Here is a 72,089-nt window from a genome sequence, read left to right as displayed (position 1 = left end):
AACTACCAGTACCTCCTAATGGGAGGGCCTTTATACATCCAATCCTCTTTAAGACATCCAGTATTTGGGAATAACTCAGCATATTGATCAGTATATTGATTACTTTCATAGTCATGCATAATATTTTAAGATAATATCATATTGAGTAAATAACATTATATAATAGAATAACACAATGTTATACCCCGTCATTGGTGTTTGCGATCATCTGAGGTATAAATGTATCAAGTGAGCTGTAAATATCACTGATAATAAATGTGCTATGTGGTAATTGTGTATTGTGTTCTTTTTTTCCCCATAAATTTCTACTTATAGGAAATCAATTATCAGTGACCATTACAATAATGTTAACAAACAATGCTGTTCTTCTGAACTTTCTCTTCATCAAAAAAAAAATAAAATAAAAAATAAAAATAGTCTCAGCTCTTTTCAACATTAATAATAATACACACAATAATAAATGTATTTTTGAGTAGCAAATCAGAATATTAGAATGATTTCTGAAGGATTGTGTGACTGGAGTAATGATGCTAAAAATTCAGCTTTGAAAAATTAAACTTTTTAATTGCACTCGCAAGTGAATCTCAAGTTCCGTTTTGATACTTCACTCATACTGCGTATGGGGAAAAGCTCATTTTTTTCCTCGATACTGAAGCCTTTTTTTCAATAACGCAGTGCAACTGCACTGCCATTGGTTTAACCCTCTGGAGTCTAAGGGTATTTTTGGGGCCTGGAGAAGTTTTGTCATGCCCTGACATTTGTGCTTTTTTCAGTTTCTTATAAATATCTAAATGGCTAAAGTCTAATCTCACTGTAATCAGCACAAACTGGGCTATAATAATATGTGAGCAGCATGTATGTACATGATTGTGTTTTTGAGAATAAAATGTTTTGCGTGGTTAGTGAAAAACTAAAAATTGTTAAATCACTTGAATAAGGCAATAAACACATACAGAAAATTGGTTCCCAGGAATTTTGAGAACTGGAGCTTGTAGCCTAGAATTTTTTTTTTTTTCTAAATGATGTGAAAATCATCTTGTTTACTCACTTACAGAAAACAATATATTGATTTAAATTTTCTAAGACACTTTTGTTGGTAAAAAGTCATATGCGAGTAGGCAGGCCAACTATCATGAATTCACACCTGAGAAGACAAAGGCCTGCATAATGAGCTGCATAATGAGCCATTCAGTCAGCTGTGTCACTGAGAGGGATGAGTTACAAGAAAGAATGTGAGGACAAAGATAAATGTATATAATTTTATGTTTGTAGTTTATTTAGAATATATTTAATTATCCCACAACATAATTTAATATTCACTTGTGAGTGCAGTTAAACAGTTTATTAGGAAAAATCAAAGCTGACTTTCAAACTGAATTTTTTGCATCATTACTCCAGTCACACAATCCTTCAGAAATCCTTTTAACAATCTTATTTTCTACAAAAAAAAAAAAAAAAACATTTATTATTATTATTATCATCATCATTATTATTATTATTATTATTATTATTAATGTTGTTGCAAAGAGCTGAGAATATTTTTTTTTAGGTTTTTTAGGGGGGATAAATTGAAAGAACAGCAATGATTGTTACATTTGTTACAGCTACATTTATTGTTACATTTATATTATTTACATCAAGCTTTTGAATGGTATAGTAGTGTATATTGTTATTGAAACTTCATAATATTTCACTTGATTATACATTTAGTCAGGAATTATAGTTTGGAAAAAGTCTTTGGAAAAAGTCTAACCAGTAAAATGTTTTACATCGCTATGTGAAAACTAGTACAAGTATATAAATAAATAAAAAGACTTACTCATGTTTATGATCTCTGCTGAATAAAGTGCTTCATTCTTTTTTTGAGGAAATCCAAATCTCTAATCCTCAACCACATCATATCTTTTTGGGGTGAATTATGTCTTATTCCTCTCATCGCTAAGCAAACAGTAAAAATAAAAAAACTTGAAGAACAATCTCGGCTTGGTTGTCTTCTGTTGTGTGTGGGCGTATTCAAAAGCCGCCAGCTTCAGTGAAACATTTGAATCTCAAAAGCGCCAAGGGCGCTGGGCGTGGTCGCATTAGAAGATAATGAAGGGAGACGTGAAAAACGGACATCGTGTTGTTTTCATATGGATTACTTTACACAGAATATTTGTTTTCAGCAGCACTTGTTTAGTTTAAAAGTAGACATGTCAGGCTTTCTATAGATATCTCTCTCATGTCTCTTCGTTGAGTATTCACGGAGTTACAGTTCATTTTAATGACGCATTTGTAACTGAAGATCAGGGCAGACAAAGGCTGCAGACAGCACTCCTTGTTTGTTATCTTTATTTTGTAAGTGCACAAAGTTTTGTTGTTATTATGTCTGTATACAAAAAAATTGACCCTTTACAGATTCGATTGATGTATTGCTCTTATCTGTACGATCAAAACTGAAAGTGTAATTTAAGTTCTTTCCGGGGTTATCAGGAGAAAATACCCCAAAACGCGTATACGCGTTAATCGACTCCAGAGGGTTAATCTGTAAACTTTTTTAAACGAATGACAGCGCCGGCGCTCTTGTGGACAGCCGCTCTCTAGTGCCGTTCCCAAGCCGCCCTCCAGAGGGTTAATCTGTAAACTTTTTTGGATCTCCTACCGCCATCCGGTGATTCTAAAAGAGCAATTTCCAGTGGTTTTCACCACTCTAAAAGAGCAGTTCTATCGCGGTTGATTGCGCCCACGCAAAGCGCCATTATTATGGCGAACACAAATATTTCACATTTTCAAAAAGAGAGCATTTTTCCTCTTCCACACTCCTCGCCAGCGCTCAGGCCCCTGTTCAGTGGCCTGCCATCCGACGCTATCCAGCCTCTTGTCATGCGGGCGAGGTCTGGCAGGCCATCCCCTCGAGTGTCCAAGTGGGTTTTTGGGGATAATAAAACATGGCTACTCACTGCAGTTCGCCTCAAGACCCCGCGATTTCCATGGGAGTGATTCCCACTTTGGTAGAATCGGGACGACGCCAGGTCCTCCGCAGACCGAAGTGATGACTCTGCTAAGGAAGGGAGCCATAGAAATAGTTCCTCCCTCAGAAAGTGGATCGGGGTTCTACAGCCATTATTTCCTGGTCCCCAAGAAAGATGGCGGTCTCAGACCCATCTTAGACCTCAGGCTCCTGAACCTCTCCCTCATGAGACGGAAGTTCAGGATGTTGACATTGATCCTCACGCAGATTTGCCCCGAGGACTGGTTCTTCTCACTGGACCTGAAAGATGCTTACTTTCACATCCAGATAGCCCCCCATCACAGACGATTCTTGAGATTCGCGTTCGAGGGCGTGGCTTACCAATATACAGTCCTTCCCTTCGGGCTGTCTCTAGCTCCCCGCATTTTTACAAAGTGCATTAACGAGGCGCTCTCCCCTCTGAGACAGATGGGAATCCGTGTTCTGAACTATCTTGACGACTGGCTCATTCTAGCCCAGTCACGAACCGAGCTAGACCATCACAGATCCGTGCTCCTGAGCCACTTAGCATGCCTAGGATTCAGGGTCAATTTTGCCAAGAGCTCACTGCTCCCCAGCCAACGTATCACATCCCTGGGAGCAGTCTTTGACTCAGTCCATATGAGGGCTGTCATATCACCAGAGCAGCTCTGGTAATTCAGCAGCTCGCGGCTTCCACCAGGAACAAAGCCTGTTTTCCTCTGAAGTTCTTTTAAGAGGATGCTAGGGCTGATGGCTTCCGCCTCCCCAGTTTTACAGCTCGGCCTCCTATGAATGCGGCCCCTGCAATACTGGCTGATACTCCGGGTCCCACCTCATGCCTGGCGGCATGGTCGCTTTCAGGGTCAACCAGGCCTGTCTGGCAGCCCTGGAACCTTGGATGAACCCTGTTTGGTTCAGTCGTGGAGTACCCCTACAGGCGGTTTCCAGAAGGACGGTGCTCTCAACAGATGCGTCCAACCTGGGTTGGGGCGCTTTGGGCGAGGGCAGACCTGCCTTCGGCTCGTGGTCACACGAGGAGTGCCATCTCCATATCACCTGCCTCGAGATCCTTTCAGGCGATCCTGAAGAGGCGCTACGTTCTAGTCCAGTTGGACAGCATGACAGTGGTGTCCTACATAAATCACCAAGGCGGCCTTTAGTCCAGCCGCCTCTGCGCACTGGCAAATCGCCTCTTGGAATGGGCATTACCCAGGGTGCGATCGCTCAAGGCGACGCATATACCTGGCAAGACAAGTCTGGGAGCAGACATGCTATCTCGGAGCAATGTCCCCTCGGACGAGTGGATGCTCCATCCCCAGACGGTTCACAAAATCTGGGAGATTTTCGGGAAGGCAGAGGTCGACCTCTACGCCTCAGAAAACAACTCTCATCGCCCAACCTATTTTTTGAAGGACACAGATGCGCTGGCCCACAACTGGCCCAGCCTCCTTCTTTACGCTTTTCCCCCGATTGCTCTGATCCCTCAGGTCATCAGATGAGTCAGGGAAGACAAGCACAGAGTCCTCCTGGTGGCCCCACTCTGGAGGAGCCAAGTTTGGTCCTCGGAGCTATTCAGGCTTTCCACGAAAGCCCCATGGCGGGACCTCCTTTCTCAGGCGAACAGGACAATCTGGCATCCACAACCAGAACTCTGGGCTCTGCACCTATGGTCCCTCGATGGGAGCCTTTAAGCCTCCCCGGGACGTGCCACACCATTGCTTAGGCGAGAGCCCCGTCTACAAGATGCCTCTATGCCCAGAAATGGTCACTCTTCATTGACTGGTGCTCAGCACGAAACGAAGACTGTGTTGAGTGTGACGTATCTCCGATACTGTCATTTCTCCAAGAGTGTCTAGACAAGGGTTTCACCCCTTCCACACTCAAGGTGTACGTAGCAGCCATCGCAGCATTTCATGCTCCTATCACTGGCCAATCAGTGGGTCGAAACAGCCTCATTGTGCATTTCCTGAGAGGTTATAGGCGGTTGAACCCCCCGCATCCTCTCACTGTTCCCACTTTGGACCTTTACACGGTCCTCAGAGCACTCAAAGGACCTCCCTTTGAGCTGCTGCGGTCAGCTGACCTTCGGCCCCTAACGCTCAAAACTGCTCTGCTACTTGCTCTAGCATCGGTCAAGCGTGTTGGCGATCTGCAAGCCCTCTTGGTGAGCCCTGCATGCCTTGAGTTTGGGCCCAATGACTCGAAGGTCATTTTAAAACCCAGGCATGGCTACGTCCTTAAAGTGCTCTTGACCCCGTTCAGAGAACAGGTAATTTCCATCTCGGCACTGCCTTCTTTGTCAGGCGAGTGAGAGCTGGAATTACTCTGCCCAGTGAGGGCTTTGAGGATATACATTGAGCGGTCACAGCCGTTCCGGCAATCTGACCAGCTTTTTGTCTGCTTTGGTGGCCGCACCAAGGGGTCTTTGGTCTCAAAGCAGCGCCTCGCGCGTTGGATAGTCGACGCTATCACTCTGTGTTACTCCTCTATGGGCCTTGAGTGCCCCATAGGAGTAAGAGCCCACTCCAATAGAGGGATGGCCTCTTCTTGGGCCTCGTCTAGTGGTGTCTCTATCAAGGACATCTGTGAGGCGGCCGGCTGGTCCTCGCCATCCACTTTTGTCAGATTCTATAACCTGGACATCCCGACCTTGCATGCTCGGGTCCTTTTTGGTATGACAACGACAGCCTCTATCAGACTCTGTCATCATGCCACCTCCACGGAGCTACCTCCCTCTTAGCAGTGTAGAGTAAAGGGTTCGACAGCTCCGGCCCTCTCTCTTGTCTCCTGGACCCCAAGGTGTCCAAGATAAGTCTTGTGTCGTTCGCACTGCATCAAGCACGCCGCGGTTGAATTCGTTCCCCATACGCAGTATGACTGAAGTATAGAAAGGGAACGTACTCGGTGTAAGGGAAACAGGTCAATTTAGCTCAAAGGGAATCATTTAAGATTTTAAAGGGAATTTGAACAGAATCACTGTTTCACGGCTGATCACTGAAACGCCAGCGATTCACTGAACGAGCCGCTTAACATCAAATCTGGCGCTTGGATATTAATATCCAAAGTATAGTGAAAAACACTATTAATTAGCACAGTAACAAGTTCGGCAGTTTAAGACATTAACTTGTAAGCACAAAAACACAAGATACTTCTCTTTTTCAATATGAATAAAGCTTTATTAGATAAATCTAAGACATATAAACTAATCTAACACATAAGCACACGCACTCACACATTCACACAAGTTGCAGGAAGATAGAAAGTTAGGGAAGAATGAAAATGTGGAATCCCAAGTTTACAGCAATACGTGAAATTGCATAGACATGAACAACCATTTAATCACTTAATTAACCCTCGCACTGAGTTCCTCAATGAGATTAAAATTATATTAGATAACACCAGTACAGATGTGAGTCTGGAGGTTACTTATGCTGCCTGTTTAACGGTTCCCTTTGTTGTCGCTGAAAAGGGGGTTTCCCGGTTGCTGATTGGCTGGAAGTTCAGTAGTCGCTGAAGTGACGCCTTGGGAAGCCCGTGGTTGGGCGTTGGCTGAAGATGCAGAGTTGTGGGCTGGTTGTAGTTTCAGACGGGCACGCGAGGTCAGACTCGGAGACACGGCGCTACAAAACTTAACTCAGAACATGAAACTCTCAAACGGAAAAATAGAAAAGAAGTAAAGTTTGACGAGACTAGGTGGTGTTTCTTCTCATCGTGGCTAAGTAGCAGCAGGCGCAGGCCGAAGCACGCTGGAACGGCGCCAAGAACGCTAAAAGTGATGACAAAGCATGACTAAAAGCTAAAGCTAAAAAGCTAAAGCTAGGAGCAGGCTAAAAGCCGCATGACTGATAGCAAAAGCTAAACGCTAAAGCTAAAAGCAAAAGTTGATGGTGTCCTGAGTATTTAAACTGGCCTTTTGGCCACACCTCAAATGTTGTCTTGACCAATTAGATATTGTCTTTTCTCGGGTGTGTTGCATTGTTTGTCCCACCCATTCATAAATCATATGTTATCTTATCAAGCACGAGGTCCCGAATTTTCCCGCCTTGCAGGGTATAATTTGGACATGATTCCTATAACAAGAATATGATACATTTGATAAATAACTGATGGTCAGAAACGTTTCAAGCAAGAAGATTCAACACACACATACTAAACATGAATATGAACCCTTAAGCTATTCAAGAGTTATTTAAAAAGACATACACAATAAGTGATTAGAAACATTATAATCAAAATGTGTGGGTTTATGTATGATATGGAGTTGAGCAATGGACTGATATCCATTTAGAAGTCTTTTGAGTTCATTTTGTTGCATATATGCATTGGAAGGCATTCTCTGTGCCATTCTGGGGAGAAAGGATATGTCCTGTGAAGACCAGAGGGGTTAACAGGTCTCCTTAGGAATTTCAGTCTGGTTTTGCTAGGTGGGGGGAAGTCAATCCAACGATCTTGTTTACTCTCATGGCTTTACATGTGAGGGTCAGACTGTCCATTTCTTCGATTACTTGTCCCAAATTAGACAATCTCTTCTTCGAATTGAAATTGTCAATAATTGTTCTAATGGTGTTAATGTTGAAAGCTGTTCTCTGAAAGAGTTGGTTGGTTATCAGACTGTGGTGCTGGGAGTTGATTTACAACATCCTGCCTTTCTGTGGAATTCGGCTCATGTTTCAACCAGGCTCCCGATCGAATCTTTAATTTGTCTGGTTCACGCTACATCGGTTACGAACGTAACCTCGGTTCCCTGAGATACGGAACGAGTACTGCGTTGCATGCCGTGCCACGAGGCTGCGGCTTCAGTGTCGTCGCTTCAGTCGTATGACCTGATTTCCTCTGGCGATTTGCCTGCTTATATAGCCATTTGTGCCGCCCATTTTGGCGGGCTTTGGCGCGCTTATATAGCTTTCACAGGCTCGCTGCAAGGTGAGTTAATGAGCGGCCTGTCATTGGTTTAAAAAAGTTTACAGATTAAACCAATGGCAGTGCAGTTGCACTGCGTTATTGAAAAAAAGGCTTCAGTATCAAGGAAAAAAAGGAGCTTTTGCCCATACGCAGTACTCGTTCCGTATCTCAGGGAACCGAGGTTACGTTCGTAACCGAGTACGTTATTTTGTGGGATAATTAAATATATTCTAAATAAACTACAAACCTAAAAATATATACATTTATTTTATCCTCACATTCTTTATTGTAACTCTTCGCTCTCAGTCACACACCTGTGTGAGACTGAAAGGCTCATTATGCAGCTAATTATGCGGGCCTTTGTCTTCTCAGGTGTAAATCACACTAATATTCATGGTCAGTCACGCCTACTCACATATGCCCTTTAGAAACAAAAAGTGTCTTAGAAATTTAAATCAATCTATTGTTTTCTGTGAGTGAAAAATGAAGCAAAAGCTCTAGGCTACAAAATCCAGATTTGAAAGTCTTGTGAACAAATGTTTTATTATTTCATTGACTTCAAAATTGTAGTTTTTCACTAACCACATGTAAACGTTTTCTCAAAAACACAATCATGTACATACATGCTATTTACATATAATTGTAGCACAGTTTTTACTAAATGCAGTGTTTTCAGACTTTAGCCATGTATATGTTTATAAACAACTGAAAAAAGCACAAAAGTCATGGCATGTCAAAAATTCTCCAGGCCCCCAAAACACCCTTAGACCCCAGAGAGTTAACATACTGTAGTGGTGGAAAGAGTACTAAGAAATTGTACTTAAATAAAAGCATTACTACTTAAGGGATAATTTACTTGAGTACAAGTAAAAGTACTGGAAAATTATATACTGTGATGTTGTTTCCCGGCACAACGAGACAAAACAAATAAAACCCATTACAAACGAGACATTTGTTGCATCCTGTGGGGACATAATTACTGATTATAATGACTTATACCGTGTTTTTACGCATTGTGTTGCATATCACACCGCATAAACATAAAACCATGTCTGCATTTGTGATCAGAGAAACAACAAACAACAAGCCTACTCTACACTGCTCAAAACTCACGTTTGAATCATCAGTGACAAATCCTTTACATGTGTAAACGTACGTACAGGCTGTGAGTCAGAAGCGCCAGACTGTCCTTGCAAAGTTGGAAATGATCCACTTTATAGAAACAGATACCTGCATTGTAGACTACTCTTACAGGATCAGGAAACAGTCCTTGTATTCCGTGAAATGTGCTGCACACATCTGAATATTTGGGTTGAACTGTTCTGGAACAGTGTTGAAATACAACTTAACCACCGGTCTAGTCTAGTCGTGTCCTCTTTTGGAAGATTAAACAAAGTAGTTTCACTTTCACAATGAAAGGGCGTCTCCACAACATGATGGCGGGGGCAACAGAGAGAATAAAAGTTACGCATTCTTTCTTTGCATGAACATTTGGGTGGCATTATGCAAATCTTCCAACACAGTGACGTAGACATGCAGGGGTGTGTTTAAACCATAGACTGTATAAAAACATGGACGTAGTGTCCATGACGTCACTCGTAGACTCCTGAAGAGCGTTTTTGAAGCTCAAAGTGTGCAGAGCTGGGCTGTCGCCATCTTGGCAGCGCCAGTCACTGCATGACTCACTCCTGGATCATCGAAAATGGGGAAAAAGGTGGGAGCTGGTTGCTGAAGCCACGCCCACCTGGCTCGACGGCAGTGTCAGCAGCGGCAATCCACCTGTCTGTGTAAGTGGCCACACCCTTAATTATGCAGAACTTTAAGGCTTAATATCATTTAAACAGATGAGTTATAAAAAAAACTGACTCCCTTTTGCAGCCAGCCTCAAGTGGCCAGTCGATGAATTACAGTTCAAGTCACTTCCTTGTTGGCTTCACAAGAGAGAGCAGGAGGTTGCCGCTGGGTTTAAATGAGGCATTTTACTTTTATAAAGAATATCTTTGGATTTGAGACTTTAGTCTTTGCAACTTTACAGATCTTCTTTATGCACCAAGAGCTTGTAACACTCCAAACAGAAAGGAAAACTTGATATCACATCATATGACCCCTTTAATGAGTAAGTTAAATCAACCGATTCGTTAAAAAAGCTGATTTATTTTACTTTGCAAAATGACTGTACTGTACAAATACTGTACTGTATTTGTGATCGTGCAGATATTTAAAAAAAAAAGACTTTTATTTGTGTGACAGGCTAAGTCCTATATCATAGGCATAATTATAAAAACAGAAACTCATTAAATTGCTATTTTTTATTTAAAATCATATTGATGACATTTCTTCCCCACTATGTGTAATGGAAGTAAGATGATCGCATAATTTAGTGGAACATTAATATAGTAATATAGAATCATCCTCTGTAAAGAAATGATTTGTGCACATTTAAGAATTTATCATTATCTTTCTAAATGTGATAATTTATTTGAGAACTAAAGGCTTAATGGAGCTGTTTAAAGTAGCCATGTGGATAAACTGAATGGTACAGACGCGATTCAATACGTGTGTCCTTCTTCTATGTGAAATAATCATAAATACCAGTTTATGATGTTTGATTGTGGCCTCGAAGGTCATAGTTGTAAGCTGTAGCCCCAGCTGGCCTGTTTAGATCTTGTGTGCACAGTGGAAATGCAGCTAATAATTTCTCAGTTCTGACTGGCATATAATGAACAAATCAAAGAAACATAAACGGGCAACATAAACCTAGAATCTAGAAACATAATTTGTGTTGATATTGTGCTGTTATATTTGATTTGAAAGTAGATGAGCTGAGAATATCTTGAAATTGTCTAAAATTTGGATGAAATTTGGATGCATTTTAACTGTGTTAATACCATGATAATCTCAGGTTACATGATAAACGCAGTTTGTTTTTGTGTTAAAGTGGTGGAATGTTGTAAAATTGTTATAGGAAGTTGTGGCAGAGTACTGCACGGGTCCTGTTTGAAAAACCCGCAGTAATTGACAGAAACACTCATCCCGTTATCCGACAGCAACACTAATTTCTTACCCGATTTAGGGGTGGGCGATCTGAGCTAAAATTCATATCATGATATTTTACACTGTCCAGGCGATATATTATATTGATTGGACCAGGACCAAGATGGCGGCGCGTACACATCGCGAGGCTCCCCCTTACGAAAAAGGAGTTTATTCAAGTGTGCTATTAGTATACTTATTTTAAACTAAAAATAGGAAAGTATACTTTTAGTTTACTTTTTATGTACTTCTCAGAAATGGGCTAACTCCAGTTAGTCCAAAATGCAGCAGTTAGAGTTCTTACTAGAACCAGGAAGTATGATCATATTAGCCCGGTCCTGTCAACACTGCACTGGCTCCCTATCAAACATCGTTATAGATTTTTAAAATCTTGCTTATTACTTATAAAGCCCAGAATGGTTTAGCACCTCAGTATTTGAACGAGCTCTTGTTACATTATAGTCCTCCACGTCCGCCTGCGTTCTCAAAACTCTGGCAATTTGATAATACCTAGAATATCAAAACTCAACTGTGGGCGGCAGATCCTTTCTCCTATTTAGCCTTAAACTCTGGAATAACCTACCTAACATTGTTAGGGAGGCAGACACACTCTTGCAGTTTAAATCTAGATTAAAGACCCATCTCTTTAACCTGGCTTACACATAACATACTAATACACTTCTAATATCCAAATCCGTTAAAGGATTTTTAGGCTGCATTAATTAGGTAAACCAGAACCGGGAACACCATAACACCCGATGTACTTGCTACATCGGCGCAGAAGAATGGCATCTACGCTCATATTAGTCTGTGTCTTTCTTATTCCGAGGTCACCGTAGCCACCTGATCCAGTCTGTATCCAAGTCAGATGGTCACTGCAGTCACCCGGATCCAGGACGTATCCAGCCCAGATGGTGGATCAGCACCTAGAAAGGAGGAGCACCTCTGGTCAGAGGAGAACTGGCCCCCCAACTGAGCCTGGTTTCTCCTAAGGTTTTCTCCATTCCCAACTGAACCTGGTTTTGGTTCCTGCCGCTGTCGCTTCTGGCTTGCTTAGTTGGGGGACACTTCATTTACAGCGATATCGATGACTTGATTGCAAATTATTGCACAGATACCATTTAAACTGAACTGAGCTGCATGATGACATCACTGAATTCAATGATGAACTGCCTTTAACTGTCATTTTGTATTATTGACACACTGTTTTCCTTATTAATGTTGTTCAGTTGCTTTGACGCAATCTTTTTTGTTTAAAGCGCTATATAAATAAAGATGACTTGACTTGACTTTATGTACTTCTAAGATATATACTTACAATGACAATTAAGTATACTTGACTTATACTTACAAAAAGTCAAAATATACTTGAACTTTACTTAAGTATACTAAATAAAATAAACTTGAAGTATACTACTTTTTGGTAAGGGCAGCGTCTCAGAGTTACGACTTCACATCACCCACAGTAAGAGACTTTTGGACTGCAATGTCATGGTTTTCACAGAAACATGGCTACACAGCTTACATACCCGAGCAGCGACATACCCGAAGCCGGACGCTACACGCTCTGGGCAGATAGAACAGTTGATGACTCCGACAAGACAAGAGGTGGTGGATTGTGCATTTATGTAAACAAAGCTTGGTGTCTGAACACTGTCATTGTTGGGAGACACTGCTCAGCTAACCTAGAGTTTCTCATGGTTAAATGTAGACCTTTTTATCTGCCGCGTGAGTTCACTTCCACCATAATAACCGCAGTCTATATTCCACCGGATGCTAAGGCCAAGCTTGCTTTGAACGAACTTCATGCAGCCATTAGTAAACAACAGACTGCTCACCCGGAGGCTGCTTTTATTGTCACGGGTGATTTTAATCACTGCAAATTAAAGACAGTGCTCCCAAATTTCACCAGCATGTTTCCTGCCACACCAGAGGAGACAAAACTTTGGATCATGTTTACACAAACATTGATGGAGCTTACATCGCGACCCCCCTCCTCCACCTCGGACAGTCTGATCACCTTTCTTTGTTTCTTCAACCGTGTGAAGCCATCAGTGAGGACCATCAAAGTGTGGCCAACTGGAGCAGACTCTTTACTTCAGGACAGATTTCAACACACTGACTGGAGTATGTTTGCTTCTCAGGCTGCCTGTGGCTCTCACACGGACATTGACATCTATACCTCCTCTGTACTGAATCACATCAACACCACCATTGACAGTGTTACAACTAAAAAAAACTGATCACAACATACCCTAATCAGAAGCCATGGATGAACAAGGAGGTGCGAATTCTGCTGAAAGCCAGCAACACTGCCTTCAGGTCACATGACGCTCAGGCCTACAGTAAATCCAGGGCTAACCTGAATAGGGGCATCAAAAAGGCCAAGTACTGCTACAAGCTGAAGGTAGAGCAACACTTTTCCAACTCTGACCCCTGAGGCATGTGGCAGGGCATCCAGGTCATCAGTGACTACAAGTCAAGTAACTCCACTCCAACGGTCACAGACGTCTCCTTCCTTAACGAGCTAAATGACTTTTTGCTCACTTCAACAGCTGACAGCAAGGGAGACGGCCACCAAAACCACACACTCAGCAGATCACCAACCCCTCAAATTCACCTCCACAGATGTCCACACTGCATTGAGTCGGATCAACGCACGCAAGGTGCCGCCCGACGGCATTCCTGGAACGTGTGCTTAGGGCATGTGCAGAGCAGCTTGCAGGGGTCTTCACAGACATTTTCAACCTGTCCCTCACCCAAGCAACTGTGCCAACATGTTTTAAGTCCACATCCATTGTGCTAGTACTGAAACACTCCTCCCCAATGTGCCTGAATGACTATCGCCCTGTAGCACTCACATCCATCATTATGAAGTGCTTTGAGCGATTGGTCCTAGCACACCTCAAAGACTGCCTCCCACCCACACTGGACCCACATCAATTTGCCTACCGCAGAAATAGGGAGCACAGAGGATGCAGTATGCACAGTGCTGCACTCTGCACTCACACACTTGGACAATAACAACACGTACGTTAGGATGTTGTTTGTTGACTTCAGTTCAGCATTTAACACCGTCATTCCCTCCCAAGCTGCACACAAAAACTTTGAGACCTGGACATTAATACCTCCCTCTGCAACTGGATCATGGACTTTCTGACCAACAGACCTCAGCATGTTAGGTCAGGCCACACCCACTCCACCACCATCACACTTAACACCGGGCGCATTCACAGGGCTGTGTGCTGAGTCCATTCCTCTACTCCCTCTACACCCACGACTGCAAGCCTGTGCATGGATCCAACTCCATCATTAAGTTTGCAGATGACGCCACGGTGATTGGCCTCATCAGTGACAACAATGAGACTGCCTACAGGGAAGAGGTACAGCACCTGGCCACATGGTGTGCTGACAATAACTTGATCCTTAACACCAGTAAGATAAAGGAGCTCATTGTGGACTTCGGGAAGAAGAAAGGAAGCACGCATGACTCCATCCACATTAACGGGATGGTTGTTGAACGTGTCTCCAGCTTCAAGTTCCTGGGAACCACCATCTCGGAGGACTTGTCCTGGACCACAAAGACCTCCAGCCTGGTCGAGAAGGCTAACCAGCGCCTCTTCTTCCTCAGGACACTGAAGAAGAACCAGCTGTCTTCAGCCATAGTGGTGAACTTTTACCGGTGTGCGATCGAGAACATCCTGACCAGTTGTATTTCAGTCTGGTATGGGAACTGCTCGGTGGCTGACCGCAAAGCACTGCAGAGGGTGGTGAAAACTGCCCAACGCATCACAGGAACACCACTTCCTGCTATTGAGGACATCCAGAGGAAACGCTGTCCACGTCGAGCTCGCAGCATTCTTAAGGACTCCTCTCACCCTGACTATGGACTGTTTAACCTTCTGCCCTCCGGGAGGCGCTTCAGGAGCCTCCGGACAAGGACCAGCAGATCAAGGAACAGCTTTTTCCCTACAGCTGTCTCCTTACTGAACTCTGCCCTCTGACACCCCCCCCCACCATACACACAGACTCCTCCCCCACTTCATCACTACATCTGACCGATTTATTTATTATTATTTATTTACAACAAGCAAAACAGTAAACTTGCTATTACTTGCACTACTGTCTGTTCATCCAGAAACACTGAATAACCCATTTGCACACTGAAATATTTCTATGCACTTTACTTTCCATTGCAATAGTGCAAATTATGTTCATATGTTCATAGTTCTGCCTATAGTGTACATACACTTTCACATATTCCATCTGTATAGTATGTTCATAGTACACCTATCTGTATATCATGCTGATAGTATTTAAAATTTAAAATCTGTAAATTATGTCCATAATACTTATCTGTATAGTTATTGTACATATTGTAGACCTTGTATATTCTGTACTTACTGCTTATTGCACTTCTGGTTAGATGCTAACTGCATTTCGTTGCCTTGTACCTTACATGTGCAGTGACAATAAAGTTTAATCTAATCTTGAATCTAATCTAATATTATATACCTTGTTTGCACCTGTCTTTAAATACCCTGGTTGTTTCTGTCATTGTTACGGGAGTCCTTGTTGGCATGTACACCTGCTTTTTCCTGGTTACTCCCATAGTGGATTGTTCGTGTTTTGGACTTGTTTTATGTTGTTTTGACCCCTGCCCCTGGACTGTTTATGAGTTTGTATGACCCTTTAATAAACACTGCATTTGGATCTAACTGTCTGTGTGCGTTTCGTGACACGGGCCGTAATTTAAAAAATGATCATACTCTCCAGGTTCTAGTAAGAACTCTGAGCGGCTGCATTTTGGACTAGACTGGAGTTTTGTGTACTAAGCTGTGCAGAACAACCACCCAATAGAGCATTACAAATGTCTCACCTTGAGGTCATACAACACATGGATTAAACATTTTCTGAATTTTTGACATTGAGAGCATAGGCCGTAATTTAGATATATTTTTTTGTATAAGTATGATTAAACCATGCTAATTCACTTCCATTAATGCCAACAAAGTTTTCTAGTCTATGCAAAAGAATGTTGTGGTCAATAGTGTCGAACGCAGTGCTAAGATCCAATAGTAATAATAAAAAACTTTTGTGTGAAAATAAATCATTCAAGTTGTGTATTATTATTATTATTTTTAAATCTTATAAATGTATGAGGTGGCAAGAGGGGCCTTTTACCCCACACACAGGGCAAAAGGCTCACCAGCTTGGGGTAAAAGGCACACGGTATTGATACAAATACTTCAGCTAAAATAATGTTTTGGTTTTTTTTTGCAACTGTTGCATTAATTATTTTAATCAAAATGGAAAATCATAAAGAAGATCTTTGTCTTAAAATATATGCATTAATTTTAGCGATTCTTCATTGCTACTTTAAATTCTATAACCTTGCAAAAACATAAAATATTAGATCAAGTAAGTACAGAATCAACGTTGCGCTGCTGCGCGCGATCACGTCAAGGATCAGACAAATGTACACATGCAGCTTGAAAAGCGAATGTTTTGGAAAGTACTATTCCAAGTTTTAGTGCCATCTAGTGGTTTAAATGAAAATAATGTTGAATTTGGCTTTGTTGTATTTTTATATAAAACTTATAAAAGTTACATATACAAAATAAAAGGTGCCTTTAGCCCCGTTGTTGATTATTAATTGTATAATTAATTACCATAGAATATATGATTCAGTTTACATCACCTTCATAAATTAAAACCAGAAAAAAAAATTATAATGTTGCACATTAATTATTCATCATTTTGTAGAATAATTTTATGTAGAAATGTTAAACTGCCATCTTGTTCCAACCAAAGTGATTTGAATGCAAAGTGAGTTGACTTGTCAACTCATATGTACGAATGTCCCAGGAGGACTTGAACGCAGTACCACCAATCCTAATCAAACACACCTGAAATCAGCTAGTTAAGGAGCACTGAAAATTATACACCGATGTGTTGGGGCAGGTTGGAACTAAACTTTGCAGGACAGAGGGTCTCCAAAAGCAGCTTTGAAGACCTTTGCTCAGGTTGCATGTTTAGAAATAACAAAACACTTTCCCGACTAATTCCTTGACTGGTACAGGATAGAATGGACACTAATTAAATTTTCTTCTCTTTTGTAGATGTGTTGAACATAATGTGTTGAGTTTAAAAATGTGTGATTTTTAATTTGTGATTTTTATGGAGACTTTGTGATGGGGAATTTATTATTTAGGGTTTATTATATTGATGTTATGTAAACATTGTTGTAGTCTACAGATGTTGTTAATGCAGAATGGTTATACCGCCGCCGCAGGGCCCGGCTGTTACTGGCAAATCAGCCGCGTGTTAAAATCATTCGCGAAAACTACCGACAGGTGGCGCAAAGGGGACGATGTTGCGACACTTGAAATGTAATTGTAAAATGAAAGGAAGACTCTAAACAACAATAACATTATAATAGACATTATACTATCCTTAAAAGCCATTAAAAATAGGATAGTCTTAGGCTCCAGTCTACTCATCAAAACAATAAAAAAACCTTTACCAAAGGCACCCTCTAATACATGCTATTGCTTTGTAAACAGTCCATTTTAGATATATATATACATATATATATATAATATCTATATATATATATATATAGTTATATGATATATATATATATATATCATCCATAATATATACGATTAAAATGTTTTCATTTCGGTTCATTCTTGGTTTAAATAATGATAATAATAATACTAATAATAATCTTCAGGTTCCAGTTTGGCAGAGCGAAATGAGGGACGGTCTGCAGCATTTACAAATAATTCTTATTAACTCTGTTATTATTGTTGATTTTTTAAACTGCTAACACTTATGCATTTTTGGAATATGCCTTTACTGTGTGTGACCAATAAATTGGTGAATTGTGACTTTGATTCGCGCTGGTGGCCTCAAACGCGCACATATTCATTGGAAACAGCAGTCGTTCACCGAGCCCATGCGGCGCGAGCAGCGGGCCACTTTGGCATAATTTTGCTAATTATGATTTTTTTGTTTCGTCGATACTGAAAAACACGTGTGAAATCAAAGCCTATTTTGACCTAATGAAATAACGATTTATTTTCTTCAAATGGGCAACATGTTTGGATTTTGTCCCGAATGAGAGAGATAAGCCCCAAACATAATTTTATCGCTTTTTAAATTATTTTTAGATTATTGATTTTTGTTGTTTGTTTATATAAGCCCTATATTAATTATATAGCCTGCTGCAATTATATTGTATCCCTTAGGAATTATATCTTTGTACTTCTTTGTTCTGTTCTGATAATTTTTTTAAATTTAAAGGATTTGTGTGTATAAAGTGAAAGGGAACTAAAAATGTCCTGTTGGTACATTAGCCTATAGCTTATTAGGCCTGCCGTTATTATTTGCTGAATGTTATAAAATGCAACTCTCACAAATGTAATTATGGGGTATGTTTTAGCGGTGTTTGGCGGTGTATGTTTGTATCCAGCTTTATTTTTCACTGCATCTAAAAATGACTTTGTGCATTCACTTCACTTCGTGAACAAACAAATCTAACTTCAGATCTGCTCCCTGAGTTTGCTCAGCTGTGGCCGATTTCAAAATGTTTGATATAAAGGTTGCTGTCACATTTTATACAGGAATGTTCTTTAAAAAAAATAAATATCAAATTATATTGTTAGTTTTATGCTAACATGCACTCAAGTCTTCGATACTATACAGATACAGTTCATTTAGGTCTAGCATGCACTGTGCATTTACGTTTTAATTTATAAACTCCTTGAGATTTTGTAAAGTCGTTTAATAGTATTGAAATCAAGTTGAATCTCGAAAAAAAAAATTTTAATTAATTATTTCTATGATTATAAGTTAGCATGACTTTTGCATAGCATTTTTACGAGCTTTATTCGTTTTCTGAACCAAGCACCCACTTTTCTTTTTTTTCAATCATGAATCGCTCGCATATCTCCTACAACCTACAAATAGGGCTAATAAGGTTCTTTCTTTTATTCTTTATTTATATTTTATTTTTGAAGAAAATAAGCATTAGTCTTTCATAAGATAGGCTCCAAATATTTGTAATGTACAATAATATAGGCCTATATCTGCCTGCAGTTAAAAAGTTATATTTGTTTTGATTCATCCATTTATGTTACAATTAGCCTATTCTAAAAAATAAAAATAAATAATGTCATAAAAAATGCCATCGGGTCTGAATAAATTTTACAATTATAGAATTGGGGTAGTAATTTAGGAGGTGAAAAATACAGTGAAATTACAAAATGGCATGGGATTTTAAAGCATGACAACTGAAGGTCTGTGAAACATTTGATGCATTTTTTTAAACAATGGCACTTAAAGTTTTCAACTGAAATATTACTATTTCAACCATATAGCCTGTGAATAAATAAGATGCATACTTTTCAGTGAAAGAACACTGAGAGTGTAGGTTGCTTCTGGTGTTTGGATTTGTACTTCAATATAATGAGCTCCAAGTTTAAGGATAGCCTACACTAGTTGTATTTTTATTTTTTTTTTTACTCTCTATTTAACAGCATTAACTTACAATGAAATACGTCTTCCTTCAGGCAGACTGAATGTTTTCCCTGCCTTGCTAAATGTTGGGTCAGTTTGCGCTGAGTCCTGGCTGTGAAGCGGAGCAGCTGACGGAGGATCTGGCCTGGTCTTAAAGCCTTCCATAAACGCCTACATTCACAAATAACAAATGATTTTAAGCCAAAAATATTGATTAATTATCAGTTGATAATTTGTTATTATTTTGGTCTAGTGAAAATAATAATATGGGCTGCGGGAAAATAATGAATAAAAAGTCTAAAGAGTAAGGCTGCTGTGAGTACAGGCATGTTTCAACCCAGTAACATGAAAACACACCCGTTCCCTCACAGCCAAAAAAACAGACCCGGAGTTCAGCCTCAGCTGGAGGGGCTGGGGGTAGTTCTGTATAGCTTGTGGGGGTCGAGATAAAGGTGTGAATTTCTTGCTCTTTCATATGGACAGTGTCTTATGAGAGTTTCAAACTTGCAGAACAGGTTTTAGGACAACTTTAAAAAGAAAGGTTTGATCACTTCAAATGTTGACTCTACTGTATAGTGCAATAAAAGTTTATTAGTTATTATAACTTAATTTCAGAGGAGTTGCCTTAACTTAAAAAAAAAAAAAAAAAAACTGTTGCATTATGGTTTCACAAAAAATCTGATTTACAATTTAAATCGATCTTTTTTTTACCTCCTACTTAAAAATCAATATTCAAATGACAAAGAAATTGTTCAAAAACAAGTTTTAATATAAAAATATATTATTTTTTAATACTAGCCCATCATGCATCTAACCATCCACTCGGGCGTTAAGAGCTGTCTCAGATTAAAACTGGCAGCTCGCAGTGAGTCAGTGTCATGGACGGAGGACAGACCAAGTGTAGGCCTAAATCAGTTTTCTAGTCTATATTTTCATCTCGTTATGCCGCTGGGTTAGGTTATGTATTTATTTTTATTTCTTATGTCAATTATTTGTAAAATATAGCAGACACTGTCTAACCGCTGCCTACACCGGACGGCCTTGTTCATATAGGGCAGCAAAACATCTCTCTCACTCGGCAGTACAGTAGGCCTATGTGAGCCGGAGTGGAGCAGCAACAATTTCCCCTCCAAGGCCCGAGCATTTAATAATCACTAAGCTCCTGCATTCATTGATTCCAGGAACACTGCTCCGCCTTCACTCCGTGGCTAAAGTTGAAATGTTATGTTCATAATAGCTTAAAAAAAATAAAATAAAAATAAATAAATAAATAAAATTACAGGAGAGTTTTTCTTAAAGGGGATTAGGCTATTGTGTGCAAACTTTTGTCCTACCAAACGCCAAATAATAAAATTGTCAGCATTAAAAGGTATAATTGCTGCTTTCAAGCTGTGCAAATTTTACTGTTTGTGATGAAAATAACAGTTTACATTTTCGTCAAGTTATTTTATCTACAGATCGATGCATCTGTTACAGATTTCTGCTCATTCAAAATCAGATACAGATGAAGTAGCCTACTGTAAGATTACACACATTTGTTTGAATGCATTATTGCGACAGCGATTACGTGTGAATGTGCTGTATCTGTTTAAATCATGCTTTTAACCCTGAAAATAATCAGTAAAAGGGGAAGACAAACTCCTTGAGAACTAGCCTGTAACATCCCGGGCCGACTATTGCCGTCCATTATAATCTTCTGATCGGAGAGATTACGATGTATCAAGCTATAGCTAAATATGTTTATCATGTGAATTCTGGCTAAATCATGCAGTTATATTACGGGCTGTTGGCATGAATTGTACTCTTCGTGATGGAAGGCGGTGCTGGAGCCGCAGTGAAAACCACGGCAACGCCCTGACTTTTAAAAACTCTCCTCTTCAGTCAGAATCACTCCGGCTCGGCTTCATACTCTGCTCGGCAGGAAATTGTCCCAAACGCTAAAGGGGAGGCTTGAGCCTAATCATTCTCAAACATAAAATATTTATTTTATTTCAATTTTCGTTTTGTGTTTCAGAGGGAAAATCAGTGTTAAGCATCTCTCCATTACAGACTCATGTTTCTGAAGGAAGAATTTATGCAAAACGCTGTATAAAATTCTCTTTTTAAAAAACTTTAACAGAGATGTCTAGATGGTATTTAATAGGTCTGCTTCCTCAATGTAAGATTTTTTCTAGTTACTAGTCGCTTCATTTGTCATTATTCAACTAATCGCAGGTTTATATTAAATTTACAACTATAATCCAGCCTTAATATATTCCACGCCAAGAACATGCATTGTTTGTCACAAAGCACAGGCAGAAGTAGCCTAATAATTATGAAAAAGGAGACATTTTAATTATTTATTAATAAAACAAATGTTTTCTTGTCGGCTGCAAGATGAAATTCACAGTGCTGACTCTCTCCACATGGACGCCAACTTTTAAAGAGAAATACAACCTTCACAGATTACATAATGCTTTCGCTTTGGAATTGATTCGTTTAAAAGACATTTCAAGCTTTCTGTAGATATATTTCTCATGTATGTGAGACGCCACAATTTTCAGTTATTTCATTATTAGGAAAAAATTACGTGATCGAGAGGGCGCCTCCTTGTCATGCATGAACATTAATAATTTTTGGACAAACACTTGAATATGAATAATAATTCACATTTTTTGCAATATGCATTACAAAGTAAATAATTTTTACATGCAATTATCCAAAATAAAAACCAAACAAGATTTGTAATGAAGATAAAATATGTAGACAAATAAGAATAAATGCTGCACGTACTCAGCATCATGCAGAGCAAATCTTGCACTGATATTTTTACGAATATTATACAAACCTGCATTTAAAAATGCGGCTGCAATTTATTTATTTATTTTATTTATTTATTTTTTACTTTACTTAAATTATATGAAAGCAAGCAAAGAAGACTCCATTTAAAATCACTGAAGTTGTCAATTAATGAAACTCTTTTTTTTTTTTTTTTTACATCGTGTGCAGTTTGTTGATAAGTGAGGACGCTTGTATTAACTCCATCCATTCTTAGAGTTGCAATGATTTAGCTAAATCGCAAGTAGGTTTAATTTATTCGCTTTCTTGTTTTAATTAGGCCACAAATAATGGGAGAGCTTAAATTATACAGTGCCTTACGCTTTACTAAAAATAAAGAAACTAATTTATAAAAACACGCAAAGCCTAGCTCACAATAGGCTATCACTTTTAATGTCTCCGATGCAAAGTAAAAACCACATTTTCTTTTTTAATAATATAACACATAATTCATATTATATAAATAATACTGCACACTATTTAAATGTGTCAAATCTAAAAATATGGTGTAGAGAAAATATAAGCACAGGCTCATCGCTCATGACATTTATCCTGCTTGAATTGCCTCTAAGAAAACTAACATTATATCTTCATAAGGACAAAACTTTCATCTGTGAATATTAAATATTTTTTCCTTTCATTTTTCCCGACTGCAGTCAAATATAACACATCCGGTGAGGCAAAGCTGACAGCTATTTGCGAAAATGTGCTTTGATGCACTTGTTTGAAAAAAACTTGTGGATTAAAGCCCCACTCAGCGGTCAAAAAGCTGCAAATGCATTCTTTACAGACGCCGGGCGGCGGGCGGTAATGAAGCCGGGCGGTAGAAACGACGTTTTGGATGTCCACCTACTGTAGTTTTGACATATTATAAGGTCCATAGAACAGATGTATATGATATTTGTGTGATTTTAGGGACTAAACTCACCTGAAAGCAGTGAAAACAGCAACGAGAGACGAAGATTTACGGCTTGTCAGTTACAGTGTTGCACCCTGTTTCCATGGCATCTCCCTCCGCTGCAGTGTTTGAATGCGACTCCAGTATTCAGTGTGCACGCCCATTAAAAAAAAATCAGTCACGCAGCATTTACATAAACAGACCTCTTAAAATCACATTAAATCTTTATTAAATTGTGAATTTGAAACTCATTTTGTAGTTCTATGCCCAATTCATAGGTGCAAAATGTATGAAAATTATGATAAAGTGGCACTTTTACATTTCAAGATTTTGTATCAAAATACCTTTTTATTTCATTTTAAAACACAATTGCAGTATTTTTTATACTAAACTTTGCTTTTGTTTAATAACTAGTCTTTTTTATTTTATTTTTTATTTATTTATTTTTTTTGAGTCATGCAAACCAGCATTAAAATACTTTATATTGCACTATAATTGAATGTAACTAACAGTATTGGGATAGTTACTCAAAAAATGTAATTAGTTACTAGTTACTAGTTACTTCTGTAAATTGTAATGAAATTACTTTACTAGTTACTGCATTTGAAAAGTAACTTCACTACTTATTACTTTACTTTACTTTTTTTAGGGCCCTATGAAATCCATTTTATTTTTTCCCAAATTCCATTGTATTTTTTTCCAAATTCCGATTTTTCAGTTTTAATTTTTCTGGATTCCATTTTTTTCCATTTTATTTTTTCTCAACTCATTTTTAATGGTTAAATTTAATTGTATTAATCAAAAAGCATGTCTAATTAAATCATAACACTTATACATTTTCACAACAATTTATTAAAAGTTTAACAAAAATTACATGTTTAGGGCCCTATGAAATGTTTTATTTTTTCCTTCACCATATGTTTTATTGTTACCAAATTCTGTGTTTAGACATGTCTAATTATTTAAATGCATAAAAACAACTTAATTTATTCATTTTTTTTTTCTTCTTAAAATAGCCTTATTTAATGCATGTAAATATGTCAATAACTTTGCTGAAGTGCACACGAAAACCAGCTATGTATGTGTATTAGACCGGAAATAATTTCTCTCTCTCTCTCTCTCTACTGTATAAAAAGTACATTATATATTATTATGTAAAGTATAATATTATACACTATAGTATAATATAATATAATATAATATAATATAATATAATATAATATAATATAATATAATATAATATAATATAGGGCCCTATTTTGAACGATCTAAACGCAGTGTAAAGCTTAACGCGAGGTGCACTCTTGTAGGCAGTCCAAATCCACTTTAGCTATTTTAACGACGGAAAACGGGTTACGCCACGGGCGATGGTCTAAAACACTGTGTTGTCCCTTATTCTTAATGAGTAATGGGTGTTTTTTGGGCGTAACGCACGATAAACCAATCAGAGTCTCATCTTCCATTCCCCTCTTTTTAGAGTTGCGCCATGCCATGATTTGATTTGCTATTATACAACGCAGAATTTGGAAAGCGCAAAGACAGAATGCGTCTCCGAGATGAAACGGAGCTGCTCGTGTGTGAGCAAATAGATAGCCTTCTGATACATGCAGGCCCATAATATTGTATTGTATTATAGTTATTATATCCAAGTTGTCTGTCTGGAACGCAGTATTAGGTTAACGTCAATAAACTATTGTTTACTACAGTTAAGAGCCATTCTTTAAGGTGACGTTTCAGCACTTGACAAACGGATAGCGTCTCCTTAGTAGCACTTAAAGCACAGCTACGTGCGCATTGCTTTCTACGTGGAATTGTTGGGAAACGACGTGGAAACAATAACCAACAATCGTTAGAAATTACTCAGAGAAAAAACGTTCTTAAGCGCTAAGATCAATCGTTATCGGGAAACTCGGCCCAGAACTTTACACACAGGCAAACACGGCCTGACACGGCCAAACCCAAAGAGCTCGTTCTAACACGCCCCCACATCTCTACGTCACTATGTGGTAAGATTTGCATAACGCCACCCAAATGTTCACGCAAAGAAAGAAGGCGTAACTTTTATTCTCTCTGTTGCCACCACTGTCATGTTGTGGAGTCACTGTTTTGTTGTGAAAGCAAAAATACTTTGTTTAGGCTTCCAAAAGAGGGCATAACTAGAAATCAGTGGTTATTGTATTTCAACACTGTTCCAGAACAGTCCAACCCAAATATTCAGATGTGTGCAGCACATTTTATGGAGGACGAGGACTGTTTCCTGAACCAGTAGCCTGCAATGCGTCTGTGGCACAAAGGCTGTTTCTATAAAGTTGGGCAGTTCAAACTTTGCAAGGACAGTCTGCCGCTTCTGACTCACTGCCTGTAAGTACGTTTTTTTTTTATATTTAAATAATTTGCCAATAATTAAATAATTTTCCAATGATTATTCAAATGTGAGTTTTGAGCAGTGTAGAGTAGCACTTGTTCTTTGTCCTTTCTCTGATCAGAAATGCAGACATGGTTTTATGTTTGCGCTGCATGTTATGCAACGCAACACGTAAAAAGACAGTATAAGTCATTATAATCAGTAATTATGTCCCCACTGGATGCAACAAATGCCTACTTGTTGTAATGGGTTTTATTTGTTTTGTCTCGTCTAGTGATGTCTGGATCACGAACAAATCTTTCTATTTAACCGGATCTTCTTAGTGAACCTGTCGTACCAGTTCACCAAATCATACTGAATCGTTTGAAACGGTTCGTGTCTCCAGTACGCACTAATCCACAAATTATTCAAGTTATTCGGTTTATAAATGTGCCTTACACTCCCTCTGATGTGAAATAAACCAATATCTTGAGTTATTCAGTTACTCCTAACAGTACATTGACTAAACTGATTAAACAAAGCGATGATTTGATGTGCACATCTGGCCAATCAGAGCACATCTCACTTTTTAGTTACGATGGGATTTGTTTTGTATAAATGTTTGTTTAAGGAGAGGAGAATAATTTATGTTATTTGTATGGTAATTCATTTTTTTAACCTTAAACCACATAAACATTGCATTACACCAAATACACCAAGTAATGTTCTTTTTAGCTACATTATATGACCCCTTTAAAGGTTCTTCATGGAACTATACACCCTGCAAAAGAACCATTTAAGAACCTTTTTTTAAGAGTGCAGCCATGTAATAAGTGCAATAATGTCCATTCAGCTGCAAAGTTCCCTCTAATATTTTTCTTGCTGAGCAAAAATTTTCTCCATTTCGGGCACTTGAGCAAAAACATTCATCTTTAAACCCTGTACAGCACACACACAAAACAGTGTGTAACTTTTAACTTTAATGTGCTATATTTGATTTGACCCTTACTGTAACCAAATTATGTACATTTTAGGTTACCTGATAATTTTATTTTTATTTTTATTTTTATTTTTATTTTTACAGTATAATACACTGCCTTTCAAAAGTTTATCAGTAAAGTTTTTTTTAAAGAAGTTTCTTAAGCTCATCAAGGCTGTAGCTTATCTATTTGATAAAAAAATACTGAATATTATTTAAAAAAAAAATAATATTGTGAAATATTATTGCAATTTAAAAGAAATGTTTTCTATTTTAATATACTTTAAAATATAATTAATTCCTGTGATGCAAAGCTGAATTTTCAGCATCATTACTGTCATATGATCCTTCAGAAATCATTCTAATATGCTGATTTATAGTCAGTGTTGGAAAAAGTGGTACTGCTTAATATTTTTTTGGGACCTGAAATGTTTGACAGATTAAACGTTAAAAATAACTGTTTATTCAAAATAGAGATTTTGTGTTAAAATATACAGTATTCAAAAGTTTGGGGTCAGAAATTTTTCACTTTCTTTTTTAAAGGAACTTTTAAAAACATTAAAAGAAAGTTAAATAAACTTTATTCAGCAAGGATGTGTTAAATGGACAAAATTTATAGAAAAGATTTACATGGTTAGATAAGATTTATATTTTGAATAAATGCTGTTCTTTTTTAACTTTTTATTAATCAAAGAATCAAAGAAAAAAGTAACAGGTTCCAAAAAAATATGAAGCAGCACAACTGTTTCAACACTGATTATAAATCAGCATATTAGAATGATTTCTGAAGATCATGTGTCACTGAAGACTGGAGAAATGATGCTGAAAATTCAGCTTTGCTTCACAGGCATAAAATATATTTTAAATATTAGAAATTGCAATAATATTTCAGAATATCACTGTTTTTTTTCTGTTTTTTGAAATAAATACATTCTAGATGTCTTTTCTTCTCTACCCGTTTTTTTTTTCAGTCCGTGCTGACCCAATGAGCATTTTGCTGTCCATTGGTCATGCCTTAACTTTGCAATTTCTAGTATTGCAGTAGTATTGCATCCTTCTCATGAGGATTTAATCATTTTTTTTTAAGTTAAATTTTTTTTTTAGGCCTATTTTACCTGTAAAAGAAAATCTGCTTAATTATGCACACCTGAATATAAGGTGTTTTTCAAGTCAAGTCACCTTTATTTATATAGCACTTTAAACAAAAAAGATTGTGTCAAAGCAACTGAACAACATTAATTAGGAAAACAGTGCGTCAATATTGCAAAATGACAGTTAAAGGCAGTTCATCATTGAATCTAGTGATGTCATCATAAGCAGCTCAGTTCAGTTTAAATCGTATCTGTGCAATACACTCTGTAATCAAGTCAACGATATATCTGTAAATGAAGTTAATCCCTAACTAAAGCAAGCCAGAGGCGACAGCAGCGCAGAAGAACTAAAACTCCGCTCCGGTGACAGAATGGAGAAAACCTTGGGAGAAACCAGGCTCAGTCCGGAAAATCAGCCTCTCCTCTGACCAGATCTAAACCAGCAGTTCAATTCTAGGCTGCAGCAAAGTCGAGATTGTGCAGAAGAATCATCCTTTCCTTGTGGTCTTGTCCCAGTGGTCATCTGAGACAAGGTCTCCTACAGGGGATCTGTCTCTGGGGCTTCCTGTTGTCCTGGTCTCCGCTTGCTCTTCTTCAGGGCTGTAGAGGTCCTTTTCTAGGTGCTGATCCACCATCTGGGCTGGATAATGCATTGGATCTGGGCAGGACTGCAGTGACCATCTGACTTGGATACAGACTGCATCTGGTGGAATGAGGTTTTATGGTTGTAATAAAAAATGGATTGTTTGTTATTTAGTTTGGCTTTGGTTTTTTTTAAAAAAAAAAAATTGGTTTTTAGGTTGTTAATGAGGTGCTATGGTTGTACTACAAAAATAGTGGTTTATGGAGAGAGAGAGAGAGAGAGAGAGAATTTATAATGAGGTGCTACGATTTTTCTACAAATAAACATGGTTTATAATGTCGTTACTATGGTTTTACTGCAAAAACCATGGTTTATAATGAGGTGCTATGAATTTACTACAAAAAAACATGGTTTATAGTGTAGTTACTATGGTTTTACTACAAAAACCATGGTTTTCTACCGAGGTAGTGGTGTATTATTTTTTTACTAAAAAAAATGGTTTTTTGTGTTGTTGCTTTCTGTTTTTTTACAGTGCTATGAATTTACTACAAACTATAGATTTACAAAAAAAAAAAAAAAAAAAAAAAAAACATGGTTTATAATGAGGTGCTATGGTTGTACTACAAAAAACATGGTTTATGATGCAGTTACTATGGTTTTTCTACAAAAAACATGGTTTATAATGAGGTGCTATGGTTTTACTACAAAAACATACTCGGTTACTAACATAACCTCGGTTCCCTGAAATATGGGAATGAGTACTGCGTCTGATAAGACGCTATGGGAAAAACGTATTTTTTTCTCCTGAACTGAAGCCTTATGAAACTGCACGTCCATCGGTTCGTGCAGTGTAGTATAGAAATGAACCAATGGCTCGGTAGCGGTGCACTGCGTCTTCCCATGGCAGCCAAGTCCTAAGCCTCGCCAGAATGTAGCGGGGCCTCTGGTTATATAAGCTACTGGCTTCGGCCATTGCGGCATTTAGGAGCACTTTCCACTGGAAGCTTAATTTTAATTCAAGCCGCGGCAGCCTCTTTAGCATACGCTGAATAAGGAACGCAGCACTCAAGCTTCAGAAGTTCATGAAACCCAGGTTACGCTAGTAACCGAGCACGCTTCCCCTCTTCAAATACTTCACTGCATTTCAAGCGCCTGCCTAAGACGCCATGGGAACCCAGTTCAATCACTGCGGCTAAGAAGGGGTAATGACTAATGCACCATACTTGATATATGATGTACCAAGATATGACAATAACAACTAGGAGCAGAATAAGCCTAGTGAGGTTATATCTGGCCTTAGCTTGATTGCTTGTCCCATGCTCAGATCGGCCTCGCCTCCTAAGGGACCGAAGCGTGACATAAGCATATTTGAGTCTTGGGCAAAGAATGGCCAAGATACGAGACTGAGGAACAAAAGGTGACCCTACACAGAAAGTAAAATTCTAGCATGAAGTGCTGGGATGTCTATATTATAAAATCTACCAAATGTGGACGGCGAGTTCCAAACCGCCTACCGCGACAAATTTCTGCAATAGTCATACCGCTTAGACCATGCCTCCAAGATGAAGAGACTGGGTCTCCATCGAATGGGTTTCCACCCAATGTAAAGCATTGCAGCGGCCCAAGGAAAAGTAGGCTAGTTGAATCGCATCCACAATCCACTTAGAAAGCCTTTGCTTTGAGACCGGCAACCATTGCGTCCTCCAAAGCATACAAAGAGCTTTTCTGATTGCCTTATCAGCGCAGAGCGCTCCGTGTAGGCTTTCAGTGCCCTTACAGGACATGGTAGATTTAGCTCTCGATCTTCCTCTGTGTTTTGTAACGCAGAGATAGTAACCACTTGTGCTCTGAAGGGTGTGGAGAGCATCTTTGGTACATAGCCATGCCTTGGTTTCAGGATGACCTTCAAGTTGTTAGGCCCGAATTCCAGGCAATTAGGGGCTTTCGAGAGTGCTTGCAAATCGCCCATGCACTTTACAGATGCTAGTGCCAGTAGCAGAGCGGTCTTCAGCGACAGCGCCTTCAGGCTGATGGATCGTAGCGGCTCAAAGGGGGCACCCTTTAAGGCTCTCAGCACCGTGGGCAGGTCCCATGAAGGGATAGTGAGAGGGCAAGGCAGATTTAGCCTTCTGTCACCACTCATAAATTGAACAACAATGTCGTTGTTTGCCCACCAACTGGTCTGCTATAGGGTCGTGTAACACCGCTATAGTTGCTACGTAGACCTTGAGCGTCGTTGTTTGCCCACCAACTGGTCTGCTATAGGGTCGTGTAACACCGCTATAGTTGCTACGTAGACCTTGAGGTCGAGCAACTGGTCCCCAAAACGGCATCCGTTGGCTGGGAGACAGCGAAACTCTTTTGGCAAAATTCACCCTGAGCCCCCAGGCATTCCAGGTGGCATTCCCTGCTCGGGTTCTGTAACTCAAAGGCCTCCACCTCTGACTGAGCCCAGAACCAGCCAGTCATCGAGGTAATTGTCCGAATGCGGATCCCCTTCTGCCTTAGAGGGGAGAGAGCCGCATCCATGCACAACTTTGTAAACGTTGCAAGGAGCCCCAAAAGACAACCCGAAGGGGAGGACCCTGTACTGGTAAGAGCCCACACTCTTGAAAGGCGAATCTCAAGAACAGCCTGTGATGGGGGGGCTATGTGGATGTGAAAATAAGGTTGTCTTTCAGTTTCCAGCGAAAAGAAACCAATCCCTGAGGCGTATTTTGCGAGGAGGATTTTTTCAGTGTGATCATTTCTGAAGCGCCGTCTCATGAGGGCACACGTTCCCAGACGTCTTAGATCGAGGATGGGGTGCAAGCCCGCCATCCTTCTTGGGAACTAGGGGGAAGTACCGGCTGTATGAGCTGGGGGAACAACTTCTATGGGCTCCTTCCACCAGCAAGATTTTCCCACTTCGGCCACACACAACGTGAGCGTTCTCATTGTGTACTGAAGTGGTGACCACCCTGCAGAAGCGCGGGGTTGTCATGCGAACTGTTGGGAGTTAGCCGTGATTTTATTATTCCCATAACCCAATCTGACACTCCGGGAATGGCTTGGCCATTGTGTGGGCCCGGGCCGGACGGACAAGGGGTTGAATTAGCTCGAGTGCTTGTTCCCGCTGCACGGGGACATAGCACTCATGAGTGATATGAGAGGAAAACTGCTCTTTTTGTGAAAGGGTGGGTTTTTTATATTGTGCGCTATCACAGCACTTTGCTGTGCCTGGGCGCTAGAATGGGCCCATCGTCGTTCGCAGCAAAATAACAACACACTTCATCGGGGACACCTGACAAACTTGGATGAGGTGGACGGCAGAACACACAAGGGGGGCAGTTTTGGGGGGGTGGTCCAGCCGTGGCGAGTACTTAGCCCCCTCCTCTTTCTTGCCTGTAATCAGGATGACGGCGGCGGTGCGGGGTCCAGCAACTATCTTGGGCGCGGAGTCCCCTGGCACTTAGGGGGAACAACAGAATGAAACCGTCTGGTGGCCGAGCGAGAACGGTGTCGAGACTCGGATTTCTCAGGCTGGGCAGCGGCAGCAGCAGTGGGCGCTTGCTTTGGAGGCTGGCGAGTGAGTCGGCACTTGCTGCTGGGGGCGACTGGCAGCAGCAGATGAAGCACGCTTTGGCAGGTAATGTCGCATCGCCCTGGGACGACTTTCTGTGCCTCAGTGAAGCGTTTCGGCGAACCCTTCCACTGCTGGTCCAAAGAGGCTGGCTGGGGGAGATCGGCGCGTCCAACAGGACTTTGTCACGTCCTTGATCTCTGTCAGGTTTTAGCTAAATTGACGCTCCAGGACGACCATTGCTAGCCATCGAGCGCCCTATGGCCTGGGCAGTGCTCTTAGTAGCACATAGTGCCAAGTCTGTCGTGCTTCTCAGCTCCCTGAGCGTTCTGCACGAGCTGCAATGACGAGCCGGCGTTTGAAACAACGCTGGAAAAAAAGGCTCTTTGTAGAGAAATGTTTGCTCTTTCTCTCTCTCTCCTCTCGCTGGATGGCGGCAGGGGAAGCAGAACTTTTACACTACAAAAAACCATGGTTTATAATGAGGTGCTATGGCTTTACCTACAAAAACAAAAACAAAAAACAAAAACATGGTTTTTTATAATGAGGTGCTATAATAATTAATAATAATGATTTTTTTTTTTAAATCTCAAAGTGCTACAGAAAGGCATAATAAAAAAAGGCAATTTAAACTAAACAATGATTTTAACATTAAAGGTTTAAAAGAAATTTAAACATTAAAAGCTTTTTAAAAAGGTATGTTTTAAGACACTTTTTAAAAAAATATCAGTTCTTTGTGGTGCCCTCAGATGTTCAGGGAGGGCATTCCACAGGATAGGAGCAGCGGCACAGAAAGCTCTGTCACCAATGGTGCGAGTCTTAGTCCTTGGGGGAAGGAGCCGATAAGTGTTTGTGGAGTGAAGGGAACGTACGGCGGGATCTGTGGTTTAAGTAGTTCTTGAAGGTAACTGGGGGCATTTCCATGGATACAGTGACCCCCCCTCCGTGTGTGAGGGAGGGAAACTTTTGTACTCAATCCGGGCTGGAATAGGAAGCCAATGTAGGGATTGAAGGATTGGTGTGATGTGTTCATATTTGCGAACTCTCATCAGGGTCCGAGCTGCAGTGTTCTGAATGTGCTGAAGTTTCTGAAAATGCTCTTGGGCAGGCAGAGACAAAGGTATGGACAAGTTTCTCAGCATCACGTAAAGTTAATGTGGGACGGAGTCTGGCAATGTTTCTGAGGTGATGAAATGATGTCTTGCAAAGTTTGCTTAATGTGAGACTCAAAGGTTAAATAAGGATCAGCCTGACACCAAGATTTGTAACTGATTGATGATAGTGGAATGACCCTGGCCAAAAAAGTAATGCGGGGTTATGGTAGATGTTCTGATCTGATTTGGAGAAAACTAATGAGGATTGCTTCTGTTTTTGAACTGTTCAGCTGAACAGTGGGTGCTATGGCAAAATTATGATTCATCCATGTGCTTATTTCCTCTAGACAGGCAGTGATTATGGATAAAGTTGATGGTGATGAGTTATTATCCATTTTTATATACAGTTGTGTGTCATCAGCATAACAGTGAAATGAAATTACTAGACGCCGGATGACTTTCCCAGAGGAAGCATGTAGAAGAGTAAATAAAATGGGTCCAAGAATTGAACCATGTGGAACCCCACACCCAACAACATGCGTACAGGACCTTGAATTGTTTTCCCATGGCCACAAATTCAGAGCTGTCTGTGAGGTATGACTCAAACCAGCGCAAGACATTATTATTAAGTCCAATGGAGTGATGTAGCCGGTTAAGAAGGATGTTATGAAATCAATGGTATCAAATGCTGCTGAGAGATCCAGGAGGATATGGAGTGATGGTGAGCCAGCGTCAGCTGTCATCAGCAGATCATTTGTGACTCTCACTAAGGCTGTTTCTGTGCTATGGGCGGAGCAGAAGCCAGACTGAAAACTTTTCATAGATATTATTGTATTTGAGGTGGTCCTGAAGGTAACTAGCAACTACTTTTTCTAGAACCTTTGCAGTTAGAACAGATGATGGGGAGTGCACAGCAAGAGATGAACGAATTTTGGCTATTTTTGTCCTAAAAAAAAGCCATAAATTCATAACAATCTTCTTCTGAAGCTCCTTCTGAAGCTCCTGTGAAGCAGTTTGTGGTTTGAGAAGATGATTTATGGTGGAGAAGAACTGTTTGGAATTTCCATGACTATTTTGAATGATGCGTGAATAATGCTCTGACCGTGCAGCTTTGACGAACTTTGAGTAAGATTTTTGGTGATCCCGATAACCCAGCTTGTGAACGGTAAGTCCAGATGCTTTGTACTGCCGCTCCATGGCACGTCCAGCTGCCTTCATTTTTCCACAGGTCACTTGTGAACCAGGGAGCTGAGCATGAGAATTAATTGTTCTAACTTTAATGGGTGCATAATGATCCAAGATGTTGCTCAGAGTGTCATTGTAAAATCCCACGGATTCAGTGACCGATGATATATTTGCAAATTGTAGATTTTGAAGGCTTAAAGTCAGGTTTTCTGTGTTTATATTTTTTAGGTTTCTAAAACGCATTACACGCTTTGGTTTGGTATAGGGAACACAGAAAAAGCAGCTCCACGGAAATGACCTTATGGTTAGATACGCCCAGATCATACACAGTCGGTGGACCTAGAGAGGCAGATTCAGTAATCACCAAGTCGAGAGTGTTCCCCTTAATATGTGTAGGGACATCGACATGTTGTCTGAGGTTTAGGCATTCCAGTAACTGCAGAAATTCTGAGGCAAAGTGACAAGTGGGGTTGTTGACATGTATATTAAAATCTCCAAGTATTAATATATTTGATGAAGTTGTACAAAAAGTTTAAAAGAAAAATTGTATAACTCTGAGATGAAACCTGTGTTTGTTTTGGGAGGTCTGTAAATTGGTAATACTGTCATTGGGAAGGGGGGCCTTACAACTAAATGCCAGACATTCAAAGGAAGACAGCTCAAGGATGGTCAAAGGGGACAGCTCTAGATAACTGGTGGTAGATAACAGCTAGGCCGCCACCCCCCCGTCCAGTAAACCGTGCTTTTTTGGAGGTAACAATAGCCAGGAGGACAGGTCTCATTTAGGACAGAATAAACATCTGGTTGTTGCCAGGATTCTGTGAGACACATTATGTCCAGTTTTTCTTCCTGAATATGATCAAGTATAAAGCATGATTTGTTTGTGAGGGATTGTGTATTAAACAGTTCAGTTTTGATGTTGGATGAGGCAGTAAACTTTTGTACTGGCCGAAGTACAGTAAGATCCACCCCCGCGTTTCCTATCTAGCCCTGTGTGAGGTTGCTGTGCTGTGGTTTTACTAGATCAGAATCAGAATCATGGAAAAAGAGCTTTATTTGGCAAGTATGCTTACGCATACAAGGAATTTGTTTTAGTGACATAAGCTTCCAGTACACAGAGACAACAACAACACACACACAAAAAAAAAAAATCCAAATAAATAAATTGTTTGAACAGATGCAGATATGTTCTTGGATGGAGGGATAACAAATAAATATAAGAATATTGCACATTTTTATTGCATAAGTGGGAAACATTTAAAAAACTGTTCATGAGGTAGATTGCCTGGGGGAAGAAACTGTGTACCTCTGTGCCTGACTGTCCTGGTAGTTTTGCGGCTCTGAAGCGCCGGCCAGATGGCAAAAGTTCAAAAAAGGGGGTAACTTGGATGAGAGGGAGGAAAAGGAAAAGTGAGGAAAAGGGAAAAAGGGCTCAGAAAATCACTCTGGATGTATACAGTTCTTGAAGGGTGGGCAGGGGAGCACCCAATAATCCTTTCAGCAGTCCGAACTGTTCTCTGTAGTCTTCTGATGTCTGATTTTGTAGCTGAACCAAACCAGACAGTTATTGAAGTACACAGGACAGACTCAATGACAGCTGAGTAGAACTGTTTCAGCAGCTCCTGTGGCAGGTTAAACTTCCTCAGTTGGCGAAGGAAGTACAACCTTTGTTGGGCCTTTTTTTAACAATGGAGTCAATGTGATTGTCCCCCTTCAGGTCCTGAGAGATGGTGGTTTCCAGGAATCTGAATGACTCCACTGCAGCCACAGTGCTGTTCATGATGGTGAGTGGGGGGAGTTTAGGGGGGTTTCTACAATATCTACAAAAAAACATGGTTTATAATGAGGTGCTATGGTTAACTACAAAAAAAAAACATGGTTTATAATGAGGTGCTATGGTTTTACTACAAAAAACAAACAAACAAACAAAAAAACATGGTTTATAATGAGGTGCTATGGTTTTACTACAAAAACCATGGTTTATAATGAGGTGCTAGGTTTTTACTAACTACAAAAAAAAACATGGTTTATATAGTGTAGTTACAGTAGGTAGACAACCAAAATGGGTAATACCGCTGCGCGTACCGCCGCCGTAGGGCCGCGGCGTTAACTGCAAGTCAGTCGCGTGTTAAAATCATTCACGAAACTACCGCCAGGTGGCGCAAAGGGACGGATTGCGAACTGAATGTAATTGTAAAATGAAAGGAAGAAAAACAGCAATAACATTATAATATACATTATAACATCCTTAAAGGATAGTCTTAGGTTACAGTCTACTCATCAAAAATGTAAAGAAAGACCTTTACACAAAGGCTCGTATGCATGCTATTGTTATTAAACAGTCATTACATATATAGGCATATATATATACATATATATATAAAAAAAAACATGCAGCAAACGAAAATAGGAGATTAATTGGTTAAAATGTGTTAGGCCTATTGAGGGTTAACAAATTTACATTATATACTTAGGAACAGAGTATGGGCCTAATCTAGGCTATGTTATTAACTATTTACGAGTTTTCGTGTATGTTTTTATCCAGCTTTATTTTTCCATTGCATCTGAAAATGACTTTGTGCATCACACACTTTGCGCGCTCAATCTGCCTCTCGCGTTGCTCAGCTGTGGGCGATTTCAAAATGTGTGATATAAAGGTTGCTGGCACATTTTATACAGGAATTGTTAATTATAAAAAAAAAAAAAAGTCAAAATATATTGTTAGTTTTATGCTAACATGCAATCAATTTATTCTGATTCTTTATGAGATACAAGTTCATTTAGGTTAACATGCACTGTGACATTTTACTGTTTCAACTTATAATCTCCTTGAGATTTTAAAGTCAGTTTAATAGTATTGAAATTCAAGTTGAATTGGCGCGCTGTGAAGCGGGAGCAGCTGACGGAGGATTCCGCTTGGTCTTAAAGCCTTCCTCAAACCCCTATGTTTACAAATAACAATGATTTTCACAAAAATAATGATTAATTATCAATTGATAATTTGTTATTTTGGTCTAGTGAAAATAATAATATGGGCTGCGAGAAAATAATGAATAAAAAGAGAACGGCTGCTGTGAGTGCAGGCATGTTTCAACCCAGTAACATGACAACACAGCATTCCTCGCAGCCAAAAACAGACCAAGTTCAGTTCAGCTGGAGGGGGTTGGGGGTAGTTCTGTATAGCTTGTGGGGTTAGAGATAAAGGTGTGAATTTCTTGCTCTTTCATATGGACCGTGTCTTATGAGGGTTTCAAACTTGCAGAACAGGTTTTAGGACATATTGGTTTTAGAACAACTTTAAAGAAAGGTTTGATCCACTTCAAATGTTGACTAACAGCGCAAAAAAAGTTTATTAGTTATTATAACTTAATTTCAGAGGAAGTTGCCTTAACTCAAAAAAAAAAAAAAAAAAAAAAAGATGCAAACTGTTGCATTAGGGCTGGGCGATAGGCCTATGGCCTAAAAAACATCCTCTAGTTACTAGTCATTCATTTGTCATTATTCGTTGCATTATTCAACTAATCGCAGGTTTATATTAAATTTACATCTATAATCTATAATGAGCACATACATTAAGTTTGCCACAAAGCACAGGCAGAAAAAGCCTAATAATTGTGAAAAAGGAGACATTTTAATTATTTATTAATAAACAAATGTTTTCTTGTCGGCTGCAAGATGAAATTCACAGTGCTGACTCTCTCCACATGGACGCGCCTTTAAAGAAAAATGCAACATTCACAGATTAAATTATCCAAAATAAAACTAAACAAGATTTGTAATGAAGATAAAATATGTAGACAAATAAGAATAAATGCTGCACGTGCACTCAGCATCATGCGCGCCGAACAAATCTTGCACTGATATTTTACGGAATATTATACAAACCTGCATTTAAATGTGGCTGCAATTCATTTATTTTTTATTTTTTATATATTTTTTTACTTTACTTAAATTACATGAAAGCAAGGAAAGAAGACTGAAGTTGTCAATTAATGAAGCTCTTTTTTACATCGTGTGCATTTCGTTGATTATAATGAGAGAACTTGTGTTTAAACGTGAGGACGTTTTATTAATCAGTCCATTCTTTAGAGTTTCAATGATTTAGTTAAATCGTGCAGGTTTAATTTATTCGTTTCTTGTTTTAATTAGGCCTAAATAATGGAAGCAAAATTATACAGTGCCTCACGTTTTAATAAAATAAAGAAAATAATTTATAAAACACGCAAGCCTAGCTCACAATAGGCTACCACTTTTAATGCTTCGATGCAAAGTAAACCACAATTTCTTTTGAATAATATAACACATCTATTTAAATGTGTCAAATGTAAAATATGGTGTAGAGAAAATATAAGCATAGGCTCCTAGGCTTGACATTTATCCTGCTTAAATATAAATGCACATAATCTTCATAAGGAGTAAACTTTTATCTGTGTATATTAAATATTTTAAATAGCCTACAGTGTTTTTCTTTCATTTTCCCCGACTGCAGTCAAATATAAGACATCGGTGAGGCAAAGCTGACGTCTATTTGTGAAAATGTGCTTTGATGCGCTTGTTTGAAAACTTGTGATTATAGCGCCACTCAGCGGTCAAAAGCTGCAAATGCACTTTGCAGACGCGGCGGCGGTACGTGTCCATGTGGAGAGAGTAGAACCACCATTTTGGATGGCCACCTACTGTACTATGGTTTTACTGCCAAAACCATGGTTTATAATGTAGTTACTATGTTTTTTCTACAAAAACCATGGTTTATAATGAGGTGCTATGATTTTACTACAAAAAAAAAAACCATGGTTTATAATGAGGTGCTATGGTTTTACTACAAAAAACATGGTTTATAATGTAGTTACTATGGTTTTTCTACAAAAAACATGGTTTATAATGAGGTGCTATGGTTTTACTACAAAAAAAAACATGGTTTATAATGAGGTGCTATGGTTTTACTACAAAAAAAACATGGTTTGTAATGTAGTTACTATGGTTTTACTACAAAAACCATGGTTTGTAATGTTGTTGCTATGGTTTTATTAAACAAAACCACGGTTTATAATGTTGTTGCTATGGTTTTACTACAAAAAAAAAAAAAAAAAAACATGGTTTATAATGAGGTGCTCTCGAGACTGACCTCTGGTATTCTTGAGGCAGCTATATCGGTGCCCTGAAGCGGAGGACCATCGGGGGCAACCGATCTAACTGTTTTAGAGACCCCCGAAGGGGTAGCGAGCCTCTCAGTTCCGCTAGGCTCACGGGCGGAAGAAACTGAGAACAGCGCTCGCTGGAAGCAGCTGCGCCCTGGAGCTCTGGCAGGGTTAGCAGACCGACATCCCGAGGGCACTGGGGCGAGACGGGCACCATGTAATGTGGCGTACCCCACTCTACCCCAGTAGGGAGCGCCCTCTGAAGTCCTGATCCCCTCATGTCATCAGAGCGGTCTCTTTGGTGGAGAGGAGGGAGAGATCAGTGGTCCGCCTTAATTCAGTGATGTCGTTGGACTTGATCTCCTCTCCCTAATCGAGCTCTTTCAGGTCGGCTTGGTATGCCTGTAACACAGCCATTGTATGCAGACATGCACCAGCCTGACCTGCTGCCGCATACCCTTTGCCCACCAAAGCCGAAGTTGTTCGGAGTGGCTTGAAAGGCAGCACCAGAGCCTTCAGAGATGATGCACCCCCGGGGGACAGATAGCTTGCAAGCGTCTGTTTCCACCCATGGCATCGCTCTGAAACTGCGCTCTCCCAGCCCCACTGCATTGCCATAGTAGTCTGACGCAGGGATGAAGAGGCAGGCTGAGAATGGCCGATTCCACGATCTGTTAATCTCATCATGCAGATTGTGAAAAAAGGGTAGGCTCTGGCATGGAGGTGGTTGCCTCGCAGAAAGCGTTCATCAAGCTTGCTATACTGCGGTTCAGATTGTTTTTTGGTGGGCCAGTCAATGTTAAGCTTGGCCACCACGCGAGTAACCACCTTTAAGAGCTCCTCAAACTGGGGTGATTGAGGAGGCGGATCCTCTTCTACACTCTCCCCATTAACCTCCTCGGAGGAAGATAGGCAGTGTGTCGATCCCTCTCCCCGGGGGGAAGAAACTGCGGAGTGGGCTTCCGATCCCAGGGATTGGGCGCCCGATCTGGCAGATGAGGAAGGAGATAGGGACTCGCCCGTCTCCATTCCCTCTGTCAGATTTACCTGCGAACCCCACAACTGCAGCTCTGCCTCAGCAGAACGGGGTCAGACCCGCGGGGAACACTGGGTCCTTCGAAGAGAACCATCCTCGAAGAGAGCCTTCCGAGAGCGAAGCGTCCACATTGGCAATCGTTCACAATGCGGACAGCTGGCTCCCTCGAGAGCCATCTCAGCATGCTTCGCTCACAAGCAGACCATGCACAGACTGTGTGTATCCCCGCTCGTAATATAGCGCGTGCATAGAGGAACACACAATCTGAAACGTGATCTGCTATCGCCCACGTGTTTTGTCTTAGCTTTGCTCTTAGACATATTGGAGCTAATAAGGACAGACAACACCAAATAGGACTCACAAGACAGACTGATAACACAAGCACACGCAGAGCGCTGGCTGAAAGACAAGAAAGCTGAAGCCAGCTGCGTGGCATGTGCTTTTATAGCTTCCTGGTCGCTTACGTCACCCCGCCTGTGACGTCACTAGTCGCTAACGCTGAAGGCGTTCCCCCATAGCGTTCAACGCAGCCTGAGGAACCATGGTTTATAATGAGGTGCTATGGTTTTGGTTTTACTGCAAAAACCATGGTTTATAATGTAGTTACTATGGTTTTTCTACAAAAACCATGGTTTATAATGAGGTGCTATGGTTTTACTACAAAAAACATGGTTTATAATGTCGTTGCTATGGTTTTACTACAAAAAAACCATGGTTTATAATGAGGTGCTATGGTTTTACTACAAAAACCATGGTTTATAATGTTGTTGCTATGGTTTTACTACAAAAACCATGGTTTGTAATGTCGTTGCTATGGTTTTACTACAAAAACCATGGTTTATAATGTTGTTGCTATGGTTTTACTACAAAAAAAAAAAAAACATGGTTTATAATGAGGTGCTATGGTTTTACTACAAAAAAAAAAAACTTGGTTTATAATGTTGTTGCTTTGGTTTTACTACAAAAAACATGGGTTATAATGTAGTTGCTATGGTTTTACTACAAAAAAACATGGGCTATTATGTAATGTTCTACTGCAAATGCTGTGGTAAACCACAGTTCATTTTGCAATTACTATGGTTTTCTACAAAAACTATAGCTAAATCATGTTTACTGCAGTAAAACCATAGTTCGAAATGTAGTTACTATGGTTTTACTACAAAAACCATGGTTTATAATGTCGTTACTATGGTTTTACTGCAAAAAACATGTTTTATAATGAGGTGCTATGGTTTTACTGCGAAAACATGGTTTATAATGTAGTTTCTATGGTTTTTCTACAAAAACTATGGTTTATAATGAGGTGCTATGGATTTACTACAAAAAAACATGGTTAATTTTCGTGTAAGATATGACAGCAAAAACATTAAAGACCACTCATCGTTCTCTCTTATTGTCAATAACTCCGCCCCTCACTTCTAGGTCTGGTGCTGCGGGTCTGCAGCTGGATATATCTCAATAAGACTGCTGTAAACCACAGCTTACAAGTTCTGCTTTATTAATCGGTAAGTCCAGTATGTCCTTCTCATAACTTTTATGATGCTGTTATATAAATGTCACCATATTTGATGTGTTTTTTGTGTTTTTGTTATACTGAACTCGAGTATATGAATTTATGAATCACGTTTATCATAAAATGTATTTATTATATATGCAATATGTTTTTATTAAATACATTTCTGCAAAACCGTATTTGAATGTATTATGACAGCGGAGTCAACTGTTATTTCACCTTCTCCACTAGTAGTGAGAGTAGATGAAGTTTCTGTTAACAGACAGTTATTATCTATTTAATATTTACATTACATAGTACAATGAAGAATAGACAGTAAATGAAGTTGTAGAGAGAGGATAAGGGATGGAATCGCCCGCAGCTTAAATGCATTACATGCCGCATTCCAGCTATTTTATCAGTCCCTTATTGCAGACTGGTGTTTGTATTGTCTTATGCACACACTGGTTTGTAGCACCATTTACTGCACTTTGTTATTCTTCTCATTATTCAGTGACTAATGAATTTCAGACATTCACAGAAAACAGCTAACTTCCACATTAAAAAACAAGGAGGATCTGCTTGTTAAGTCTGACGTCACAAGTCACCGCTTCCGTGTCCAAACGCTCTACCAGATACCACGCGAAAACAACAAAAGGTGCTAATATACACTCACAATGTGATACACTGTAAAAAAAATAGTGCTGTTAAATAACAGTAATTTACTGGCAGCAGGGATGCCAGTCAGGTACTGTTAATTTACAGCTCTACCGTTAATTTACAACTCCGTCAATTTACTCCGCTCCCACTGCTTCAAACAGTTCGAGTTTAAAAACTAGCATTCATATGATGTTAGTACTGTGAACTTATTTCATTTGAGTCCACTGAGAAGGAATAATTCTTAATATAAAACTGCAAACACTTAACGTGTAATAGTAAAGCAACTAAAAACATGACTTTTACTCAAATTGTTGCAGCACACATGCATGTGCTGAAATACTTAACCCACAGATCATCACTGTATCAGCGACTCCACATTTACTGTCTTTATATAAAGCAGTAGAACATCAGTGTTTGTGCCTCATCATTGAGTGAAGCACAGGCTCTACTCTCCAGCACAATGGTGAACCACAAAACTACATTGCACTAACAGATCTCTCGTGCAAAAATACATTAATTCAATTCAATTCAATTCAAGTTTATTTGTATAGTGCTTTTTACGATACAAATCATTACAAAGCAACTTTACAGAAAATTAAGTTTCTACAATATTTAGTAGTAGCTTATCAGTGGTGACTGTCAGTTCATGTGCATATGGCAGAAATGTTCAGAAAAATCAATAAAAAGACGTAAACAAACAGACGATTAACACTATTAACAGCAATTATGCAATCAAACTTATAGCAAATGTGGTAGTTCTGTATGTTGTCTCTGGGTTAGCATCATCTGAGGTCCTCTGAGGGGCTGGCATCATCTCTTCTCTGGTGTTCTGGATCCAGACTGGAGCTTGCGTAAATCATAGTTACCACGGGATGTAAATCCAGCAGAAACAGAGAAACAAATAGAGACATAATTAGCGTAGCTGCTGTTCCAGCCAAGTAAAATTAATTAGTTTAACCCAAGCTAAAGAATAATAATGCATATTTGATCAGATATAACTGCAGTCCAAAATTTATGAGATGCATTATTTGAATGCTTGGCCAAAGAGATGTGTTTTTAATCTAGATAAACGAGAAAGTGTGTCTGAACCCCGAACATTATCAGGAAGGCTATTCCAGAGTTTGGGAGCCAAATGCGAAAAAGCTCTACCTCCTTTAGTGGACTTTGCTATCCTAGGTACTATCAAAAGTCCAGCATTTTGTGACCTTAGGGAGCGTGATGGGTTGTAGCGTGGTAGAAGACTAGTTAGGTACACAGGAGCTAAACCATTAAGGGCCTTATAAGTAAGTTATAATATTTTGTAACTGATACGGAACTTAATAGGTAGCCAGTGCAGAGACTGTAGTATTGGGGTAATATGATCATATTTTCTTGACCTGGTAAAGACTCTAGCTGCTGCATTTTGGACTACCTGTAGCTTGTTTACTGAGGATGCAGGACAAGCACCTAGCAGTGCATTACAATAGTCCAGTCTAGAGGTCATGAACGCATGAACTAGCGTTTTCTGCATCAGGAACAGGTAACATGTTTTGTAGCTTGGCAATGTTTCTAAGATGAAGAATGCTGTTTTTTGTAACATGGGAAATATGATGATTCAAAAGACAAGTTAGTGTCTAATATAACACCCAGATTTGTGACAGTAGAGGAAGTAACAGTACATCCGTCTAGCTGCAAATTGTAATCTACGAGATTCTGTGTAATGTTTTCTGGTCCAATAAGTAATATCTCTGTCTTATCTGAATTTAATAGGAGAAAATTATTGGTCATCCAATCTTTTACATTTTTAACACACTCTGTTAGCTTAGATAATTTAGAAGTTTCACCTGGTTTTGTTGAGATATATAGTTGAGTATCATCAGCATAACAGTGGAAACTAATCCCGTATTTTCTATGATATTACCAAGGGGGCAACATGTATATTTGAAAATAGCAGAGGACCTAGGACAGATCCTTGTGGCACTCCATATTTTACTGGTGATAAATGAGATGACTCCCCATTTAAATAAACAAAGTGGTAGCGATCGGACAGGTAGGATCTAAACCATCTTAAAGCCTGCCCTTGGATACCTGTATAGTTCTGTAATTGATCTATGAGTATGTCGTGATCTATGGTGTCGAACGCAGCACTAAGATCAAGTAAAACTAGCAATGAGATGCAGCCTTGATCTGAAGCAAGAAGCAAGTCATTTGTAATTTTAACAAGTGCAGTTTCTGTGCTATGATGGGGCCTGAAACCCGACTGAAATTCTTTTCATAGAGATCATTTTTTGCAGGTAGGAGCACAATTGAGCAGACACAACTTTTTCTAAAATTGTAGACATAAATGGAAGATTTGAAATGGGTCTGTAATTTGCCAGTTCACTAGGATCTAGTTGTGGTTTCTTAATAGCAGCTTAATAACCGCCAGCTTGAATGGTTTTGGGACGTGACCTAAAGATAACGACGGAGTTAATAATATTGAGAAGCGTTTTTTTCTGCTACAGGTAACAACTCTTTCAGTAATTTAGTGGGTACAGGATCTAATAAACATGTTGTTGGTTTAGATGCAGTGATAAGTTTATTTAGCTCTTCCTGTCCTATAGTTGTAAAGCACTGCAGTTTATCGTTGGGTGCGTGGATAAAACGAAGTATTAGAAACTGTGGAATCTACATTTGTTATTGTATTTCTGATGTTATCTATTTTATCAGTGAAGAAATTCATAAAGTCATTACTATTTAACTGTGAGGGAATATTTAGATCGGGTGGCGTTCTGGTTATTTGTTTATCTAGCCACTGTGCTAAATAAAAACCTTGGATTGTTTTCGTCGTTTTCTATGAGTTTGTGGATATGCTCGGCCCTGGTAGTTTTTAGAGCCTGTCTATAGCTGGACATACTGTTTTTCCACGCAATTCTAAAAACTTCCAAGTTCGTTTTTCTCCATTAATACAGTTGAGTTCAGTATTTACTCTCATTATCAGTGTATGTCTTTGCATAACTTTTTTTCTGAGGATGTTCACAAATATTTCAGTCAAATTAACTCTTTTCATTTGGTGATTCTGACCCTTAAGTTTTATAGTATATTGCTGTTTTTTCCTTGACTTAACGACAACAAACTGTAGAAAAAGTTATTTACTGGCAGCATGGTTGCCAGTAAATAACTGTTTTTCTACAGATTGTTGCCATAAATTAATTAGTTTATTGCTGTTAAATTACATTTCATGTTGTTTTTTCTTCATCCTAAATCTTTAACCCTTTAAACCCCACAACAAAATCCTCAGTTTTAAATGAACACCTATAATGTGTGCACACTACAGAGTGTTAGAGTAACACTGAATCAGTGAAGTTAATGGGATAATTCTGTGATTAATTGATGATTGAGCATTAGTGATGAACACCTGCTATTAACAAACAGAATCACTGAAGGACAGAGAAACACAAGAACTACAACTGACTTCAGCCACAGCCTTAGATGAAATCAACTGTAAAAATAAAATAAGCCATTAAATCTCTCAAGATCTGATTAAACAACTCCTAAAACAGCGTCACCAGCTGTACATTACTAACCTAAGCCTAAGTTACAGAGGCTTAGATGTTTTTTGTTTTCTTTTCACTACCATGATGGAGGTAAGTGTTTACTTTAGTTGGGTTCTTGAACCGTGACTTTTTCACTTTAGTTTTTTGTTTTTTTGTTTTTGCCTGCTGTAAGAATGTGTTTTTGAAACTTGTTTGTTATAGCAAAAAAAAGAATACAAAGAAAAAAAAATATGGTGTTGTTGTTTATAGATTGCTAAGAACAATCATCTTACTCTGATACACTTATTTTATCCAGTGTCTCTTCTCTTACTAAATATCAATACTAGAACAAAATTAAAAAGACATCACTCCCTAAAAAAATAAAACCTTTGTTGAAATTTAGACAGACACATCAAGAATCAGTGTATGAATCACAACAATGGTGACAATCCACAAAACAAATAAACAGATAAGTTCTCAACATCACAAAACATGCAACTAAAACTTAAGACAAAAGCAAAAATAAAAGCAAGCACATAATAAGAATTCAAGAAAATAAGTGGACAATTCAGGGGCATAATTTATTCATGCCGCAATGCATGCTAGGAGTCATGGATGAGTTTTGTCCTGTGCTGGTACCCAGCATGCATTGCGTCATTAAGCTTTTGATTGTCACCATTGTTGAGATTCATATGCTGATTGTTGATGTCTCTCTTTGAGTGCTAATGACATGGTCTGAACCTAAACTGTTTTTAAATTCTTATGTTCTAGTTAACACATCACTGTTCAATCTTATACTGTTAATCACATGAAAGTTAAATATAGTACACTCATATAACTAGACTCTGAATGTATACAGCAGCACTATAAGTCAGTCTAGTAGATAATAGCTATTAGCAACAACCAGCATTACTTTACTAACCACAGCAACTCTGCTATAACTGATGCATCTTAAAGACACAGTTACAGTAATCAAACAAGAACTAATGTTCAAAAGTCAAGGATCAGGAGCACAACTAAAGCAAACACTGATCTCTGCAATGGTAACATCAAACGAAATAATAAACTCAAATTTGGCTGTTTTTTTTACAGCGATTTTTAACAGTGTAAAATACTACCAAAAAAATAATAATCCTAACCTTTAACTCCATAGTGAAATCCCAGATAGCCAGACAAAGAAAATATAAATATAAATAAATAAAAATAAAAAATTATTTGTGTTTAGGACACTGCAAGCATGAAGACGTTAGTGTACACCGTAAGTTTGAAAACGTTTAGCTTAAATGGTTTACATTAATAAATAGTGCTCATAAACGGCTGCTGAGGTAGTATTCTCAAGTGAAGCGAGTTGAGGCTTGGACCCGGAAACAGCGCTTCTTACGTCACCACTTAACAACCGAATAGGGAGTCCCAGAGGATCATATCTGTGGCATTTCTTGTGTTGACAACAAGCTTCTAACAGTTTTATTTCTTTTCTCACCTCCGAAACATTGGGTAGTGTAATTTTAAAAAAGAATACACTGGTAATTACTTCTGTTTTGTGCATTTGTAGTAATTTTATGACTTGATATACAGATATGAGCAGTGCAGGCATGTGACTTATCACACTTTCATATCAAAATAATTCCTTAAGCTTTTATCATGGTGTCATCATCGTATTTAAAAATTCTTAATTTTGTAAATCATGCCGGATCATTTCTAAAATAAAAACGTTTATAAAAGCCTGGTGTATTGTTTATTGTAAATGATAGAACATAAATCACTTATCAAATCTTTTTTCTTTTATATTTTGTCTATAAAAGAATTGGATTCTTTGACTCTTATTGAATTATTCCAGGCTTTACAGTGTTAATAACAAGTTAGTAGTTTTATAAAATAACATCTTATGCTTACTGTTAAAGGCTTTATTTTGTTTTTATAACTTTGTACAGCACTTTGGTTGCAACTTCTGTTGTTTTGAAATGTGCTCTATAAATTAATAAACGAAACTAAAGTGAATAACTATGTTTACCCTCTTTCACTTAATGCTGTTAAACTATGTACAAAATAAATATACTATTCATGCTAGCTTGCTCATTGTGCAAAACAGCATGATTTATGTCCATTAAGCGTACACATTTGTGCAATTACCTTTCCACATAATTGCTCAGAATTGGTCTACAATGCAACATTCTGCAGCTCAGTTCCAAGAATCATGTCTGGAGGACACCAGGCACTGCTCATCAGCTGCAGTGATGGGTCGTTCTTGAATGAATCTTTAGTATGTTTCAAAGAGCAATTCACTCATCTAGTGTTCACTGTGCCTGCGCAACATTCTATTGGACAGGAAACAGAGATATTTAGCTCATCTCTCAGGTCTTCAGGTCTGAGTCATTTGTTCTTTTGTCAAGTGACGTGATACAGAAATCAATGACAATAATATTTAATGAAGAATGTTTTAATAAATACACTGGAAATTGCATTAATAAAGCCAATGTACTTAATAATCATATTGTTTACCTGTTTTGATTTACTAGGGTTTTGTACAGGTCAGTTTGAGATTCAGAAACCAGAATGTCCAGCACTGGTCTAGCACCCACAAACTCTTCAACATTCGTCATCCAGTTTCAACCAGCAACACAAGCAGCACCTGTCACGATGGTGACGAATGCTCCTGCGCCTGTTTATGGACAACAGCTGGCGGGAGTTTCACCCCTTCATGGACTTCAGGCATTTCTGAAAGGCCAACCGAAAGCCCTTGGGGTGAGAAATGTCTCATAAACACAAATAATTGAACTTTAAGTGTGTCATTGCCTTGAGAACTAGGTGCCTAGGTTTATCATTTACAGAGTAAAATAGTCAACTTCACAGTGTATCAGTCACAGAGAAGAATGTTTAGGAGTTGCAAACTATCAAAAAATGTTCAGTAATGCAATCTTGTAAATCCACAAATACAGTGACATTTACACATGATAGTTCCACACTTGCAGAATATATTTTTGGGATATTTTTCTAATACATAACTACAGCTGCCATAATTTTGATATTGTATTTTACATTGTTCCCTCATTTTTTATTTTTTTTAACAGACGGTCCAGATAATGATCGGTGTGCTGACTCTCCTGTTTGGCATTGTGTCTTCAGTTTATCCAGATCTTGCCTTTGTCATTATTGGTGTTCCTTACTGGGGATCTCTCATCGTAAGAAACAATTATACAATTAAGTGTTCTGTCTTTTATAATACAAGCTACATATTCCAACACAAGTCTCAGTTTTTGTCTTTCTCTCTCCTCTTAGTACATTACTACAGGCTCGCTCTGCATTGCTGCAGAAAATAACATTAATTCACCGTCCGGTTTGTGTTTGGTACGTACACAGCCACTGGTGCTTGGACCATGATTATTATTACGTTTTGTTTATTTATATCAAGTAGTGCACTTTTTAAACCACACTCCAGATACTTTTCTATCTACATTAACATGTTAACACAACATTTTAAAGTTCTTTCTAATTTATTGATTGGTTTTATGTTGTTGTTGTTTTCTTTCTGCCTACAGATGAATGCTTCACTTGGGATGAACATTTTCAGTACTTTAACTGCAGGCATCACCATTATTTTTATTACACCGGATTTGGTTTTTGGCCCATACACTAACTGCAGCATTAAGGACTGTTATGAAATAGTGAGAATGTATGATGTATGTCATCAACTTTTATATTCACATTTATTTAGTAATTACTATAAGGTCACTTTGTGGTCAGTACACATGTTCACTCAAAAATGAAAATTGCCCCATGATTTACTTAAAGGGATACTCCACCCCAAAATTAAATTTTGTCATTAATCACTTACCCCAATGTCGTTCTGTTGTTGTAAAAGCTTTGTTCGTCTTCAGAACACAATTTAAGATATTTTGGATGAAAACCGGGAGGCCTGTGACTGTCCCATAGACTGCCAAATAAATAACAGTGTCAAGGTCCAGGAAAGTATAAAAAGCATCGTAAGAATACTCCATCTGCCATCAGACGTACAATCTGGGTTATATGAAGTGACGGGAACACTTTTTGTAAGTGAAGAAAACAAAACTAATGACTTTATTCAACAATACCTTTGTCAACAGTCTCCTCTGTGTCTCTCCATATCACCGTATGCTGCGTATGCGCTTCTGTATCATCCGCGCCACAAGGATGCGCTGTTTCTACTTGTATTTAGCTTTGATTTGAAAGAAAACAGCGAATTATTGAATAAAGTCGTTATTTTTGTTTTCTTCACTTACAAAAAGTGTTCCCATCACTTCATATAACCCAGATTGCACGTCTGATGGCAGATGGAGTATTCTGATGAAGACTTTAATACTTTCCTGGACCTTGACACTGTTATTTATTTGGCAGTCTATGGGACAGTCTCAGGCCTCCCAGTTTTCATCCAAAATATCATAAATTGTGTTCTGAAGACGAACGGAGCTTTTACAGGTTTGGAACGACATGGGGGTAAGTGATGACAAACTTTTCATTTTGGGGTGGAGTATCCCTTTAACTTAAGCCATCCTAGATGTATATGACTTTATGATAAATATATTACATTACCATATGATGGTATGACAGATTCCAGACTGCTGAGCATTCAGTGTACCAGTGTGAGTAGTAATTATAATTTATTTTGTTACTTTTATCTGTGTTAATGTTGTTTTTCTCTCAGACTCTCTATAGGGGAATCGGCGTTGTGTTGCTGTTATTGGCCGTGCTTGAGTTTTTCATCTCCATCTGTCTGTCAGCATTTGCCTGTAAAACCTGCTGTTGTCCTCCTCGGGTGAGTAACGAGCCAAATAAGCCAAACCTCAGGCTTTTACAGCTGCTTTACACTTTCAGGCTAGGCTTTCTCAAGCCAACCTCAAGTTTGTCTTGACGAAGTTTATCATCTAGTTTCATTTAATGCCTCTTTTGCAGATGAGGATGTTTTCAAAAATAGATTTTGTCAGATTTAGTTCCTGTTAACACACACGCTAACTGAAATATGTTCTAAAAACCTTTTTGTTTTGAAAACATCACTTCTCTGAATGTTCAAAAAGATCAGTTTAAAAAAAAAACTATTTCTTTGTTAAATGAACATTAAAGGAACATTCCGTTTTATAATTTAGTTATATGAATGCTCAACTAAAATGTTTCAGGGCAAAACATTCCACGAATGCTGTGTAAAAAACTTTTTGAGGACATTAAAGACCAGAAATCTCTAAATAAACTTTTTATTAACATTACTAGAGAATGTTTCTTCATAACTTTGAGAGAACATTATCAGAACATAGCTGGGCTCACATTAACTAAATAAGGATGTATATTGTCTTTAATATAACTCAAACTCAAACTCCAATGTCCGGATGGGAGGTGCAGTCAGATTTAGCTCACTTTCTGATGACAAATTTATCCTTAAACCATAAATAATCAAACAAACACACGTAAGAGCACAACTATTTGAAAACGTTCACTATATTTTTAAGGCCCTCAGAAATAAACGCAACCCACAAACACACATTAAAACCTCTTCAGTCAGTCAGATAAACATGCTTTGTTGAAGTTTAGTGAAGTTTGTTTTTCATATTAATCTTATCTGTGAAAATGCCCTCATAATTGAGTTAAGAGACAGAATAAAGAAATTAGATAAGAGGAAAAAGAGGAACAGAAAGCGCAATCGGTGTTGACTAATGCTGAAGGACAAACACCACAGTCTTGAGCAAGAGTCTTCTGAGAAATGACCTGGGTGTAAAATGACCATCTGACTGAATCTCATTCAAACCCATGTGAAATAAATAATAATTTTAAAAACTAATTTAATAATTTCCTTTTACAGACAGTCATATTTATTTTCAAGAAGTTAACTTTAACAACATAAAACCAACCAAATTAAGTTTATATTTCAATATTTAATTGTTTGCATTTCTGAAACAATATGTTGAAGACTAAAGTTGTAGCCTTCCTAAAAACAGACTGAACAGAGAGTTTGTTGGCCATTAGTGACTACAGGTGGAAAGATATATCTGATTATAATGTGATGAAAAGCATTTTCTGGTTCTTATCAGAGAAGGATTTGGTGAACTTGTACACTGTCCCTATCAAATAAACTAGTAATATGTATATATGATTAACTAAACCAGTAATTTCACATTAAAACACCAGTTTATAATTCAGAGATTTAACTTAACTACAGTGGCTTATTGTGGGGTGAGTAAAAATGCTGACACAATTTCCCCCACAGCATTTGGCTCACTTTGCCCCATAGCTGCCATTTTGAAAAAATAGCTGCTGTTGATAACCAGTTCAAGCTAATATTTAGCTAAATGATTTGCATGGTTTTATATGTTGTTAAATCACCAATATGTATCATAAATATTTTTAGACCTGGATAAATTTGTTTTGATGTAACAACCATTACATCTGTTATGCTAAAATTTTACTTTGACAAGCCAAAAAGTTTTTAAAGTAAATGGGTGCTCTCCATGTGTTTCTCCTTATCACAGTCTGGCAGAAATGATGGGTGATTCCAAAATACATGGTCACATGACAGTAAAAGTGTACAGTTGCCAAGATACAGGGGGTGGCTCAACTTACCCCACTCTCCCCTGCTTCTGTTGAAGATGAGGCAGAAGCAGGCTCAGAGAGTGAGGGAGAGCCCACTCTTATCAAAACATCTACAATAAAGTCTGAAATTATTACAGAGTGTGCTATCTTCTTTCTTAATTGTATATTTGTAACAACTGGATAATTTGTATTAACAAGCACCCACCCCCCAGTGCCCCTTTTTTGGTTTGGGGCACTGCCCCTCAAAATGTCTGTGCACGGCCCTGATTCAATCAAAGGTTCTTTAAGAGCCAGAGCAAGAGTCTTCTGAGAAATGTCACTTCTCCCATTCACTGTCCTCTTGTGTTTTTCAGAAACGAGACAGGGACGTTTATCAGGTATTGTGCTGTTCTTGTGCTCTATTGTGATGAGTGAGTGACTGTTGCTGTGATTTCATATGCACTCTCAGAAATAAAGGTGCTTAAAAGGTTCTTCACAGCAATGCCATAGAAGAACCATTTTTGTTCCACAAAAAACCATTCAGTCAAACCATCTCTTTCTTAACTTTTTATAATCTGAAGAACCTTCTTTCGCCACAAAGAAGCTTTTGTGAAACAGAAAGGTTCTTCAGATGTTAAATGTTCTTTAGGGAACTATTTAGACAAAAAAGGTTCTTCTATGGCATCGTGAATCACCTTTATATTTAAGAGTGTGTCTGTGCTTCTTCAGGATCTGGGACAGCGAGACATGGACATCTACGACACTGTCTATCCCGGGAATTATTAGCCGCTGGCCTGAGAAACTCTCAAACTGTGCAGCGTATTCAGTCTTCATGCTCTAAAAACTGTATTTTTGCTTTGTTTATGAGTAAGTTTTATAAGAGTTTTGTTGATCATGAGATTCTGCTTTATTGTCCTTGTTTGCATGTGTCTTTGAGACAAACGACACAATCAATGTTTATAATACACGTGTAAGGCTCTTCATTTCAACATAAAATTATATTTTTCACTTGGACAGATTCAAAGTGTGTTTCAATGTTAGCATGGCGAACTATTTTTAAGATGAATGTGTGTGGCTTCCGGTTATTTTTAGTGGTACAAAAACAGCTAGTCTATGCTGCCTGCTAATGTTATTTTAGTTAATCTGCAGCTAAATGAATAAATGTTATGTACATATAAAGTATAACACAAAACAAACCCAAATGAGCAACACCATAGTAAAAATATCATTATAAAAGCATATCACTAAACTATAAAGTAAACCAAATAAAACAACTAAACTGCAACCTAGCTAACAAGGAATGTGCTCAGAACTTTGCCTAACGTTCTGGTGAACTTCTTTTAAAGTTATAAACAAACGGTCTTCCAGTAACCTTAATAGAACATTGTTAATTCAATGTTAAATGGTCTATAATAACTTTCTCAAGCGCAGAAATCCTTATACATGGTTCTGAAATGTTTGAGTTGGATGTTCATCAAACAATTTTTAAATTTACTATTAGTTTCGGAACATTGAGAACGTTCAAATGTAACATTCCCATATTTTTTTAAAAAATGCTAAAATGGAATATTCCCTTAACGTTTGTGTAACATATATTTTTATTTTTTAACATTTTTAAAAACTAGAGGTTCAGAGAATATACATAAATAACATTTTCCTAACTAGCAAAACGCTCTTAGAACATATTTGTCAGCTGGTAAATGACTACAAGCAATTTTTTTTACCATGTAGTAATCAGCAGATGGCGCTATAAAACAAAAATAACTACAGTACTGCATATTAAATTAATAAAATATATATAAATTAACATGTATATACATATAATTTAAAAAGTGTCACGATATCAATAATAATAATACTTTTGTTTTACTATAATGTAAATCTGTATATCTCCATTAGAATTTTGACTTTTTTTTACTTCACAAGCACAAGGAACTGGTTTGCCCTGTTCATATCTACATCACAAAACACCCAACAAAATAAATTCCACTTTCAAACTTCACACCTCGCCATGTATTCAGAAGAGTTCAGCTTTTTATACATTTCTAGAAATCCAATTTTTTTTTATATAATAAGAAGAGGTTTATAGTTCAGTGCTTAAATTCCGTCTTTCGGATGAGACGTTAAACCGAGGTCCTGACTCTCTGTGGTCATTAAAAAATCCCAGGATGTCCTTTGAAAAAGAGTAGAGTTATAACCCCATTGCCCATTGGCCTCTGACCATCATGGCCTCCGAATCATCCCCATACACTGATTGGCTTCATCACTCTGGCTGCGTCCGAAATGGCATACTCAATGAGTAGGTACTCAATTTCAATAAGTACTTACTTAACGAGCACTAAAAGAGTACGTACTCTACAGCCAAATCTCGTTGAGTATGAATGCGATCCGCCATGTTTACGTTATCATGTGACCTATGACGTTATAACAAGCGCAACAACTTCAAAGATACAACTGACTGCCACAGGTTTAATATCTACTATCTGTAAATATTTTGATGTTGATGAAATTTGCTCAATTTGTGGTCTTGTTGAAGAAACAGCTGCCCTTTTATTGTGATTGTAGTATAACCTTTGTGTTGATTTAAGTCTTTATATTTTTAACCCTACTAAAATGACCCCTAGTTTAATACCTGAAGATTTTATTCTTTATTACGAAAACCCAAAATCATTATATCGTGAATATGTTATTATTTTATTTAATGTGTAAAATTATTAATCTACACACAAAACTGTCTTAAATCTCCTGTTTTCCTCTTTTTCTTATTGAATTTCTCTCGTTTCATCCCTGAGGCTTATAAATAACAAAAACAACAAGAAAAACAAACATAATTTTCAATGCATTATGGTTATATGAATATTGATTATTTAAAGATATTTAATCCTTTTTTTCTGTGTATATAATCTTATATTATGATGTATGCAAACCCATTATAGTTATGTTTTCTGTTTCTTGTCATTATGACTGTTCATTGCTGAAGATACTACCATCTTTCCCTGAGCTTGTATGCAATTATAAGCTCTGCACTTTAGCCATACTGGTAAAACATGTCCTCTGCCAACTATCCGCCCCAAGTAAGTGACAGTGGCTTTTCCGAACTCACATTTTTCTAGATTAATTGTAAGCTTTGCATTGGAAAGCCTATGGAAAAGCTCTTGAAGTTGTGTTATGTGCTCGGACCAGTGTGTACTATATAGGACTATATCGTCCAAATACGCCTTACAATTTGCCAACCCAGCTAAAACAATATTTACTAATCGCTGGACTGTGGCAGGCGCATTACACATTCTGAAAGCCATAACTTTATAATGCATAAATGCATCTGGGGTCACGAAAGCTGATATTTGTTTTGCTCTTGGTGTAAGGGGCACTTGCCAGTAACCTTTTAGGAGGTCGATTTTAGTGACAAAGGTCGCCGAGCCAACACGGTCCACACAGTCATCCATCCGCTGTAATGGATAGCAGTCTGGTAGAGTGATGGCATTAACACGCCTGTAGTCAGTACAAAACCTGTAAGTGCCATCAGGTTTTCCAACTAAAAGGCACGGGGAGCTCCAAGGGCTAGAGCTAGGTTCAGCAATATTATTCTTTATCATGTACTCAACCTCTTGTTGCAGGATAGTTCGCTTTTCTGGATTTACTCTATATGGGTGTTGTTTAATCAGGTCTTTATCACCATCATCTATATCATGTTCCAGAACTGTTGTCACAGTCAGAACATCTCCGAATAACTCAGGAAAATCATCGATCACAGCGGTTTGAGAGAGAGTTAAATGCGGTAAACGATTTGCCATAACCGACAGCATAGCAGAGTTTTTAAGTCGACCTTCAATCACGCATCTCGACGGAGGAGTCTCCGCGTCATCATCATCTATGAGTGAAGAAGGCAACACAGAGGATTCAACAAGACCATGTACGTTAAGGCTACACAAGTGAGTCTTAACATCTTTACGCATATAATATGGTTTGAGCATATTTACATGACAGACGTGAGAATGTCTTCGCTTGTCTGGGGTTACAATTACATAATTCAAATCAGATATTTTCTTTTCAACAGTATATGGTCCACTGAATCGTGCCTGGAATACAGAACTGGGCACGGGTAAGAGAATCAACACTTGGTCTCCAGGTTTAAACGAACGGGCTCTTGCTTTTTGATCATACCAAGTTTTCATGCTAGTTTGGGTCTTTTCTAAATTTTCTCTAGCGAGTTCACGCGCTCTGTGTAGGTGGGTGCGGGCTACGAGAAGTAGGCTTGCTCATCCACTGATCTTTAAGGATGCTCAAAGGCATGCGAACATTGTGAACAAACACTAGCTCCGCAGGGCTGAAACCAATTGACTCTTGTACGACTTCTCTAGAGGCCATAAGCATCCAAGGAATCGCATCCTCAAACAATATGCACGCAGCATCGATTTTAGCATCTGATGGTAACGCTCGAGAGCACCTTGACTCTCCGGAAGGTACGCGTTAGAAATGCGGTGCTTAATTTGGAGCGACTTTATGACCTGGGAGAAGACACGCAAAGTAAAATTCCTTGGTCAGTTTGAACGACTTTCGGTAGCCCCACAAAAGCAAAGAATTTTAATAGAGCCCTGGTCAAGATTTTAGCAGTGATTTTTCTCAGAGGCACTGCCTCCGGGAAGCGAGTAGCAGTACACATAACTGTTAATAGATACTGATATCCACTTTTCGACCGTGGAAGAGGACCGACACAGTCAATGATTATCTTCTCAAAAGGCTCACTCACGGCAGGTATGGGGTACAATGGTGCAGGTGGAATTATCTGGTTTGGTTTACCACTAACCTGGCAGACATGGCACGTTTTACAATACCGCTGCACATCACGCTTCAGCCCAGGCCGAAAAAAATGACCAAGAATGCGGTTGAATGTTTTAGTCACACCTAAATGACCAGAAACACTATCATGTGTGATACTCAGAATAGCACATCTATTTTCAGCCGGCATAACGATTTGCTCAATGTCATTCCACTCATTACTTTTCTGAGGTCTCCATGTCCGCATAAGTAAGCCGTCTCTGAAGAAATAGGCGGGTCTCTCACTGGCACGGTCTGAAACAGATTGAACTGCATTAAAACATGAAACAAGAGTGGGGTCTTTTTGTTGAGCATTAATAAGTTTCTCTAAGGACAACAAAACATCTGGTTCTTTAGATTTTTCCCTTTCTCACCATTAACCACAGGTACAGGACTACTGCGGCATGGAGTGGAGGGTGGTTCGAATAGCCTCTCACACTCTGCAGGGTGAGCAACAAAACTGTCACTTAGGTCGACATCCTTGGGAGGTAATGCATCCCTCAACCTTCGAGTCTGCGACCTAGTGACGACACTAGTGGGAAAAACCTCTGGGAATTTTTGTGCGCACTCATAGGGGCACCCTTGACTGAGCTGCACTGACACAACCTCTGGTGGGACATCACCCCAACTCCACACGTTTCCACCGGCTAGATCATTGCCAAGGAGGAACGTGACACTGGGGATCGGCAAAAAGTCTTGAACGCCAATAACCACGTCACCACAAGATGCGCACAGCAACAGCTTCCTCACCAGCCAAGGAGGAACGTGACACTCATACAGGATTAAAATCAGAGAAAACCCAGTCCATGTACGATCCCTTTCTGACGAATGGGAACAGCTTCCTCACCAGGCAGAAACGGATCGTACATGGACTGGGTTTTCTCTGATTTTAATCCTGTATGAAGGATAGGTGATACTTTCTTCAAAGAAGAACTAACGAGACCCATTGGTTTCGTGGACTGTTTTTTTTTTTTTATATTAAGCAGTCTGCAATGATATGCCCGGGCTTTTTACAATAAAAACAGTGTCTGTCATCTTGTTTTATTGCACTCTGTTTCCTGTCTACATCAGAGGTCGTAGGGGATTAACTCTCAAGCAAAAACGTTCTCTGGTAATGTTATGCATTAGAATGTATTCGTCAGCAAGGATAGCAGCTTCAGAAATTGACTCAGCCTTCTGCTCAGCTAGATAGGTGGCCACTGCGGTTAGCAGACAGTTCTTAAATTCTTCTAAAAGAATTAGTTCACGCAATTTCTCCTGACTATCAACCCTAGTGACGAGCACCAACGATCAAAGAGGGCTGCTTTATCTCAACCAAATTCAACAAAAGTTTGACGCTCCGTTTTTTTTAAGTTCCTAAACTTCTGTTGGTATGCTTCAGGGATCAGCTGATAGCACCTCAGAACTGACTCTTTCACAACATCATAGGCACCACTCTGCTCTTCTGTTAGTGATGAGTAAATGTGCCTTTCCCACTAACACGCATTGCAGGAGGAATGCCGTCGCCGTTCTCGGCCAGTTTAAATTGGTAGCGACATGCTCAGTGTGGAAAATATTTTTCTACATCTCTTTCCACAAAAGGTGGCACAAGACGGATGTGTCGAGTGACATCAAATGAATTAGGATCAGAAGGAGCAACACCTTCCCTCTGGGCCTCGATTTCTAACTTTCTTTTGTTCAAGTTCATGCTCAAGGACCTGTGCTTGCACGCACTCACGGTCATACTCGATTTCCTTCTCTCTGATGCTTAACTCCCTCAACCGAACCTGCAGCTGTAATACATCTGTAGACATGGGAGATTGTTTCTCTACAGGCTGAATGCCCTTATCAATCAAAGCAGCTTGTAAAACATCCCTGATTGTATCTTTGGTGCGTTTGTCAGCAGAAGTGATCTCAACCTCATAAGTTGCAGCCAAATTTAGCAACTGCTCTTTCGAAAATTTAAAAAATAACTCAGTAGACGGTTCTTTAACGAATGCTTCCTCTGTTGCCATTTTAAATGCAAAAAGATGCTTAAAACGCACCAAGATCACGGAGAAAAAAAAATTATAAGAATTATAAGAAATATAAAAAAAATTATAAGAAAAATTTTATATATATAAATATTATATATATATATATATATATATATATATATATATATATATATATATATATATATAAGAATTATAAGAAATATAAAAAAAATTATAAGAAAAATGTTTAACTGCGATCAAGATACAAAGTAGCGAATATATAAAGTGGTCAAACGAAAAGCACAGTGTAGGCTACAAACGACCACAAATTTTAATGTCCACCCATAAATTTAACCAATCCGGTAGTACAACCAAAGTACCAGCGCTCAACTAAATAGGCGATATGCCACAATATATCACAAGCTATACAACTAAACTAAAAGGTATTCTGATAAGCAAAAATGTTGTCCAACTTCTCTAACTAACTATACACAAAACCAAAAAAAAAAAAATCCTAAATACCTACGCAATCTTCAGTGGCTTACTCAGCTCGAGGCCACTCATGTGCCCCCTCCTGAGATATCCAAAATAAACAGTCAACTAAACAAAAGCACAGACAACCATAGATGCCTACCAGAAAACTCACCAAAATGTTGTATCCTTCAAAAGTTCCGCAATTCACACTAAACACTAAAGTCCAACTTAATCAAATTATTAATCCCGGACGAGCCTCCACTAATGTAACAGGCGGACAGACACCACCCTTAACATCAAGGAGAGACGCACACAGATCAGCTCGTGTCAAAGGTAGGGGTAGAAAGGTTCACAAATGATAGATAGGGTAACACAAAAAAACAACTACAAAAGGCGGAACATTTTCTACACCCGGGTCGACAGCAATCATTATAAAGTTAGACAGCACGGCAGTGCATCGGCTCTGTTCTCTGGCTCTCTGTGTGCGTGCTCAGGTGTGGTTTCGGAAACTCTTTATAGCGCAAGCAGGCTCCGCGCAGGTGTGGATCATCTGTAATTAAGAGAAAGGGAAGAGACACTGCGTTCAAATACATGTATAGGAACAACCATCAGAGCTGGGGGGCGTAACAGTCAGCATTCTATTTATTGCTAAATTTAATTTCATAATTTTACAATCGCATGCTATTTTTTGATAAATCTTCATTACTTCTGTGGTGTAGTGAACTGGACTGGTCAGCAGAAGGTTTCTGGATCAATCTCTGCAGTGTGTGTTCAGCAAGCCTCTTTACTTCAGGTGGCTCCAGAGGGATCGGGGTCCCTGTAATAAGAGCACTGTAAGTCACTTCAGATAAAAGTGTCTGACAAATTAATACATGTAAATGTGATTTTTGTAAATACTTTTTTTGTGTCTTGGGCACAAACGCTCAATAAACGCCCAATAAAAGTACTACTATAATATTAATGCATGCATATATTTCATACAGTTTCTATTTGGTGCTTTAAAGGGTTAGTTCATCTAAACATAAATTCAGTCATTATTTACTTGCCTCCATTCTGTTCAATCCTTGTGTGTGTGTGTTTCTGAAAAAAAAAGGTGATTTTGGTCAAGTTTCTTGTGCTGGTTTGTGTTCATACAGTATCAGTCAATGGAGCCTGACTTTCAGATTCTTCATGACATTATTTGATGATGCTTTTGAAGCTTCTGAAACTCGGGTTTTATTGACTGATGTTGTATGAACAGAACCAGCAGAACAAACTTGACCAAACTCACATCCTCAATGTCTTTTGGTCTTTCTCTAGATGCTCTCGCTGCTCTGGGGTCACTGAGGATGAAGAGACCACAGAAACATCCGGTCCTGATGAGGCAGTAAGAGTAATCCATGACACTGGACCATTTCCAGGATGCTGCTGTGGTCTTCTCCATCCTCACTGCACACAGCAGTCTGTGAACATTTTAGATCCTGCAAAGATGCACAAACACAAAACAAAAGCAGTCATTTTAACAGCACAGTGTCATTTGATTTCTGTATTAGAAGTAACAAAATTACTTTATATTTTGGTTTCAGGTTTTTCACAAATGTTGCCGTCACCTGCTCCACCACAAAAGATCTGCATCAATGTACAGCAATCAAGAATCAGAAAAGTGCTGTAATAACTCAAATAATTAAAATAAACTACAAGTTAAGATTTAGAAGATGTTTTTTGATGTCTGTAGTGTACTCACTGAGAGTCTTTGATGGGAGCATTCCTTCATCAGTCTCTCTTCAGCAGATAAACACACGTGTCTCATGTATCTCTGTAACATCCAGACAAGAGTCAGTCTCCTCTGTGATTTATCTGTGATATACTGCATTTACATGTTGTGTTCACTCACTTTATATCTAACACGTGTAGCGTATGAGCAGTTCATTCATTCATTGGTTCTAAATTAATGAATCATGGCTCATTGAATCTAAAACAATGCACATTCCTTGGCTAAAACCCAAAGCTTTTAGCCCCTGAACTCATGCAGGTAGATCAAACTCTCTGCAAGCTGAATGACCGGCCTGGTGCCAGCATGGCTGGGTTTAAATTCCTGACCAGATCATAAAACTTTATTACCCAACTGGGAGAAACAGAAAAAGCCCAGCTCGCTAGGAATTCTTGTAAGGAAAAAGGAAAGTACATGTATTCTAAATGTATTGACTGTATTTCCTTTTTGTGCTTAGATGTCTTCCATATCAAATTGGAGTATCTGCAATTTTATCGTGTGTTAATCAAACTTTAAATGTGTGTAATTCTGCATATGCAGAATTCTGCAACTTTATGTTTCTCCTACCTTTACCTGTCATTCTTGGTATCTGTTTAACCGTCTTGCTGTGACTGAACCACTCATACATAGGAAATTACAGTAAAATGTATTATTCTGGAATTACCATCTTGCTGGAATATAACTGCTGAATTCTGACAACACCATAACTCGAGTGGGTGTCTCCCCAGAGACAAAGGAACTTTTTCCTGCTTCAGATCGTGGACGTTCATTGGTTGTTCGCGCGAACAGAGGCGTGAACCCAGTTGCTCCATAAGAGACTGACACGGAGAGTTCTCGTTGCACTTCGTCCGCACTTTGTCTGAGAGAACGTCTGTCTCGATGGCTCCTTAGGGAGCTTTCATCTCCGTTTTTCTTTTCTTTTCTTTACTAAGTTTTATTCTCATATTTGCCTCTCCCTACACGAGGGAGATGAACTCTGAATCATTTCTTTGGTAACTCCACGTTCGTTGAACCTTTGAAACTTCGCGCGAGTCTGCTCGCCCCGGAAGACACAATAGAACACGCCCAGCTCCAAAACAGCTCCCGACACACGCACGCTCGTCTTTAGCAGGCACAAAAAGACCCACATGCAAGTATTATTTCCTATAGAAATTTAAAAGCTGCTTAAGGTTGTCTATTCCCTTTTTCAAGGTGATCTGATTCCTTGTTGTCTTTCAAAAGGTTACTATATGTGATTTTGCCATACTGGGCGATCATTCATCTCGCCTCTTTCTCTCTCACCTTCTCTCACTCACCCTTTCACTCTCCCTCTCTCTCATTTGTTATCCGTTTTTGTCTTGTATTTGTTTTTACTGTTTGTATTGTTATACGCATATTTACTATGTGTGAATCGTAGTTTGATGTATTATTAGTTCAATTATTAAAAGCCAATATATATTCATGATTGCTTCTGTCTAAAATGCTCACATCATGAAGTCAATGAAATGTTTGATCTTAGCTACAAAGCTTATTTGTTACTTTTCAGTAACCTAAAGTTTATAAGGATGGGAGAATGGTTTCATGGCCAGAAACTATTTTTCCTGGAATTATAAGAAGTGATAACTTTATTGAAGTTGATAAGTTTATCTTACGGCCGTTTGCTGGACAAACCACTGTTCGATTTGCATTAATTCCCAGTAAAAGATATCACATAATTGATATGAAGAATGTAATATTGACATATTAATGAGTAAATTACAGTGCCCTGTGATTAGTATTGGCAATTGAGCTATTTTTCATAATCAATAAAATTAAATGTAACTGTCATCTGAGATATATATTAATCAAATTCTTGATTAATTATTAAAATTCCCTATATATTGTTTGAGCTAACGTTAATGTACTACCCAGTGCGGTTACACATGAATGTTCCTTAATTTATCAGTAGTACTAATGAACAAATGAAATAGATAGCTTATGTTTAGTTTCTCTATGCAGATTTGTTTATTAACATTACTTACATTCATCTAAAGCAGTGCTGACAGTGAATTCTTCATAATAGCACACACACATCTCTCACTCAGATGTCTGTTCATGTTGTGATGTGCTCATCTGCAGTTCTCTTAGAACATTTTCCTGTCTCATATTAAATAGACATTTAATCGTCTTTAAGATGTATATGGTTTGTGTAAATCCACTTTGTAGATGTACATGTGCTTACTGGAGCTCCGCTGTTCGCTATACATAATAAAACATGTTTTTACAAAAAAAAAAAATTACAAATATACTGTAAAATTACTGGCTGGCGTCTTTACACCTTAACAAATCAACAGTTTACTCTACAATAGCTCAACAAATACGATTTTAACACACGGGAACCGTGTTTGGTTTATAATACTCACATTTGTAAACACCCTCATCACTGCTCTCCTGCACGTTCGATGATGACGTATCCTCTCACGTGGCATCCTGGGATTGAAAAGTGTCCATCGATGAACACTCCAGAATCTGGGCTGAAGCAGAAGGACATCCGGGGATTTCTCGTCTACTCTTTTATGAACACGGAGGATTCAAACATACTCATTCGCTCGCCTACTGCTTTTTGCATACTATATAGTAGGGAAGTATGCCATTTTGGATGCTGGCCTACTGTTTTTATGATGATATGTGGTGGGGCTTTTTTGAGCAATGTTGCGTGGGCACTTTCCCATTGAGAATGGGTAACACATTTCTATCTGGATACTTTAGATCGGTCCTGTGTCTCGTCTGAATGTTTGGGCTAGGGATGCCGAATGTTCGGCAACCAAAATGCTTTCTGTGTTTGGCCCGAGCGGCAACCTCGCGCTCTCTCTCTCGTGAAGCCAATAAGGAAGTGACTAAAACTGTAATTCATCGACTGGCCGCTTGAGGCTGGATGCAGAAGAGAGTCAGTCCCATAGACTCCCCATGTTAAAATGCCCAACTTTACAGCAGAAAAAACATGTTTACAGCCTGGTGCAAAAAATGATATTTGTCTATTTTATTAATTTTGCCCTTCATGACAACTGTGAGGGGGTGAATTTTTTTATAACTCATCCGTTTAAATTATATTAAGCCTTAAAGTTCTGCATAATTAAGGGCGTGGCCACGTGAGTGACAGGTGGATTGCAGCTGCTGACAATGTCGCCGCGCTAGATGGGCGCGGCTTCAGCAACCAGCTCCCGCCTTTTTGCCCATTTTCGATTATCCAGGAGAGTCGCGCGTTGACGTGCTGCCAAGATGGCGATGGCCCGCTCTGCACACTTTGAGCTTCAAAACCGCTCTTCAGGATGGGTGACGTCACGGACACTATGTCCATGTTTTTATACAGTCTATGGTGTGGCCGAATAAGGGAAAAGACAGAATAAATTCTACCAAACAATGATGCAATGCGATCAAATAGAGGCGTGCACGCAAATAGAAGTGAACACATCAGCAGTGTGGAGCATTTAAAATTGTCCGAGAAAGACAGCGAGAAACAGTGCTTAGTGCTGCATCTCATGAAGAGGTGGTTGATGCTGGTTACTGTATGATGACTGAAATCACCAAAGCGCAAGGAATATCTGCGCTTGAACAGTGCTACTCATCAGTTGCTCAGTAATATTTTTATGAATTTTTACAAGACATGGATATGACAATGTGATACCTGCAACAAACGTCTTCCCAAGATCTTAATGAGAATCATTTATAAAAACGAAAAGGCTCCATCAACATAATATTAGTATTGTAATTTTACTGTTGTTCTGTAAAATAAAATTAGAAAGTAAGACAATAATAATGATAATAATAATTACAACAGCTATATTAATACTTTCATTATAACTATCACATAGTGTTCAAATCTGTAGTAGATTTGTATCTGTGGGATCTGAAATATTTTCAAATGTTATCTTCTGCTCAGCAAAATACATGCCTGATTCATTATATATTACTATTAACTTATTAATATTAAGTTAAAATGTGCTTTCTTGGTATAATGTCTGCTAGAAGGTTAAAAAATGTTCAGTGTTAAGTAAATATATTTAAATTGTTGTTGTGTAACTGATGTTTTCTTTGAAAAGCAAGACAACACAATAAAAAGCAAAACTGGTGAATTTAATTTATGCAATAGTAAAAAAATAATAATAATAATTGCAAAATACATGGGGAAAACCATAAAAAACGTGTTCGGCCTTCGGCCCTCATAGTTTTCATTTCGGTGCTACTTTGGGCCCCCCAACCCCCTACGACTTAGGTTTCACAACCCTTGAAATCACAAGAATTTACCTCACAATTGTTAATGAGAGGGGGTCGTTTGTGTGCATTGTAAACTGGCCAAACCAGAAGAGCAGGCTTGGCTCCAGGGGGGTTTAGAATTAGATGCATTTAAAAGTAAGAGACTTTTAAAAGTAGGCTGTAATGCCCAGCAGACAAGTGATATATTCAGTTCAATTCAATTCAAGTTTATTTGTATAGCGCTTTTTACAATACAAATCATTGCAAAGCAACTTTACAGAAAATTAAGTTTCTACAATATTTAGTAGTAGCTTATCAGTGATGACTGTCGGTTTATGTGCATACGGCAGAAATGTTTTGAAAAATCATTTAAGACGATTAACACTATTAACAGCAATTATGCAATCAAACTTATAGCAAAATGTGGTAGTTCTGTATGTTGTCTCTGGGTTAGCATCATCTGAGGTCCTCTGAGGGGCTGGCATCATGTTTTGTATGGTGTTATGTATAAGGACTGAAGCTTGTTTTATTCTCAGGTGTTATGGATAAAGAATTAGAGACATAATTAGCGTAGCTGCTGTTCCAGCCAAGTAAAATTAATTAGTTTAACCCAAGCTAAAGAATAATAATGCGCATTTGATCAGATATAACTGCAGTCCAAAATTATGAGATGCATTATTTGAATGCTTGGCCAAAGAGGTGTGTTTTTAATGTAGATTTAAACAGAGAAAGTGTGTCTAAACTGCATTTATACCGCATATAGTGGCCAAATTTCTTTTTATTTTTGATACATTTGTATTTTTAAAATGTATATATCTATTTATCTGTTTATTTTATTTGGATGAATTTGTCTATCTTCTATCAGATTTACCAGTTATAATATCTATTTGTGCTCTTCAATTATGAACAATAGGTAAAACTGAACTGCTGGCAAAAGTTTTAGAGAATTGGGTGCTGCAAATATTTGAGTGGCTCCTCCCCTAACAGATGTAATCTCTCTAAATAAATATTTTGCATGCTTTTATTTGTTATTTGGGTAACACTTTATAATAATGTTCAGTTATAAGTAATTTATATATTATTAGTTAATGATGAACTAATCATTTACAAAACATGACTATACATTAAATATGTGCATGTACAGTTCTCTTCACCTTCAATACCATGACTTAGGTGACTGCTCCCCGGGCGCCGCAGCATAAAAATGGCTGCCCACTGCTCCGGGTGTGTTTACAGTGTGTGTGTGTTCACTGCTCTGTGTGTGTGCACTTCGGATGGGTTAAATGCAGAGCACGAATTCTGAGTATGGGTCACCATACTTGGCTGAATGTCACGTCACTTTCACTTTCACACTTTTACATTCATAAATGATCAATAAGTGATAAGTTAACATTTTAGTAATGTTTTATTAATTCAGTTATAAGTCACTTATAAGTTATTAGTTAATGATGAACAAATAATTTACAAAACATGACTATACGTTCATAAATGATTAATGAGTGGTATGCTAACGATCACCCATAGATTTTAGCCGTGTTGTTTGGACAGTTAAAAGACCAGCTTCAGAAGAGCGTAGAGCACGTGTAGGAGTGTAGGGGTTTAAAAGCTCACACAAATATTGAGGGGCCAAATTATTCAAGGCCATATAAGTGAGCATGAGAATTTTAAAATCAATATGAAAACTAGCAGCTTCAAATACCTTGGTGTACACATTTCCGAGGACCTGACTTAAACTAACCACATTCAAGCTCAAGTTAAAAAAGCCAGACAACTACTGTACCATCTGAGACTTCTGAGAAAATTCAAGGTTTCCCCTAGAATCCTGAAAACTTTCTATATCGGGGCTATAGAAAGTATATTGACTCAGTGCATCTCATCATGGTATGGAAACAGCTCAGCCCAGGAATGTATAGCCCTGCAAAGAGTAGTGCACTCCGCTGAGCCCATCTCCAGAACATCTCTCCCCTCTCTTCAAGACATCCACACCAGGAGATGTAAATCTAGGGCTGTAAAGACCCTTAAAGACCCCACCCACCCTGGAAATCCACTGTTTCATCTGCTTCAGTCAGGCAGATGCTTCCGCAGTCTGATGGCAAAAACAGAGAGGCTCAGAAGAAGCTTCTTCCCTCATGCTATCAGACTACTAAACCATGGACATTAAACACACTACACTTTAGAGACTCTGGTAGTGTAGGGTTACCCAATAACTCTCTGCACACTGCACTTTTTTATGACACCTAACTATGCAACTCATCTGCACATTGTTTACATCTCTGCACATCATCTGTATAGCAGTTCTTGTAGCATCGCTACACAGCATCTGTGTAGTAGTTTAATATATTGTGTATATTTCATTATTTGTATTAAATTATCTTTTTATTTGATTTATTATTATTATTATTATTATTATTATTATTATTATTATTATTATATTTTTCACATATCATTATTTGTATTTAATTCTTCTTATTATTTATTTTTATTTATTCTCCTTATTTTTTCGGATATTTCATTATTTGTATTTAATTTTCTCTTTTCTCTTTTTTTTTTTTTTTTTTGCACAGTCTAAAAAGAGTATGCCAGACCTACATTTCACTGCTTGTTGTATGTCATATAACTTGTACGTGACAAATAAAATCTTGACTCTTGAATCTAACAGGAAGACAGTGCAATTTTTCCAGGATAGGTGTGACAAAAAAAGTGAAGTGAAAAAAGTGAGTGAAAAAAAAAGTTAGAATTCTAGCAGCTGAATTTTGTACCAACTGTAATTTACTTAGCGTAGCTTTGGAAACGCCAGCCAGCAAAGCATTACAATAATCAATACATGAAATAACAAAAGTTTTGATTAATTTTTCAGCCACAGAGAAAGTTTCTGAGATGAAAAAAAGATGCTTTGACTGTGTTACGAACATGCGGATCAAATGTTAAGTTGGCATCAAATATCACCCCCAGATTTTTTAGTTTAGTTTGGAATTGTAAAGCAGAGCCATCCACACTTAAGGTTATGGACTCTACTTTACGCAACTGTTGAGGTGAACCAATAAGCATCACTTCAGTCTTGTCACTGTTTAGACAGAAAATTTTCAGACATCCATTTTTTAATCTCAGTTAAGCATTGAGAAAGAAGAAACACGGGCATATTGATATCAGGTTTTGAATGTATGTAGATCTGAGTGTCATCTGCATAAAAGTGAAAGTTAAGACCAAGTGTTCTTAAAAGTTGGCCAAATGGAAAAATGTAAATACTAAAAAGTAAAGGGCCCAAAACTGATCCCTGGGGAACACCAGAGTGCACCACACTGACCTCAGACCTGCAACCACCCATCACAACAAACTGCTTGCGATCAGAGAGGTTGGACTTAAACCACTTTAATGCAGAATCAGAAACTCCAAAGATAATCTTTAAACGGGTGATTATAATAGAGTGATCTATAGTGTCAAAAGCAGCATAGATCAAGAAGAATCAGTATAGACAGACGGCCAGAATCAGAAGCCATTAACAAGTCAATAGTGACCTTAACTAACGCTGTTTCATTGCTTTGGAGTTTACGGAATCCAGACAGAAGTGGCTCAAAAAGATCATTAGAGGAAAGATAAAGCAATTGACAAGCCACTTTTTGTTCTAAAATTTTGGCAAGGAATGGAAGATTAGAGATGGGACGAAAATTATTCAGATTATCAAAGTCCATGTTGTTAGTTTTTGGTACAGCGGTGACAGCAGTAATTTTAAGTACTGCTGGCACAACACCGGTGCACAGAGAGTTATTGATAATTCTCAAAACAACAGAAGAAAGGGAATCAAAACATGATTTAAACAGACAAGATGGTATCGGATCAACCCTGGAAGTTGAGGCTTTCAGTTTTGAAACCATATTACAGAGAGACTGGGAGTCATGAATAGCAAAGTTAGAGAGATAAATACCAGAAAAAGCAGAAATATTTCAGGAGGAGGCAGCAGAAGTATGAGTGGTAACAATGTGGTTACGTATATTATCAATTTTGTGTTAAAAAACTCCAAAAACATATTACAAAGGTGAGTTGAAGCAGAAATATTAGAGAGGCTGTGATTTTTAAGCAGCTTGTTAATTGAGTGAAACAGTTGTTTAGGGTTTCTCTGATTGTTGACAATTATCTGAGAAAAAATAAACATCTAGCTGACACAATTTCAGCCTTATATTCAAGTAAGCTGTCTTTCCGGGCCTGGTGATGAACAGTTAAACCTGATGTGTGCCATCTACGCTCCATTTTCCGACACAAAGCCTTCATACCACGCAGATCATCATTGTACCAAGGAGCGGAGTGTGCAAAAGAAACAGATCGTGATTTCAAAGGAGCCAGCGTGTCCAGGCCAGACAAGAGAACAGAATTCAGCACAGAAACGTTATCATCCAGATCATCAGATAGAGAATCACAATTTAAAAAACAGTCAATATAATCTGAAAAATCAGTGGGCTCAATAGATCTCCACTTGCGATAATTAATGATGCGAGAAGCGGTAGTGTTCATGTCAGGTAATTCCATGTTAAAAAAGACAGCCCGGTGATCAGATAGACCTAAATCTGAGGTTGACAACTGAGACACAAATGAACCATTGGAAATCACAAGGTCTAAAGTGTGCCCTTTGTCATGCGTAGGACAGTCCACGTGTTGGTTTAATTCAAAGCACTCCAATATGGATTATTGCGGAGTCTTTTATATTCATATGGATGTTGAAATCCCCCAGTAGAAGAATTCTCTCAAATCTGAGGCAGAGAAGAGACAACATATCTGAAAGTCAGATAAAAAGTCTATATTTGTCTTAGGAGGCCTGTAGACCATAGCCACTGCAGTAGAGAGGGGCGCAACAACACTCAAAACAAGACATTCAAATGAGTCAGATTTGGGGACAGCCACGGGACACATGTTGAACTGTTGATTGTGCAACACAATGATACCCCCACCTCTACCAGAAGAATGCGGGAGATCAAATAATCCATAGCCAGCAGGAGTTAGTTCATTAAAAAGAAGACCATCAGATTCTTTGTGCCATGTTTCAGTTAAACAGACAAGGTCCAGGTTTTGTTCTGAAATAATGTCAGATAAAATAACAACTTTGTTGTTGACAGAGCACATGTTAAACAGTGCTGATTTCAGCAGATGCGGGGGAGAAGATGAATCCGATGCAACCTCCACACGCCTGAGTGCTGATAAGTTATTAAAATTAACCCTTGTAGGTCTAAACAGCAGTCTATGAGGTTTGTGCAGAAATCTCGGATAAGCGAGATGTTTAGATGTTGAGCATAGAAAACTACGCCTTGAAGAGCGATGTATGTAATGCTTATGTGACCTACGGGAGTAAAGTTACAAAAGGTATTGTCTGTAGGGTGCTCGACTACGCCACCTGGGGCCTTTCACACCAAGATGTACCTTAGGTAAACCTCCAACACCTTGATTTAGACAAGAGGGCTCTCACACACAGATACTAAAGTAATGACAGAGACGTGATTTCAATAAAAACACAATATTTATTAACAAATAATTCAATAAATGTTTCTCAGAATAATGAGATGATACAGATTAGACACCCTAGATCAGCCAGAGGGAGATAGTGGCTGCCACCTGAAATATCAAAAATACAAACAAATGTTTCAATGGATCAGCTGTTTGGGGAGAGGTTACCTGTCCTAGAAGAATGAGACCGACACACCACCCGTGCTACTGATTCTGTTGCCTATTTACACAGACATACTCACACCTGGCTTACACATAACATACTAATACACTTCTAATATCCAAATCCGTTAAAGGATTTTTAGGCTGCATTAATTAGGTAAACTGGAACCGGGAACACTTCCCATAACATCCGATGTACTTGCTACATCGTTAGAAGAATGGCATCTACGCTCATTAGTCCCTTTCTCTCTTATTCCGAGGTCACCGTAGCCACCAGATCCAGTCTGTATCCAAGTCAGAGGGTCACTGCAGTCACCCGGATCCAGTATGTATCCAGCCCAGATGGTGGATCAGCACCTAGAAAGGACCTCTACAGCCCTGAAAGACAGCGGAGACCAGGACTAGAGCCCCAGAGACAGATCCCCTGTAAAGACCTTGTCTCAGACGACCACCGGGACAAGACCACAGGAAACAGATGATTCTTCTGCACAATCTGACTTTGCTGCAGCCTGGAATTGAACTGCTGGTTTCGTCTGGCCAGAGGAGAACTGGCCCCCCAACTGAGCCTGTTTTCTCCCAAGGTTTTTTTTTTCTCCATTCTGTCATTGATGGAGTTTTAGTTTCTTGCCGCTGTCGCCTCTGGCTTGCTTAGTTAGGGACACTTCATTAACAGCGATATCGTTGACTTGATTGCAAATTATTGCACAGATACTATTTAAACTGAAATGAGATGCATGATGACATCACTGAATTTATTTATGATGTGATTTTAACTGTCATTTTGCATTATTGACACACTGTTTTCCTAATTAATGTTGTTCAGTTGCTTTGACGCAATCTTTTTGTTTAAAGCGCTATATACATAAAGATGACTTGACACACACCCACACTC

At 38.6% G+C, this 72,089-nt stretch overlaps 1 protein-coding gene across 1 annotated transcript; it reads left to right on the top strand.

Annotated features, from left to right (window-relative positions):
- Nucleotides 1–41,415: 41,415 nt before the first annotated feature.
- Nucleotides 41,416–53,320, top strand: LOC109052651 (membrane-spanning 4-domains subfamily A member 4A-like). Its single transcript, XM_042730558.1, has 8 exons — nucleotides 41,416–41,664; nucleotides 48,322–48,547; nucleotides 48,874–48,984; nucleotides 49,082–49,150; nucleotides 49,342–49,482; nucleotides 50,484–50,594; nucleotides 52,711–52,734; nucleotides 53,066–53,320. The coding sequence occupies exons 2-8, from the start codon at nucleotides 48,359–48,361 to the stop codon at nucleotides 53,120–53,122; spliced, it is 702 nt and encodes a 233-aa protein (XP_042586492.1). The 5' UTR covers nucleotides 41,416–41,664; nucleotides 48,322–48,358; the 3' UTR covers nucleotides 53,123–53,320.
- The last annotated feature ends 18,769 nt before the right edge of the window (nucleotides 53,321–72,089 follow it).

This window comes from Cyprinus carpio, chromosome B9, assembly GCF_018340385.1.
Source record: "Cyprinus carpio isolate SPL01 chromosome B9, ASM1834038v1, whole genome shotgun sequence".
Classification (NCBI taxonomy): Eukaryota; Metazoa; Chordata; class Actinopteri; order Cypriniformes; family Cyprinidae; genus Cyprinus; species Cyprinus carpio.
Note: the sequence above shows the minus strand (reverse complement) of the source record. Positions and strands in the feature narration are given on the sequence as shown.

What these genes read in the sequence shown, in the direction of transcription:
- LOC109052651 (XM_042730558.1), top strand. Translation starts at nt 48,359, where the DNA reads ATGTCCAGCACTGGTCTAGCACCCACAAACTCTTCAACATTCGTCATC. An exon ending in CTTACTGGGGATCTCTCATC is followed by an intron (nt 48,985 to 49,081) that starts GTAAGAAACAAT and finishes CTCTCCTCTTAG; the next exon opens with TACATTACTACAGGCTCGCT. An exon ending in CACCGTCCGGTTTGTGTTTG is followed by an intron (nt 49,151 to 49,341) that starts GTACGTACACAG and finishes TTCTGCCTACAG; the next exon opens with ATGAATGCTTCACTTGGGAT.